This window comes from Hemibagrus wyckioides, linkage group LG23, assembly GCF_019097595.1.
Source record: "Hemibagrus wyckioides isolate EC202008001 linkage group LG23, SWU_Hwy_1.0, whole genome shotgun sequence".
NCBI lineage: Eukaryota > Metazoa > Chordata > Actinopteri > Siluriformes > Bagridae > Hemibagrus > Hemibagrus wyckioides.
In genome coordinates this window covers 5447070-5517977 of record NC_080732.1, presented here as the reverse complement: position 1 = coordinate 5517977, position 70908 = coordinate 5447070, and the positions used below count along the sequence as shown (strand labels likewise).

General features: G+C 39.3%; 6 protein-coding genes across 23 annotated transcripts in view; 2 read left to right on the top strand and 4 right to left on the bottom strand.

The window, feature by feature from the left end:
- The window catches only part of stau2 (staufen double-stranded RNA binding protein 2), an 87221-nt gene extending 75642 nt beyond the window's left edge, over positions 1-11579 (top strand). For 3 of the 4 annotated variants that reach the window (XM_058376948.1, XM_058376949.1, XM_058376951.1), the window contains 2 exons: positions 4242-4330; positions 9172-11579. In XM_058376948.1, the coding sequence (XP_058232931.1) occupies positions 4242-4330; positions 9172-9247 (165 nt within the window). In that variant the 3' untranslated portion in view covers positions 9248-11579. Of the gene's footprint in view, positions 1-4241; positions 4335-9171 lie in introns of those variants that run through there. The other variant, XM_058376952.1, reaches the window with a different exon arrangement.
- A 5338-nt stretch (positions 11580-16917) lies between these two features.
- On the bottom strand, positions 16918-30940 carry rdh10a (retinol dehydrogenase 10a). The gene is made up of 6 exons (XM_058376953.1): positions 30015-30940; positions 29212-29438; positions 21323-21421; positions 19537-19682; positions 19178-19309; positions 16918-18600 (listed from the first exon to the last, which is right to left on the bottom strand). Exons 1-6 carry the CDS (start codon positions 30301-30303, stop codon positions 18477-18479), a joined length of 1017 nt encoding a protein of 338 aa, XP_058232936.1. The 5' UTR covers positions 30304-30940; the 3' UTR covers positions 16918-18476.
- Positions 30941-32352: 1412 nt separating this feature from the next.
- Positions 32353-48472, top strand: si:ch73-173p19.2 (V-type proton ATPase 116 kDa subunit a 1). 15 transcript variants are annotated; one of them, XM_058376121.1, is made up of 24 exons: positions 32353-32573; positions 33243-33371; positions 33501-33606; positions 34202-34294; positions 34383-34435; positions 35425-36843; positions 36998-37076; positions 37169-37266; positions 37426-37554; positions 37630-37727; positions 39412-39526; positions 40412-40494; positions 40669-40762; positions 41045-41257; positions 41359-41509; positions 42088-42221; positions 42689-42849; positions 43093-43186; positions 44193-44311; positions 44394-44595; positions 44824-44931; positions 47495-47612; positions 47706-47868; positions 48048-48472. In XM_058376121.1, the coding sequence occupies exons 6-24, from the start codon at positions 36727-36729 to the stop codon at positions 48133-48135; spliced, it is 2364 nt and encodes a 787-aa protein (XP_058232104.1). In that variant the 5' UTR covers positions 32353-32573; positions 33243-33371; positions 33501-33606; positions 34202-34294; positions 34383-34435; positions 35425-36726; the 3' UTR covers positions 48136-48472. The 15 variants fall into 15 exon arrangements, 13 of the variants coding, with proteins under 13 accessions (XP_058232104.1, XP_058232106.1, XP_058232107.1 ...); XM_058376123.1 differs by having other exon boundaries at positions 33222-33371; XM_058376124.1 differs by lacking the exon at positions 32353-32573 and adding an exon at positions 33095-33113.
- Positions 48473-51895: 3423 nt separating this feature from the next.
- LOC131344127 (tripartite motif-containing protein 75-like) lies at positions 51896-54668 on the bottom strand. The gene is made up of 6 exons (XM_058376137.1): positions 54322-54668; positions 54042-54137; positions 53446-53685; positions 53325-53350; positions 53077-53213; positions 51896-52760 (listed from the first exon to the last, which is right to left on the bottom strand). The coding sequence occupies exons 1-6, from the start codon at positions 54520-54522 to the stop codon at positions 52144-52146; spliced, it is 1317 nt and encodes a 438-aa protein (XP_058232120.1). The 5' UTR covers positions 54523-54668; the 3' UTR covers positions 51896-52143.
- Positions 54669-56745: 2077 nt separating this feature from the next.
- Positions 56746-59523, bottom strand: LOC131344125 (tripartite motif-containing protein 75-like). Its single transcript, XM_058376134.1, has 6 exons — positions 59175-59523; positions 58895-58990; positions 58299-58538; positions 58178-58203; positions 57930-58066; positions 56746-57613 (listed from the first exon to the last, which is right to left on the bottom strand). Exons 1-6 carry the CDS (start codon positions 59373-59375, stop codon positions 56997-56999), a joined length of 1317 nt encoding a protein of 438 aa, XP_058232117.1. The 5' UTR covers positions 59376-59523; the 3' UTR covers positions 56746-56996.
- A 1932-nt stretch (positions 59524-61455) lies between these two features.
- On the bottom strand, positions 61456-64114 carry LOC131344126 (tripartite motif-containing protein 75-like). Its single transcript, XM_058376135.1, has 6 exons — positions 63837-64114; positions 63557-63652; positions 62967-63206; positions 62846-62871; positions 62598-62734; positions 61456-62324 (listed from the first exon to the last, which is right to left on the bottom strand). Exons 1-6 carry the CDS (start codon positions 64035-64037, stop codon positions 61708-61710), a joined length of 1317 nt encoding a protein of 438 aa, XP_058232118.1. The 5' UTR covers positions 64038-64114; the 3' UTR covers positions 61456-61707.
- Between the last annotated feature and the right edge of the window lie 6794 nt (positions 64115-70908).

Sequence of the window (70908 nt, the reverse complement as noted above, 5' to 3'; positions counted from 1 at the left end):
CCATCTTTATCACCAAATATAAAACACGACCATGTGAATATTGAGGCTTAAAAGGGCTCATGTTCTTCTAAGTGCACTAGCTAGACAGGAATGAAGACAACACCAACAAATTAGTTAGAATGAGCATGAAAAGTTCAACACACAGTTCACTATAATGCTAGTGTATTGCTAGCTCTTCTACTGTAATGCTAGTTTGAGGGATACTATAATGCTAGCATCTTTTACCATAATACTAGTTTGAGAGAGCTAATGCTATTTTGTGGTTATCACGGTTTACTATAATGCTAGCGTTTTACTATAAGGCTAGTTTGTGGTAGAACTTATTAACTATAATGCTTGTATAGGCTAAGCTGTTTTAGTTTAATGCTAGTTTGTGGTAAACTGTTTGCTGTAATGCTAGTATAGGGCTAGTTCTTTTGCTTTAATGCTAGTATAGGGTTAGCTCTTTTAGTTTAATGCTAGTTTGCGGTAAAATTGTTTACTCTAATGATAGTGTATTGCTAGATTTTTACTATAACCCTAGTTTGTGGTAAAATTATTTGCTATAATGCTTGTATAGAGTTAACTCTTTAAGTTTAATGCTAGTTTGTTGTAAAACTATTTACTATAATGCTAGTGTATTATAGTAAATGATAGTATAGGGTTAGCTCTTTTAGTTTAATGCTAGTTTGTGGTAAAATTGTTTTTTATAATGCTTGTATAGGGCTAACTTTTTTTGCTTTAATGCTAGTTTGAGGTAAAACTATTTACTACAATGCTAGTGTATTGCTAGAGTTTTACTATAATGCTAGTTTGTGGTAAAATGTTTTGCTTTCATACTTGTATAGGGTTAGCTCTTTTGCTTTAATGCTAGTTTGTGGCAAAATTGTTTGTTTTAATGCTTGTATAGGGTTAGCTCTTTTAGTTTAATGCTAGTTTGTGGTGAAACTGTTTAGGGCTGGCTCTTTTGCTAGTTTGTGGTAAATTGTTTGCTATAATGCTTGTATAGGGCTAGTGCTTTTGCTTTCTAAAATGGTGCTACATTTACCCACAGTGGTTTGTAAGAATTCAGAACGTGACATTGCTACATTAGTGGTTAGAAAAACTAATCTGGTCATGGTGTGTTAACACCACACACACACACACTCGTCTTTGTTCTGTGTGTTTGTGTGTGGTGAAGTATCCAGTTTGAAGGGTTCCATGATCCTCTGGGACGAATCGCCACTGTTTAGCCAAGACGAGGGTGCAATCAGGGAGGCCATTAAAGCACATGAGAAAAATGAGGCGTCTCTGTCCTCTGACACACTCTCTCCGTCCTTCTTCCAGCACAGCCTTTTAGTGCGCTCTCACGTATTTACATATTCAGCCTGATGTCACATTCCCCATCCGTCCTGTCCCCCCACGCCCAACCCCCCCGCTGGCCTTTGAACTCAGCGGCAAAGTGATGAATGAAACCCGGGCTAGTGTCTTTAGCCTGGAAACATCCATTCTGGGGCTTAATGTGCGTGTGCTGAGAGGTGGTGTGTGTGTTATCTGCGTTAGCGCCATTTAGCGTCTCAGCTAACTCGTCTGATGTCTCGGTGACTGAGACGAACCACTTCCAGGTTGTCGCTCTAAAATAAACATGGTTCTGAGGGCCGATGTCTCAGCCATCCTCACTCCGTCTCATTAGAAAAAATAACGATGTGGCTGACGACAATTAGGAAAGATAACGGTGTGTTTGTCTTACGCTGATGGATGCTGAGTGTGTCCCCCTGTCTTTCTTTCTTTCCTTCTCTCTCTCTCTCTCTCTCTCTCTCTCCCTCTCTCCCTGAGGCCTGGAGCTTATCTGAATCTGTAGAAGCTGATTATTTACCCAGAAAGTCTAATCGCACATACACATCAGTAATCAGTGCTTTAATGGCACTTTATTAGTCATGAGAAAGAATGATTTTCCCAGCATGCTTTGAGCTGGAAGTTTGTACATGTATGGCCTCTGTATTCAGAAAAAAAAAACTTTCTGGAACTGATTATATAGAGAGTAGTGAGAGAAAGCTAGTCTCAGCAGCCGTACTGTATATTATGTGTTCATGGCAGTTATGGGTTGTGTCTCATATCGCATACTTCACAGTGCATTATGGATCCAAACTGTTACGTTCAAACATAACCACTATCAAGAAGTCCCCATAGACAAAATTCTGTGCCACTTGGGTTGATTTTGGCTTGGGCTTTGTTCAACAACAAAAAAAACCCCACTTAACTCTGCACGAATTGCTGTTTGAGACGGAGCCCTAAAACGGCTAGCGAATGGGACGAAGCTTGAAAACATGGCCCGGTTATATTAAGACCACTGTCTAATTATGAGTCTTAAGCTATCCAGGGTTCTAGTAAAGTACACTAACTAAGCAGAAACTCTTGCAGTTTGGGGAGAACCCTTCAAATAAATCACAGCTGTTCTGACTTTTCCATTTTTTTCTGTTCTGTTGAAAAATCCTTTGCTAAAAAGCTCCTCCTTAAGTGACCTACACACTCTCCTCATCAATCACAAAAAAAAAAAATTCAATTTAAGTGTGATTTAGAACAGATCCTGGGAATGCACTCACACACACACACACACACACACACACACACACACACACTGTAACTGGACCGCATGTTCCTGTGTAGATAAGCCCTCATTATTTACACAGATCTTAAAGATAGATAAGGTTAAGACCATGCAGTTGGTGTGTGTGTGTGTGTGTGTGTGTGTGCATATTTGTGTTTGTGTGCGTTTGAACCATTTGGTTTTATCAAAGTGTTTCTGAATGTAGTTGTAACATTCTCCGTGTGTGTTGTATGGGGTATTACACAACGACATTAGCTGTGTCTGTTTCGTGCTCCAAATATATTCTTATATAACCCCAAAGTGGGTGTGGTCTAAACCAGAGGGTGTTTTTTTTGTTGTTGTTCTCAGAAACAACAGAAAGAAACCCCAGGTATAGAAATGCGAATATTCTACCAGGTGAATATTCTACCTCTGACGCTTTCTCATCCTCCGTAACATCACTCGAGTTCTCTTGGTGTCCGCTAGATACATGTCCAGGAGACAGTCCTAGCTTTCTCTTTGGGATTGCTTATGCCTATCCCTCTAATCCTACACCATTATTTATTCATTTTCATGAAAGCCACTAAGCAGCGTATACTCCCAAGCCTCCTGTATATATCTTGTTTGGCTGCTGTCTAGCTAGCTTCGTTCCACTACACACTATTATCTAGCTGCATCTTTCTAGGGTGTTGACGTCTAAAATTAAACCTGAGGTGTAGCCTTCTTGCTTGAGCGTCATCCATTCTTAACATACTTAACATAATATTTTGCAAATATGTTAGAAATGTTGTTAGGTTTGTGTATAATCTTTATAAAAAACCATGAGGAAAATCATTTAACCAAGCACATTGCACCCCATACACTGTAGAGTGCACTAGTTAGAGAGTTATCGGAGACATGTGCAGAGGCATGGTGGAGAATATCCAGTGCACTCATGTAATCCCACAATGCATTTGGGCTGGTGTCCAAACAAGTTACTTTTAAAAGGAACAGAGTCGCTATAATGCACTTTGGCATTTGTAGGGAACAGGGAGTACGGCACCATTTGAGACACAGGCGAGATCTGTGATCAGATGGTATTAGTTGTGAGTTTAATATTTACTTTTAAAGAGAGACTAACACAGTTCAGATCTGTTTTGGACTGTGCCTGTCTCTGTCTGTCCATCTCTGTTTCTTCTTTGTAGTGTGTGTGTGTGTGTGTGTGTTAGGACTTACAGCATATGGACTGGTAGATGAAACATGCTCACCCTCGTCTCTCTCCTTCTCTCTCTCTCTTACCCTCATCTTTCTCTCTCTCTCTCTCTCTCTCTCTCTCTCTCTGTCTGTGTGTGTGTGTGTGTGTGTCGGGAGGCTCAGTGTGTTGTTAGATTTATGTCCTGCTGCACATCTGGTCCTCATTGGCAGCGTCAGAGCATCAAGTTGCAGCCAGGTGGATCTGAACACACACACACACACACACACACACACACACACAATTCTGTCCGGGTGACTCTATATGGCTATATTTCTTTTTAGCTCTCTTCACCCTGTCTGTCTGTATACACATCCATCCTTCCATCTATCCATCCATCTGTCTGTCAGTAAGTCTATCCGTCTGTCTTTTAGTCTATCTTTAATCTATCTTCTGCTGCTGCTGCTGGTGGTGTCTGAGAGGCAGCTGATGGAGTTGTGTCTCACTCGTCCTGTCTGTCTGCAGGCGGCTCTGAGTGCCTTGAAGCAGCTTTCCGAACAGGGACTTGACCCGGTGGATGGAGGAGTCAAGGTGGAGAATGGATCCTGTGAAATGTAAGTGTTTGTCTTACCATTTATTGACTTTGTCACTAAATTTTCCATCTGTTGTTTTCCAATGACCAGTCACTGACTATGATTGTTTCCCAATGACCAATCACTGATCATCATTATTCCCAGAACCAATCACTGATCACCATTGTTGCAAATAACCAATCCCTGCTCAATAGTATTCGCAATAACCCATCACTGATTAACATTGTTCCCAATAACCAATCCCTGATCACCATTATTCTTAATAACCAATTACTAATCACCTTTTTTGCCAATAACCAATCACTGATCACCATTATTCCCAATTACCAGTGATCACCTTTATTTCCAATAACCACTCCTTGATCACCAGTATTCCCAATAACCAATCACTGATCACCATTATTCTTAATAACCAATCACCATTATTCCCCATTACAACCATTGTTGCCAGTAACCAATCATTGATCACCATTGTTCCCAATAACCACTGATCACCATTATTCTTAATAACCAAGCACCAGTATTCCCCATTACTACCATTATTCCCAATTACCAATCACTGATCACCATTATTCCCAATAACCAATCACTGATCACCATTATTTTTAATAACCAATCACCATTATTCCCCATTACCACCATTGTTCCCAATAACCAATCACTGATCACTATTATTCCCAATAACCAGTCACTGATCACTATTATTCCCAATAACCAGTCACTGATCACTATTATTCCCAATAACCAATCACCATGATTCCCCATTACCACCATTATTCCTAATTACCAATCACTGATCACCATTGTTGCCATTAACCAATCACTGATCACCATTATTCCCAATAACCAGTCACTGATCACTATTATTCCCAATAACCAATCACCATGATTCCCCATTACCACCATTATTCCTAATTACCAATCACTGATCACCATTGTTGCCAGTAACCAATCACTGATCACCATTGTTCCCAATAACCGGTCACTGATCATCATTATTCCCAATAACCAATCACTAATCACCATTATTTTTAATAACCAATCACCATTGTTGGCAGTAACCAATCACTGATCACCATTGTTCCCAATAACCGGTCACTGATCATCATTATTCCCAATAACCAATCACTAATCACCATTATTTTTAATAACCAATCACCATTATTCCCAATAACCAATCACTGATCACCATTGTTCCCAATAACCAATCACTGATCAACAGTATTTCCAATAACCAGTCACTGATCACCATTATTTTTAATAACCAATCACCATTATTCCCCATTACCACCATTATTCCTAATTATCAATCACTGATCACCATTGTTGGCAGTAACCAATCACTGATCACCATTGTTCCCAATAACCAGTCACTGATCACCATTATTCCCAATAACCAATCACTGATCACCATTATTCCTTATGGCCAATCACTAATCACCATTATTTTTAATAACCAATCACCATTGTTCCCAATAACCAGTCACTGATCAACAGTATTTCCAATAACCAATCACTGATCACCATTATTCTTAATGGCCAATCACTAATCACTATTATTCTTAATAACCAATCTACATTATTCACAATTACCACCATTATTCCCAATACCCAATCACTGATCACCATTATTCCCAATACCCAATCACTGATCACCATTATTCCCATTACCCAATCACTGATCACCATTATTCCCATTACCCAATCACTGATCACCATTATTCCCAATACCCAATCACTGATCACCATTATTCCCAAAACCCAATCACTGATCACCATTATTCTTAATAACCAATCACTGATCACCATTGTTCCTAATGGCCGATCACTAATCACCATTATTCTTAATAATCAATCTACAATATTCACAATTACCACCATTATTCCCAATACCCAATCACTGATCACCATTGTTCCCAATACCCAATCACTGATCACCATTATTCCCAAAACCCAATCACTGATCACCATTATTCCCAATACCCAATCACTGATCACCATTATTCCCAAAACCAAATCACTGATCACCATTATTCCCAATACCCAATCACTGATCACCATTATTCTTAATAACCAATCACTGATCACCATTATTCAATATAAAGAGGAAGAGAACGTTGGGAGAAGCTCTTGTGAGAACAGGAAGTCACTTGTCTCTTGGATGCAACGTTAATATCTGTATATTGTTATTGTCTATATTGTCTGATGTTCCGTCCATTAATAAATGAAACATTGTAATTGTTGGAAATACACTGTGGTATAAATGGAAAGACAGAGAGAGAGAGAGAGAGAAAGAAAATCACTGTGGTATAAATGGAAAGACAGAGAGAGAGAGAGAGAAAGAAAATCACTGTGGTATAAGTGGAATAACACACTCCTGACAATGCTAAACCAAAGGTTCTGGGGGAAAAGCAACGCTTCTTCAGGCATGCGTTATTATTTGGATGGTTTTACAATAAGAACTGTGTGTGTGTATATGTGTGTGTATGTGTATGTGTGTGTGTATGTATGTATGTGTGTGTGTGTGTGTGTGTGTGTGTGTGTGTAATATAATGGTATATTTTACAACTGATTATCCATACCACACACATCTACTGCTAAGAAATGAATATGTGGGAGGCCTGTATCTCTGTCTTTCCATCTCTCCTCTTATCTTACTCTTTTTCTTGCGCGCACACACACACACACACACACGTGTCAGGCTGTGTGCTTCACACACATTCTTTTACAAATGTGTCCTTTAAATGTCAGATTTGGCGGTGTGTCAACTAATCTTGCTAAGTGATTGTGAGAAGCCTACCTCTTCCACACACACACACACACACACATTATCATTTCATTATGAATGAATGTTTTGCATGATCCTTATCCACCTGTGGGAAATGGGGAATTCTCCCTCCCCTCCCTCCCCCACCCTTCCTCTCTCTCTATCTCTCTCTCTCTCTCTCTCTCTCTTTCTCTCTCTCTCTGTTTTTCTTTCTCTCTCTGTCTGTCTTTCTCCCATGCTTTCTCCCTCTCTTTGTTTTTCTTTCTCTCTCTGTCTGTCTTTCTCCCCTGCTCTCACCCTTCCATCACCCCCCCCCCCCCACCATATCCATATCTCTCTTTTATTCTCTCTCTTGCTCCACCATATCCTATCTTTCACTTACTTTTCTTTTTCACCTTTATCTCTCTCTCTCCCTCTCTTTTTAGTCAGGTCTCTGTCCCTACATGCAGTCAATCAGAGTTATCAATAAAACGCTGTCCTGTGTAATATAATCGACTGATCCTGAGCCTGGCCTAATTTTAATGAACCCTCTGGTGACTGCCTAGTGACTGTTGCTACCTGTTGTTCGTTTAGCACTTAGCATGCGCGCCTGTCTTCCCTGTGGATAGAGTTATTGTTTGTGGCAAATATGGTCAAGCTTTATTTATAATATTTGTAGAAGGCCATTGATCAGCATACAGTAGCATTCAGTTGCTTTCAGAAGACAGTAAAGTAAAGTAAAGAAGGACAGCTAGTTATTGGAAATAACCAGTGATAAACTGGTGTGATCCCTGGTCCAGTATTCCCATAACAGCATGTAATGTCATAAAATATTTACCGTAAATGAATAAGAACAAATTGTATTTATTAAAGAATGACACATATTTTTAATATAGTTATAAAAATCACACCTATGAAACAAGTTAGTTCTTTTTGTTGTTGTTGATCTTTCGGCTGCTCCCTACATGTGTGAGGGGTCGCCACAGTCCAAACAACAACTTGGCACAGGTTTTACACCGGATGCCCTTCCTGACGCAACCCTCCCATTTTCATCCGGGCTTGGGACCGGCACTGCATCCAGTGGCTGGAGTTTGGGCGCGGATTAGGGTTAGTTAGTTGGGTTAGTTCTTGTAATTACAGGTATTAACAGCTGTTACTCCTTCACAAGTCTATTCTATCTAAAAAAAACAATGTCTTATTGTCAGTAAACTTCAAAATACCAACAAATTTTTGTCCCCAATTTTTTTCTGCTCTGAAGACTTTTCTATAGTGGAAAGTATAGTTACAAAGTACTGACACTGGAGACTCCTTCAAAAAGAAAGCGATTACAGTGGTACCTTAAAAAGGTCTGGTCGAATACCGATTTGGTCGTAAACCGCATTATTTTTCCCCATAGGAAATAATGTAAAACAAATTAATCTGTTTCAACTCGATGGTTGATCTCACAACTTTTCTCTTCGCCTGATTTACCCTTTTTCGGAGACATGGCTACTGAAATTATACCACAAAAGATAGCGTGTTATAACACAAGCACTCACAGATGATGCTTTCAGGACAGATGACCCACGTAAACAGCTTAATCTCTATTGTCTATGCCAGGTTACGCCACATGGAAAGCGTGTGTGTGGTCACAATAGTTCTTTTCAGGTCGGGTCGAACAGAGATAAATATTTGCGTCGAAAATACACTAACATTCGTTCGAATTTTGTTCGAAATGTTGATATCCGTTGCAATCGTGTATGAAACAAGAACCGGCGTTCTTGACGGTCGAATCATACACCGAATATATTTTCGTACACCGAGGTCAAATTGACTCAAAAATTCGAATCGGATACCGAAAATTCGTACACAGGGATGGGCGAGGATTATATGATTATATTATTATATGATTCACACAAATAACTTTCAGTCACTGTTATACAAAATTCATCCTTGGACCAATCAGAATCGACATTTCAACAGTGTAAGCTTTCTTCTCACTTCACTGGAACATGCATCTGATCTGTGAAACTGAGTGACTCTGCAATTGTAGAAGATTAATCAAAGATGTATTGTGGGTGGAATCATTAGTAACGATTGATGTGTGTGTGTGTGTGTGTGTGTGTGTGTTTTGCAGATCGGTGAAGCATCCGGACGGGAAACAGACTAACTCAGGCTCTCAGGACTGCGCAGATCCGAACGCTGTCGCGTAGGAGGAACGAGCCTTCGCGAACGCCGCCGGATCCTTCAGAACATCGACACGCAATAGGGTGGATGTGTCTCGACAACATGACGTAGAACAACACACACTCGCTCTCAGTCTATGTGAAGACAACACTATCTTAACCTTTAGTTACTTATGGAAAATTTAACTTGCTAACAAATGTTGAAAAAATAAAAACTAAGAAAACCAAATCAAAAAAAAAAAAAGAAGAACTAACGTGATAATGAGTTAATGCATGGTACTGTGTTGACTTTACGGGAAATCTAAGTATTATGCATTTCCCTGATTGATAGATGTTTCGGGTTTTTAAAAAAAAAATATTTTAGTCTTTTATGGATCAAGCAGGTGTGTATCATGCCATGGAATTAAAGGAAACATTATAAAGGAAGGTTCTGTAAGGGGTGTGGGGGAGGGGGGCGGGGCGGTTACCTACCTTATTTTATTAATAGCAGTGCTTGAGTGCGTGAAGATTAACAGACGATGGCAGTGCTGTAAAAGTTGTAGTTGTTGTCTTCATATATAATCACCCAGCTTAGCGTTTATGCTGATGTTCATGTATCTGTACGGATGTGTCCAAGTAGCACACAAAGGAGAAGAAAAAATTTAAGTGAACAAACCTAACGACAGAGACAGAATTAGCGGAGAGATCGAGGAGGATGCGGTCTGTGTCGCTGTAAATAAAGCAAGTCCACAAGATTCACCTCAACTCAGTGTTTTATAAGCAACACCGTTTCACGGAACATTTTTTAACTCCGCCTTCGAATTCTGAACCCCGCCCGTGCATCTTTACATCCAGTCATTTCAACTCCACCCCCTCGCTTTAACCTCGTCTCCTCCCAACCTCGTCTGATGTTATAGTTAACTATGCCCTCATCCTAACCTTGTGGCCATCTTAGTTAGCTTAACTCAGGGGTGTCCAATCTTATCCAGAAAGGGCCGGTGTGGGTGCAGGTTTTCATTCCAACCAAGAAGAAGCTACACCTGATTCCAACTGGCTAATCAACTGATCTTGGCTTTCAGTAGACTCAGGTGTAGCTTCTGCTCAGCTGGAATGAAAACCTGCACCCACACCGGCCCTTTGTGGGTAAGATTGGAAACCCCTGCCTTAACTACACTTTTCGCTTTAACACAAGCCCTTACTTTTTACCTCTAATCTTGCTTTAACCCCGCCCCTCACCTACCCCTTCTTAGCCCTTTCACCTAAATATTCACTCCAACACCGTCTCATTCTTCCTGCTCAAAACTTAATTCTTCAGAGTAACCCCACCTCCTCTTCAAATATGTAACTAACCACATCCTGATCTTGCCCCTGCCCCACACCCTGCCCCTGCTCCACACCCTGGACTCACCTCTGCCCCACACCCTGCCCCTGCTCCACACCCTGAACTCACCTCTGCCCCACACCCTGCCCCTGCTCCACACCCTGATCTCACCTATACCCACACTCTGACCTTGCACCTGCCCCACACAACGCCCCTGACCCTGCTCTACACCCTGAACTCACCCCTGCCCCACACCCTCAGCCTGCTCCACACCCTGACCTCTCCCCTGCCCCACAACCTGACTCCACTCCACACCCTGAACTCACCCCTGTCTCACAACCTGGCCTTGCCCCTGTCCCACAACCTGACCCTGACCTTGCCTCTGACCTTGGCATACACCCTGATCCTGAAAAATACAGGCACCTTGATCCACACCTTGACATGCTCCAAACCCTGACCCTGATTCAACTCCACACCCTGAACTCACCCCTGGCCTCACCCTGACCTGGCCCCTGTTCCCATAATCTGACCCTGACCTTGCCTCTGACCTTTGCATACACCCTGATCCTGCACCACACCCTGCTCCCGCCCCACAACTTGACCCTATATTACACTCTGATCCTGCACCATACCCTGATACTGCAGCACACCCTGACCCCAGCCCTGTACCACAGCCTGCCCCTGCCCCACACCATGATTCTGCCCCTGGCATACACCTGACCCACACCCTGACCACACCCACACCAGTCAATACCAGTTGTAAACACAAAAAACCTCCTGTGGATTTGTGAGTTGGACGAGATGTGTGCTAATTCTGTTTCTGTGTTTTCTCCCAGCACATCTACACCCTAAATGCTGTGTGTTGTATCGACTTAATGCATCAACTGAGTGCTTTTAATAACTGCATTCTGGAGGAGTTTAGTGAAGAGAGCCTGCATAGCTTCTCCTTCCGAACAGCTCGATTACTTGAATCTTTACGTTTCCCAACAGCATTTTCTCTCTGTGTTTAAATGTTGAGTTAAGGAAATGCAGTAAAATCACATCAGTTTGTGTTGAAAAGGTGTGTGTGTGTGTGTGTGTGTGTCTTTCATTTACTTTCCTTTTAGGTAGAATCTGGTCCAAGCGCAGAGCTGAAGAGTTGAGGATTATAATAACATTAGCGAACTCGAACTTGCATCCTGCTAGGTCACTAGCGCAGAGCCTTAATTACTGAGCTCCACTGCCTACTTGCTCATTTCCTGCTAGTAGAGGAAGTAAACAATTTAAATTCCATGAACTTTTCAAATGATTACGCGGTAGCACCCGTGGTTGAAGTTCTACATTAGTCACACAACAGGTTGTGAGATCAAATCCTCAGAGAGTCAAAACCTTTAATTACTACTGTTATTAAACTACCCAGTAATTGCACATAAGGAAAAATATGGATTGCTTTTAATTTTCTAGAATAAAAGTTGCCCAAAAATGTAATTAAAGAACAGAAAATGTCTGGATGGACATTCTGTGAACGGACTCGTACCTTCTCTTTATACATTGTTGTAATATGACCTTCATTTGCATATTTGGAAAATGATTGGCTCTTAGAAGTTTTGATGCAATAAGATCTTTCTATCAGATCGGTACAGCACTAATTCAGTTTCAGGAAGGTCACCTTTTCATAAAGTAATCTGGTCAAATGTGGTGTATACCGTTTAGAGGAACTGAAATTATTGCTATTATTAATGGTGACGGTAGTTCCCACGTTGTTTTACGTATGTTTTCTTGCCAACTGTGACAATAAAACGCTAAAAGTCCAGCCTGCCCTCTCCTCTGTACCAAAAAAATAATCCTAAAAGGGGAATTGGTGTGGATCGGCTACTCAAGAGTACAGTAATCCCCCGTTTATCGCAGGGGTAACGTTCCAAACCCACCCATGATAAACGAAAATCCACGATACATGGACGCCACCCCCAAATGTTTTCTTTTTTATTGTTTAAGCCGTAAATGACCCTCCCACCCTCTTTAAACACACACAGAAAACATTTGCAAGCATATAGCGAGATGAATATTGGGTAAATTTGTAGAAATATCACTATTATAGTAAGTACTGTATGTATGTATGTTCCTTGCCAGAGGTGCAGAGCATTTGGGCGACATAATAGAGCTTGCAGAAAAAGTGTAAAAAATACAGCGTACACAGAACAAAAACACTCGGGACAGTGACACGCAAAAAACTGGGATGCTGGAGAATTCTGCTTCTCTTTCTCCAACTGCACACATAGCCAACAGCCAATCACAACCGTGATTAAATGAATGGGGCATTCCGATTGGCCAGACTTGTTCCTCCAGCCTGCATTTTGATTTTCAGCATCCCTGCACCGCGCTTTCCTAAACAACGTTACACTGTACAGTATTTGATATATTATTAACATTTTACTTTATTCTAATTAATGTTTATATTTTGTAATTAATAATTATATTTTTATTAATAAATTACCTTATTTCAACATAAAAACAGTTCACTATAAGGTTTGCGGATACCACGGTATACCGGGAAAATCCGCAAAAAAAAATTAGTTAAAAAATAAAAATCCGCGATATACCGGGACCACGATATATGAACCGCGATATAGAGGGGGATTACTGTATTTCATAGCTATCGACTGAATCGCTAGTCACATGTAGCGTGAAAGAGTCACAGCTCAGTTTTCTATATTTCTTTCAGTCTGTGTGCAGTTGAAAATGTCCTAATGATTTAACCATAAAACCCATTTTAATACATTTTAAATGTTTTTAATAATGTGGTTCAATTATTGTGATACAGTAAATGTTATAAAATACCCCAAAAACTAAAAGTTTTCCAGTCACAGGAAATGCCTCGAAAATTAGAAATCTGATTAAAACGCCCTGGGAATCGAAGTGATGTCATGGAAAAGTGTAAAGCGAGATTTTAGCATATATATATTTTCTCCACAGCTGACCGAAACCCGTCTCTCTCCAATCTTCATCTGTCCACTTTCAGTGCCCACTGACAGGAGTGGAACCTGATGTGGTCTTTTCCTGTTGAAGCCTCATCAGTGTTCGATGTTTTGACCATTCTCATCAACAAGCTGTTCCCATATGCAGAACTGACGCTCATTGGATGCCTTTCACACCAGTCTGTGTAAACTCTAGAGACTGATGTGTTTAAAAAATCGCAGGTTTTCTGAAATACGTAAAGCGGCACATCTGGCACTGGTCACCCAGATGTTTGATGTGAACACGGACGCTCTTGACCTGTATCTGCATGAGTTTTGACTCATACTGATGCCACTTGTTTGGATAATTACATGAACATTCAGGTGTACAGGTGAGAGATCTGTTTCTGTTATCTTATTATTTTTTGCTTTTACATCGCATATTTTTTAATTCTTTACTGCAGGCACGTAATTCTCAGCAGCTTAGCTCTGGATAAGTCATTTCCAAGAAGGTTAAAAAAAAAAAAAAAATTAAGTTAAAATATGCTAAAATATTAAATCCAGCTGTTTTAATTTTATACAAATTTCATATGTAATTTTAGCTTTTTTAAAAACGATTTATTTGTATATTTAATTCTGTTAAACTGAAATGAGGCGTCAAAAGTAAGAATGTAAATGCAGTGTTTTATTTAGTCAGGAATACCATTAGCACCTTGTAGTAGTCCAAGTGTTTGTTTTTCTACTAACACATGGTGTTAACTAAAGTAAGCGAGCCTTTTGCCGGAGCAGATGGTCCAGCGCTAACACTCTCCACCCTCACACACTTCAACACACACTGATCCCCCTGACTGACCAGAAAAAGCTGCATGGTGAAGTCCAAAGACAGCCAGTAAACACCATGCTGATGATCAGGGTCTGTGTCATCTTTAATGTGTCTATTACATTTCGTTTCCTAATGGGGACGGATTTAAATGTCCTCCCGCTCCCTGGTTACTGTTGCCGGGCAGGTCGGGTGTCACTGTAGCTGGGAGTTTATCTGTCAGGAAATGCTTCAGGTAGATGAGTGTGTTAGAATTATAATGAGTGAAGATCCTTCAGAATGTTAGAATTGTAATGATCAAATTCTATTCTGTTATGCTGGAAGTCTATTCAGTGTGTTTTATCATTCTAATCAGTGTGTCTTGTAATTCTATCCAGTGTGTGTTAGAATTCTATTCGGTGTGTCTTGTAATTCTATTCAGTGTGTGTTAGAATGCTGTTGTGTGTTGGAATTCTATTCCATGTGTCTTATAGTTCTATTCAGCGCGTGTTAGAATTCTATTCTGTGTTTTCCCAAATTCTATTCAGTGTGAGCATTCTACTCAGTGCGTCTTATAATTTTATTCAGTGTATGTTAGAATTCTGTTGTGTTGGAATTCTATTCGGTGTGTGTTAGAATTCTGTTGTGTTGGAATTCTTTTCAGTGTCTTATAATTCTATTCAGTGTGTCTTATAGTTCTATTCAGTGTATTAGAATTCGGTTGTGTTGGAATTCTATTCTGCGCTTTCTCACATTCTATTCAGTGTCTTATAATTTTATTGGGTGTATGTTAGAATTCTGTTGTGTTGGTATTCTATTCAGTGTGTCTTACAATTCTATTCAGCATGTCTTACAATTCTATTCCGTGTGTGTTAGAATTCTCTTCAGTGTGTGTTGGTATTCTGTTGTGTTGGAATTCTATTCAGAATGTCTTATAATTCTATTTAGTGTTAGAATTCTGTTGTGTTGGAACTCTATTCTGTGTGTTATAATTCTATTCCATGTGTGTTGGAATTCCACTGTGTTGGAATTCTATTCAGTGCGTTAGTATTCTGTTGTGTTGGAATTCTATTCAGTGTTTTATAATTCTATTCAATGTGTTATAATTCTATTCTGTGTGCTGGAATTCTATTCAGTGTGTCTTATAATTCTGTTCAGTGTGGTTTTTAAAAAAAAAAATTCAACGTTTTAATGTGGAATTTTAATGTGTTTATTAGAATGCGAGTGTTAGAAGTGTGTTAAAATTCTGTTCAGGATTTTAATGTAGGTACGTTTTTAAGAGTGTGTGTGTGTTTAGACTCTAATGTGTGAGTTAATAGTGAAGCTGCTGAATGTTCATTACGCTACAAATGTTCGCAGCTGGAATTCTATTTGAACAACGTTGAACACGGCGTGTTTCAGTGAATTGGCTGATCATTAGAGAGGTCAGGAGCTAATATTAGACGAGTAGTCACAAGCATCATTCCTTTCCTCTTAAAGGCGGGGTTTGTTGCCAGGTTGTGGCTGTGTTTGATTTTGTGCGCCTGTCAGTAATGGGTATAGCTCACACACCTAAAGTCTGTCAGTGTCCACATATTATTTATACAATGGAGATAAACAAATTTGAACAGTGTATTATTATTATTATGATGTTTGAGGGACAAAGTTAGGGAGGCCAGGTTAAGATGGTTTGGACATGTCCAGAGGAGGGAGAGTGAGTATATTGGTAGGAGAATGTTGGACATGGAGCTGCCAGGCAGGAGGCAAAGAGGAAGGACAAAGAGGAGGTATATGGATGGAATAAATGAGGATATGAAGCTAGTGGGTGCAAGTGTTGAGGATGCAGAAGATAGGGATAGGTGGAGAGAGATGATTCGCTGTGGTGACCCCTGAAGGGTAAAGCCGAAAGAAGAAGATCATTATTATTATGATTATGATTATTTTGATCATTATTAAGGGCTGAGCTCATCTTCAGAAAGACAATTCTAACAAAAACAGTTTACACACACACACACACACAGGGACCAAACAAACTGTCCTATTGGGCTGCAAATATGCAAATAGTAAAGAAACCTCGACAAAAGCAAGCAAAACTGACTAGTGCTGAATTCTGGAACGTTCTGTGTCCTCAGCAGGTCGGGTCTCCTCTGTTTTTGGAGGTAATTTGGCTGTCAGTTCAGGTTTCCTTATCATGATCTCTCCCCCCCCCCCTTCTTTTCTCTGTATTAAGTCTTAATCTCCCCTCAGACCTTCTGTCCATCCAATTAGTCATGCGTCAGGAACCTAAAATCCTTGTTAAAGGCATTGGCATTTTTAATCTCTCTGTGTGCTGGAGCTTTAGTGAAACCTCTCTACTTGGTGTTCTAATTAGGCCATTTTAAGGGTCTGGACCAAACGCTAGATCCGTTTTAATGAGACATCTTGTTAGTAGTTAGTTTGAGGGTTTATAAAGTGTTATTCAAGCGGCCATGTCTACTACCCACAATGCACGGCTTTTCAGATTTCTGCTGCTTAGTGTGCAATTAAGTAAAGAGTGAATGTAGGTACATTATTTGTAAAATAGAGCTGGAAGTACTATATGTTTAACGTCCCTGGTTCCTCAGTCAGGGTTTAGTGTAATAAATTATATTTAGTTAATTTCCCCATTACAGTGTCTTTTGAAGGACATTCTGATTTGACAGCGAAGCACAATCTAAATCAGTTTATTAATTTAAGTTAGGCAGAGAAACTAAACATCGGATCCGCACGGCATGCAGCTCCTTATGAAAGTTACAAAAAGACGGCATCAAATAAACGGCATACTGTCAACAAACGGCAGACATGAAGAGGTAGCGACTTCAGGCTCGTCACTGTGAACAAACGGCACCTACTGGAATGTACATCAAATCCATCAATGAAGCTTTTTCGGAGACGTACAGAATATCCGAAGCCCAATCATCAAATTAATGAGTCACATCTGTTATCTGTTAGAAGCCGAAATATGTGACGGAGATGTAACTTTACAAACCAATGTTTTGACACATTTCATTCAGTACAGATGAAACAATAATGTAGACACACAGTTCAGTCCATGTTCTGCTTCTTTTGCATTTTCAGTGATTAAAAATAAAAATATATACTGATTTTTTTTTTTTTTTAAATAAAATGTAGACACACCTCAACCTGCCTAAAACAAAACAAAAACAAAATCAGTAAAACGCGGCTGCGTTCCTTGTTTGTTTTCCATAATCAAGACGGAGCTTGCTGAATAAATGACATTTGACCTACAGTTAATTTCAAGACACATTAAGTCTCTCTTCAGAATGAATTTCCAGCAATGATCATAAGATAAATGACATCAGTGATGTTAACATTATTGACTACAGATTAGCATTGCTGGTGATAACATTAATGCCCTCACTGTTAGCGTTCATTCTTGCTAGAATAACATTAACTCCCAGCTTTCGAAACATTTCAATGACTGCTTTTTCATATTTTAACAACCTCTACATCGCCATGTTATGTGAAGGATGAATTTGGAAGATCAGTCTTCTGTTGGTTGAATTTTTTGTGAGGAGAAAAATAAAATAACACATATATACAGGAATATTTGCATCAGCAGCCACAAAGTGACAAACGAGAGTCTGTGCTATTGTGATGGACGCTAAAGGGCCGATACGTTCAGACTGCCCCACAGCTGTGTGTGTGTGTGTCCGAGTTTAATCCATGCGTCCAAGAGATGAAGCGTTGCTCCGGGAATTGAGGTGGTGCAGCGGTTTTGGCTAATCACAACAATAATGGCAGTGTAGAGAAATTATGTAATTACAGTGCATGTCTACAAAACACAAAGTGACATAGGGGGTTTCTTACTGCCCGTACAGTAACATACTGTATATTTCGCAAAGACGCTAGATAATGCTGGTGACTACATGATGTAAATAATTACTGAATACCTCACATATGATTTCAGACCTATTGACGCAGTATATAGAAGCTCGCTTTGCTTTCAAACGAACTAAACGAAAGACAAACACAAAGAGGAAATCCTCAGCGTAGTCCACAGCGCTCTTAGTTCCAGAGGAACAATATGGTAAACGTTTGCATCTGCTTAATGCAAGTGCACCAGTCTAAACTCTCTCCCAGTCTCTCTCACACACACATACACACACACACACACACACTCACTCACTCTCTCTCTCTCTCTCTATCTCTCGTTCTCTCTCTATCAGTGGTCGTATCCTCTCGTTGTTTCGTGAAATGAGTTGTTTAGATCCCGTTTTTTGCCTCGTTGTTGTTCATGGCCTCTTTCCTCTGAGCCAGGAATGGATACATGCACTTGTCTGCACCCAAGAACCGGTACATACACACAATGGCCTCGAACGGCAAGATGCTGAAACGCAAGAGAGAGAATGTTAAGCTTCTGTATTTAAACAACAAAGGTTGTATTCATAAAAATATTTAGTGAGTGCTCACAAGTTTGTGTACGTTTATGTATAACCTGAACCTTGACCCAGCTTCAAATCTTTAAAAGCCTGAGTTTGTTTTATACACAATTTTATATGTTCGCTGTCACTCGGCTGTTTAATATTAATGATTTGAAAGAATTTAATCCAAACACATCCAGAAATAAAGAGTAATAGCCTTCCGATTAGAAAAAGTAATGGCACCCTATAGAAAGAAGATGCTTTAGTGTGTTTTACTGGAAGATTTAGTGCACACTGCACATAGACAGTGTTCTTGTTTTGAGGAGTCACTAAAGTAAATAGAAGTTTTAGTTTTGTTTGAGGCTCATTAACAGCCATATTAATTACCTGACTGATAGCCTTGCTAATTACAGCATTATTGTATTTTAGTATTACAACAAACTATATATGGTGTAACTTATTATACAATGCATATACAGCTACAATATGTGCCTTTTTGGTCTAAGGACGTTAGCATAAGCTTCTGTGCGGGCACATGCTCACCTCTTCATGAAGTTGACCATGTAGACGATGCGTGGTGTACAGATCATGGGCTGGTTGGTCAGGATGGCTTTCATTGCCTGCTTCACACAAAACTCTGGCTTCAATGGGGGCACGAAAGGCTCAATCTCCTTACTAGCAGAGAGACAAGAGAGGACGGAGGAAGAGAAGTGAGAGCCAAATTCCAAAGAAATTTTGGAATCTTGAAAACGCTTGACATATTACTTATTCAAACAGGCGTTTTTTTGGGAAGTTCAATTCTAGAGCAGAATCAACTTTAGGTTACACCATTAGCATTCACATTTGAAACCATAAAAAACTCTGTGTTTTGTTGAAGACTTATGTATTAAAAGAATATTTACCGTATCCTGCAGCCTCTGAACATGCCTGTGTCCACCAGGTACGGACACACCAGTGTCATCTTGATGCCGTCTTTCTCTGAAGCCTTGATCTCGTGACTGAGGGACTCATGGAAGCCGATGGCTCCAAATTTACTCGCGCAGTAATCCTGCCATTGTTAATTAAACAAACATAAAAACCATAAAAACCCAACAACAAACAAACCATGCATTTGTGTTCTGTTCAGTAACCATAGGGTCCTATGTGTTGTGTTGCGAAACTGTTTTAGTGCAGGATTCTGAATGAGTGAATGCTAAATGTTTAGTTAGCTGGTCAACCTTCTGTTTAGCGGAGTAAAGTGTTTTCAGTTTCAGATGGTTGTGTCCCCAAACTCACACTATTGGACTTCACAAAGCTTCCTATATTTTGCCATAAAAAGTGCACTGGTATGCATTTTGTGATCTAGCTGTTCACACAGATAGCATGTGATTCAGGGCAAGTCTTCAGTAATTCCAAATTCCTCTTTACTTCCATCCCCTTTATCAAATCTCTTTACACAATAACGGGCTGTGTCCTTTAAAAAAAAAAAAGAGGTGTACAGCACAGTACGCCTTCAGGCTCTGTGTGTGTGTGATGACACGGCGAGTCGTGTACAGTTTCATTAGCATTCTTTGCTGTGCACGGCCGCAGGGACGGTTTTGATGTGGTTCGCTGTTCAGAAAGTGGCTCGGCCAAACACAGATGCGTGTAGATAAACACACGGGGGATAAAGAGCTTGGAGTGTGTCCACACACACACACACAGACCGACAGCAGCTCTGAGTCACTGTATTAATGCAGGGCCATAAAAAACAATAAAACAGTGCCTTTGAAGTAGGAAAAAAGAAGCTGAGTGTAAAAACACAACAAAGGAGCAGAGCTTCCCTGAAGGAGAGGAAAACCAACACCAAGCTGCAGAGCTGAACACGCCACCACACATTACCATAGCTAGGCCTTTTCATTAACGCAGCGTAACTCACTCGGCATGAATCGGCGACAGCACAGGGAAAGTGGAGAGGAGGATCAGAGCATGAATGAATGAATGAATGAATGAATGAAAGGACAGATCATGAATGTGCATGACAGAATAGGAAGCTTTCATAGTGTAGACAAACAGCTTACTGTATGTCTCTGTGTGTGTGTGTGTGTGTGTGTGTGTGTGTGTTCGTTCTATACAGTGAGGCCCAAATACCCCTGAAGCAAAAAGAGACAGTGAGAAAGAGGAAGAGAGAGGAAGACAGAAATACCGAGAGGGACACTGAAACACAAAAGAGAATATTAGAGAAACAGGAAAAAGAAAATGGAAAGAGACGGGAGAGAGAGGAAGACAGGAATATAGGGGAAAAGGGGAGCTTGACAAAGAATATGAGAGATAGAAAAAGTGACAGTGACAGACAAAGGTGGAAAGAGAAACAGAAAGAGCAAGGGACACTGAAACAAAAATATGAGACAGACAGTGACTGACATTAAGAAAGAAAGTGGTATTATGAGAGACATGAAAAGATTAGAAAGCAAAAGACAGTTTCAAGGGAGACGAGAGAGACAAGTCAGTGGCAGACAAAATGATCGCTTGTTGACAGATAAAATCGGTCATTAAGAGTTTTCACTCATAGAGACAGCTGCACTTTACCTCCTGCACTGTAAGTATAAAAATGTTTGATTGCACATAAACCTGCTGATTCTGTGTAAACTCCTTCATTATTATTATTAGCTGTGTGTGTGTGTGTGTGTGTGTGTGTGTATGTGTGTGTGTGTTTGCGCACGCACTGACCTCGACCCCTGCCGTGCTGAAGAGGCCCAGTGAGCTGGCGACCGTCACGATGTGGCCGTGATTCATCTCCAACATCCTGGGAAGAAAAGCCTTGGTGGTCTGAAAGAGGACAAGAGGGGGTGGTTGTGGGGCAGAAAGATGAGGGGAAGGGGGGGGAGATGGTTGTGGGGGGATTATTAGATGGGGTTATTCTCCTTGCATTCTTCATCTCTGCCAAAGTGCTTTGATCCCGCGTGTTTTTCTACCCTCCCTCTTATAATAATTCACCGTTTCTAAACAATACTCGCCCTACGGAGGGAGTGAGGGAGTGACCGCTGTTAGTGACCGCTCTGCTCCCGCATGTACCCGAGAGATTCGTTTACACGTATGTGGAAAACAACTTCGACGCGTTTAACTTGGAAATGAAACATGAGTGAAAGAACCATTCTGGTTTGTCCAGCGTTTCCTCTTTCCACACACACACACACACCAATCCTGTTTGAAGGATAACATTTCAGCCAAGAGAGCAACTCTCATTCACCACCCTCACACAGCATAACTCAGTCTCTCTCTCTCTCTCTCTCTCTCTCTCTCTCTCACACACACACACACACACACACACATGCAGGCAAACATCCAAGTTAAGTCTTTAGAAGGACATTCCCCTTTATGAACACTTAAAGTGACAGTTTACTCAAAAATGAAAACATTTTTCTGCTTCTGTAGTTCTGCACCAGTGCTACCAGTGTAACGTAGCTAACAAGTACATTCTAGCCTTGCCCGTGTGTGTGTGTGTGTGTATCAATCACATACTTTCCATAAATATATTTTGGGGATGGTCGGGGTCTCTGGTGTAAACTAAATTGAAAAAAGTGCTATTATTTATTTGTGTGTTCACGTCAGAAGTATTCTGTGAAGTCTCACGCTAGAGTAATCAGGCTTTACATTATAAACTTGGCTTGATTTAGATTTATTGTACTTTTATACCTGTGGCTAATCTCCAAAAAGTTGAAACACTGTCATTTGTACTTTGTGTACTCTGTGCATGATTTGCATTTGTGTAGTGAAGTGAAAGGTCACTCCGCATCGCTGTATGAAAGGCCGTCGTTATCAGGAGATTCCTACACGGAAAACTGCCAGAAATTTCAAACCAATGAAAACGAATGTTAATTCAATGTAATGCTGCAAGAGCCAATTTACAAAGTCGATAACATTTGCTAAGAAAAATAGCATCCCATTATCAGCTAGTTGGCCTGTTTTATGAAGCACAGTATTGCAGGCACTACATCACTTAACACAACAGTGCTGAATCTGAATCAAGCAGCTTGTAAGTAGTTCAGATTTTCTTCTATTGACAATTATTTCATTTTCTTAATGTAAATTATGTAATATATTTCTTGCATGCGGTTCAGAGTGAAGGTGTTGGGAGTTGTGACCTGTGACCAAAGTGACCTGATTCCAAGAAGTGAAAATCTCAAAAGCTTTGGATTCAGTTCCACACACAGAAAAAGTGTTGCCTCGTGCAAAATCTGGCAATTGATAGGCGGTTACTGCTTTTTATTTTGAATATGGCTTGTAATTCCTTCTTGTCACAGTGACGTATTTGCGAACAAGTGTGCAGAGCTAGCACAACAATGATGAATTAGTTAGCTTACATGTTTTTAAAAAGTTTATGATATTCTCACGCCAGGATAGGTTGATGGAGTGTGCAGTATCTGTAGCAGTTTATTAAATATCTACTAATTAAATAAATGTTTGTAAATAACCCAAATCACACTGATTTTAAGGAATTCATAGTTATCTTCCACAGTAACAAACAAACCTCTTATTTCCCCCATCGCAACTAAATCAGAGAGCTCAAAAAGCTCCAGGTACACACTCAGTGAGTGGGGATTGACAAGGCAGGCCTGCACTGTGCTGACAGAAAGCATTACAAAATCAGTTTACGGTGTATTGGCTAGAGCTGTGCAGTCAGTGGATTTATGGAGGCAGGGAGCAGTGGAGTGAAGAAGAGCAGAGCAAGCGCTTCAGTGATGTCAGCGTTTATAAACGCGTTTGGGATGGTACAAGCTCACACAGCCTTTAAAAACATCAATCTCACAATTTACTGGAATTTCTTTAGTTTAACACACACTCACACTTTCCCTCCCTCAAATATTTATTAGTCATCTATCAGCTGCTCTCTATTTATAGAGGTTAGAAAAATATATATAGAAAAACCAGGCTGTGTGTAACATATCTGAGAAGTCTATTAATAGATAAAATCACCTTAATCAATTTCTGGGGTCCAACAAAACTTCAACCATAAGAAAACTGAAGCCTGAAGTGGATCATTTTCATATATAAAGTTCAGAAGACAAAGACTCTAAACCTGTTTATAAAGTGCTGACAACTCCTTCCAGAAATGTTAAATAAACTCCTCCTCACCTACACAATTATGTTCCTCTTTGCTAAATAACAACACGTTCATAATCTGTTTATTATTAGTCTAATTATCTGGAGAATCTGACATGTAAGTCCCTGTGAATGAGCTGCTACTATAGAAACAAATACGCATTAGAATACGTGCTCTGAAATAAAGCCATCGTTAGAAGATCTACTCTCAGAGCTGCTTTTACACATCAGATTCAAGGATTCAGCAGCGCTGTTGTATAAAAAAAAAAACACTAACAGCGAGTCTGGGCTAATCATCTTGCAAATTAAGAAACAAGTACTGCTAACCACAACGGGCATCCCTGACCGTCACACTCGAACGTCATTGTGAGCATTTTTAAGCCATATTGCACACACACACACACAGGTGCAGGAACTGAACAGCACTGAGCGAGACTTCTGCCTGGTCGGATCTTTTTTCGGTGAGAGCGCCGCTTGGAGAATTTGGCTCCTGTCGCTTGGCATCTCGTCAAACTAATCTGAACAATAAGCGATTGTGATGGAAGTGGGTCAGACAGCGGCTCGCCATTACAGCCCGGCTTAACACAGCACCCAATTTCCCATTATGCTTTTTCTAAAAATTCATCCTAAAAATTCTTCAGGGTATACAACACTGACTTGCCACGGCTCATACAAGTAACTTCAACTGAACAAATGTATGCAGTAAGGTAACGAGTTACATAAATTATTGTATGAAACATTGGCAAAATTCTACAGCATAAGCTAGCTACTATAGTTGTTTGGGACGCCACCAAAAATACAGCTAAGGTGCTATTTTGTTGTACTATGTAGTAGGGTAGCATGCAGATTGGGACACAGCCCCTAATATGGCTAAGGTGCTATTTTGTTGTACTATGTAGTAGGGTAGCATGCAGATTGGGACACAGCCCCTAATATGGCTAAGGTGCTATTTTGTTGTACTATGTAGTAGGGTAGCATGCAGATTGAGACACAGCCACTGATATGGCTAAGGTGCTATTTTGTTGTACTATGTAGTAGGGTAGCATGCAGATTGGGACACAGCCCCTAATATGGCTAAGGTGCTATTTTGTTGTACTATGTAGTAGGGTAGCATGCAGATTGAGACACAGCCACTGATATGGCTAAGGTGCTATTTTGTTGTACTATGTAGTAGGGTAGCATGCAGATTGGGACACAGCCACTAACACGGCTAAGGCGCTATTTTGATGTAGTAGAGTAGTATGTGGTTTGGGGCACAGCATAGTCTTTCACATCCGTTGTTTTGTTCTGGTTTTCTTCTGCACAAATTAAACATTCACGTACAACCAGATGGATGGAAAACACGCACACAATTCTTACCACTTTGCTTTCGGTGTGTGTGTGTGTGTGTGTGTGTGTGCTGGCTGTGATTCTCTTGTGCAGCTGCGTTTAGAGTCTGTGAAGAGTGTGGGGGCCTCCTCGGGGCGCTCACATAATGACATCACTTCCTTTTGCCTCCTGCTCCATTCCCATAAGGTAGTAAAGACGAGCTCCATCTGGAAACGGGCTTGTCTCGCTTTTGCTGTTTCAAACACGGTGGCTGTGAGCTACAGAGCCAAGGCAGCTCGTTATTTAGAACGAGGATCTTAGAAACTGAAATCCAAAACTAGGAATGTGTAGCTCTGACACTGAGAATTGGTATCAGGTCAATGTCTGTGGTGCTACATCGGTCTCGGTTTGCTTTCAGTCCCCATATTAGAAACCTAGATATCATTCGACACACAGCAATGTAAGGTTTTCTCTCTTGCTGCCCAGCTGTTTACGGACATATTGGACATAAGATATTATTCATATATAAAGTTCAGAAGACAAAGACTCTAAACCTGTTTATAAAGTGCTGACACACAACTCCTTCCAGAAATGTTAAATAAACTGCTCCTGGACATAAGATATAAGAATCACTGCTGTTATTTTATAACATGTATTGCCTCGTGATATAACAGATCCGTGTTAAAAGTTTTAAATGCAAGATTTGTTCATCATTATCTATTCTCTGATCTAAAGTAGTGCTTATTAGATGCTTAAATATTATACGTTTATAATTTACGTATTATAACCTTTCATGGTTTCATCAATTCAAGGATTTTTTCCAGTATTAAACTGACTAAACTACAATGTAGTAAGAAACTGCTGACTGCTATCAGACTGCCAACTGCTATTAGACAAGATTTTGGACTCTGGACTTATTACAATATATTATAATGAATCATTTGGGCATTTGGTTCCTGTATTTACTGATGAACACACCTGATGTGTTTATTAAAACCTTGTAACTCTATAAGGATTTAGTGCACAACATTCTTTGTGTTGCTGCTGTTACAAAGCAATCTACCTTACACGAGCGATAAAATCAAACAACTATTTGCAACAGACTTGTATTCATGATAAAAAATAAATGTGAAAAGAATTTGCAGTTAATCTAAGAGCCATTTGTAATTTCTGAGCAAATGTACTGCTTACATGGTTACAGATTCACTAAAGCACAAACAAAAGCTAACAAATGAGAAGAAAAAATCCAATGTGTAGTGACTAATTGCTACTACAAGTGTGTGTGTGTAAGAGCGAGAGAGAGAGAGAGAGCGAGAGAGAGAGAGAGAGAGAGAGAGAGAGAGAGAAAGCACTGCTGGTTTTGTGGTATTAACCAACCACATCCTCTGCTCTGTGGCCTGTTCACGTCTCCATTCATCACACAATGCTTTCATCTCACAACCACAACACAAAGTGCTTAAGAAAACACAAGCAGAACCTTAATGAGAGTCCAAACTACACAGACATGCAACACTTATAACCTGAAAATGTTTTAGCTCCATTTATAACCATCGACTGTCCAAGAAAAAAAACATTGTTAAACCTGACATTGTTAAACCTTACTACCTTTACATTTTTAGTATTTATTGCATGTCTTATTACCTAGGTTTGTGGATACTATTGGAAGTTGTAAATTTCCCATTGGGATGAATAAAGTATCTCTATCTATCTATCCATCCATCCATCCATCCATCCATCCATCCATCCATCCATCCATGGCTGTCTGAGTGGTCAGTTAAAATATATACATATCATATTCATTATGTGAAGAAGCAGTGACTCAAATGAACCAGAAATGACAAACTACTGTTCCATATTTCAGAGTTTTGGCCATTTTCAGGAACAGCTGCACATTTTGAACCTAATATGTTTTGTTCCTAATTTGGGTTTGCAGCGTAGTGTCCTTCTTCCTCTGATTTTATTTCCTTTCAAAATATAATTTCATCTGTCATTTTCTAAAATAAAATGGCAATGAAAAATGACAATGGACACCTTGTTTAGTAAAATAATAATTATAATAATAATAATATCAAAATGCAGCACATAAGAAAACATGCTCAGTGCTTAAGAAGACATGAGCAAACTTTCTAATCCATGCCCAAATACTGTGTTTTAAATCTAAACGGCTTGACCTGCTATTTATGAGGCTTCATAAACATTCACAGTTTGTTAGCATTAACTTTATTGTAGGGGCTTTTAAGCATGTGGTGTGTCTAACAGGGGCGATTAGTGCAAAAATTACAGTATACTTGCTACGCAGTCTATAAATCTATTGCATTTGACTTGTAAACTAGTACTTAAAAGCAGTATGCGATTTGAGACAGCTCATTAAATAAAACAGGAAAGACAACCTCAGTGTAACAAGCCATCAACATCACTCAATTAATTCAGATCACTTTGTGGAGGTGTGAAGAATGTGTGTGTGTATGTGTGTGTCTGCCACTCTGTGAACCTTCACACTCCTCTCCACTGGCCCATCAATAACTCTGTCAGACCGATAAACAAACAGATCCTCCCTGTGAACGTGTGAGCTCAGCTCAGCATGGTGCTGCACAAACTGCCCCCTCCACAGGGCGCTGCGGGGGAGAAAGCACACTTGTTTACCAACACCAGCTCAATTAGGGGGAAAAAAAGCCACCTCCAAATGTCCCCATCAGTGGGCTTTTAATTAACAAAGCGGGGAAAGTTCCTCTGAGACGCCGACCGGCCGGCCTTTTGTGTCTCTGCAGAGTGGGGACAGAGTTACCTCGGAGCTGCGGCACTGCACTCAATCTCTTCTGATTACTGAACTTCATCCTCACAGGCATGTGGTGATGTGAATACATTACAATCAACACAATCACCTAACACGCTATGCAATCTGGAGTTTTTATTAGGTTTGGGATTTGCCAATCACACAAACACAGTGCACTATTCTGACATGTGGAACAGAGACAATCTCACAGTACTATGAATAACCAATCAAACAGACGTTAAGTGTACTGTTTAATATGGTGCCATGCCAGTTATATGAATGGCGTACTGTTTTGTCATCATTTGTTACAAATGTTGTTTCCATTCTGGAACAAATCCACACCACAACGTTTACACCTAAAGTCATGGGCCATGTCCCAAACAGAACAATACCGTAATAGATAAATAGTGCACCACCTAACATCCACAACAAAGAGAGGCCTGGGCAGCCTCCTCCCGAACAGGACACAGAGGACGTCGGAGACAAAAAAAAATGCACAAATAAACACCCATCACACACCCTGCACATCCAGCCTTGTTATAAATACGCTTTCGGCTCCGAACAAAGGGCTTAATGGTATTTGATTAACACAGCGTAATGGAACTATCTCTTCTACATAGAGCTTGTGCGGAAAGGCTGCAAAGAGCGAAACCATTACGTTGTCAGATGTGGGCAAACATTATCATGATCATGCTGGTGGATAAAGACTACCTGACATAATAGTGACAACAGTGAAGGTGCATCTCTCTGCAAATCAACCAACTTGTTCTTTTTTAAGATGTGGATAAGTCCAGCACCTTAAAAAAAAAGTGCAGTGGTGAGAGTGTGACAGATGGTGTTAAGGAAAAAAAAAAGCATAAGTGTATTCATATATAAGGCTGTGTGATCATGAATAAAGTGATTATCATGACTGCTTTGCTTAGTATTATTATTATTCCAACACTTAATATTATTATTCTAATCCTACCTGCATATTTATAACTCACTTTCAATAAGAGTAGTGGAATGAGAAATGCTCCACAGTCTCAGTTATCCATCGACATTTAGTTTCCTGTGATGTGGCCACGTGAGGGATCGTCTTTGCTCTTTTGCAAATGGACAAAGGGAATTAGGTTCAGCCGTTTGGTCTCAACAAAAGGCAAACATCCTTTCAAGAGGAAAGCGCAAATACCGCAAATAAAAGGAACTGAGACGTAACTCACAACAGGTCAGAGACTACGTAATAAACAGTAACACTGAAACGGCAGCTCTATTTCCATCCAAACGTAAAGACAAACTGGTGATGTGTTTCCATCATCTACTTTTCTAAAGAGGAGCAACTCTCTGCGTCACATCTTTCTCTTAACACATAAAAGGCTTTACCATCTGGACACTGTTTTTGAAAATACCGTGTGGTTTGTGATGTAACAGTTCGCCTGGATGATGTATGACTTACCCAGAAGTGTGCGTGGCAGTTGACCACCATGGTCCTCTCGATGAGCTCATCCGGACACTCCAGCAGGTGCTGTCCAGAAACCACACCCGCATTGTTGATCAGCAGGTCCACATCGCCCACCTCGCGTCTCACACGCTCGGCTGTAGAGTACACGCTCTCGCGCTTCCCCACGTCACACACGTATGTGTAGACCTGCGGCTTGAACGGCTGCACCTCCTCCACACCGCCTGATTGACATTCACACACACACCAATCAATCAGTTACTTGCTCTCAAACAGACACACTTGAATATTCAGTTTTTTGCACGATTGATAGTGATAGTGACCTTCCTCGATGACGATATTTTAAAGGCATCTACAAAGGGTGTGTCAAATAGTGTAGTGTGTTATGATGTATGATCGGACAGCTACCGGTCAGACTCTGGACTTCCACTCTGGGATTCGAGTGCACTGAAACCCTACCTCTGCTGCCTCCTAGCAAGTCAACCATCAGGGTTCTGCTGACCAAATCTAAATGAAATATCTGTTCCTGGCTAAGCGATGGTTCTTCCTCCCAGATACTGACAATATAAGAGTTGTGATGATAGAAACCTATAAGCAATTAGCTTTTTCTTTTGAAACAATTATATTGATACCGCGATACCATCGAGTACCGTGAACACCGTTAGGGTGAATTATCGACCTGATTAAAAGTCTCAGGCTCTCTTCTCTGTATGTGTGTGATTACTAAAGTTATAATGTGCATCAGGTTACATAATTATAACACAGAGAGACCCTTCCTCTGTGTGTGTGTGTGTGTTTACCCTCTCTGTCCGCGTGCGTCTCCTGCTCCCGGTAGATTTGTCTCACGAGCTCTGCGGTCTCTTCATTGCTCTGGCTGTTAATGTCCCACAGCACAAGCACAGCGCGGCGGCGCGCGAACTCCAGCGCGAACAGGCGACCCAGCTGACCGCCCGCGCCGGTGATCACGCACACCTGGCCGGCCACGCTCTTCTCGCGGGGGCGCGCGACCCAGCGGAGCGCGGCCAGTGCGATCGCCCACATGACTTTCATCAGCACGAGCATGAACTCCAGCACCAACCCGAGCATCATCACTGTCCACTCCAACCCTCACTAAACAACAAACTACTGGGGGGTTTGTGTAAACCTATATATCTATATACACAACACACAATAACAATAAAACCCGTTCTAAATGTCACAACGGTTCAAGTTTATCATAAACAAACTACACAAATAATCCTAAACAAATTATTCCAACTAAATCTATAGGTGTGAATTGAACCTAAGTGAAATAAGAATTAAGTCCTAACATAAATTAACTAGAAAACTTGGAATTCTTTCCAAAAAGAATTAGCACCGATAGCTAATGAGACGGATCTGTTAGTTCGGTTGAAACATTCCGCTCTCTCACAACTTCGGAACCTGACTGACGAGAAAACTAGCTTTAACCAAAACCAGGGAAATTTTTTTAAAAAAAATAACAATAATATACAACGCGTTCTTTTCCGGAAAAAAAACAGATAAAAAATCGCTTTTAAGAAATCGAATTAACTCCTGAACCTGCGGAGTCTCGAGCCGTCCGGTGTGTTAGGTGTGATAGCTGCCTGTCTCGCGGCTGTGTGCGCGTGCGTGTGTGCGCGTGAGTGCGTGTGCGCGCGCGCGCGTGTGTGTGTGTATGTGTATATATGTGTATGCGCGCGTATGCGACTGAGCGCCAGTTCCAGCTGCTGTTCGCTAACATCATGCGCGCGAGCCCCATTTAAACCCGCCCAGAGCTGCGGCGAGGACCGCCTGCGGGCTGGCCGCGTCAGTGCCTGACTGGAAAGAGTAGGCGCGCACATGAATCTGAGAACGGCAATGGTGTGATTTGTGATTGCTTGTCTTAGTGAACTTGCACATGTGGGGTTGTTTGATCGAGAGAATATTAAGCTCTTTTGGTCAAATACAAGTGGTCTGTGAAATACTTCATAAACACAAGATTTTTTTTTTATTATATTCAACACCTAGGATTGCACTCCAAACTTTGATCTTAATAACATTTATTTATAAATAAAAATAAAAGAATAATATAAAGCGACCAGAGGAGAAATAATGTCAAATAAACTAACTAATAAATGTATAAATGCATTTGTTGTCATTTTATAAGCGTGTTGATTGCACCTATTATTTAGTTCTTATAATAACAGACCTGACTCTGTACTTAAATTCCCTCAAAGGCGTTTCTTCTAAGAAGAAATTGCCGAGTTTAGAGGGCACTCACACCGCCACAAACAGGTCGAATATAAACTTAATTAAAGTGCGATTTATTAAATTTAGGAAATGGTCTGTTTATATGATACAAGTTTAGAATCATTCAGTAAGTACTCGGTTATGTCGGTGGAAATGTAAAACTCCAAATATTAATAATGTATTCGAATAAATTTGACTAATATCTAAATTATTATATACTGGTTATACTGGGGGCAGCACGGTGGCTTAGTGGTTAAGCACTAACCCACAGTCCAAAAAACATGTGCATTAGGTTGAATGGTAATTCTAAATTGCCCATAGGTGTGTGTGTGTGTGTGTGTGGTTGTCTGTCTATATGTGGCCCTGTGATGGACTGGTGACCTGTCCAGGGTGTACCCCTGCCTTTCGCCCAATGTGTGCTGGGATAGGCTCCAGCAGATCCCTGTAACCCTAATTAGGAATAAAGCGGGTATAGAATATGGATGGATGGATGGATGGTTGTACTGGTTCACACTGGAAAGTAATCCCCTTCGGCTCGAGTTAAAATTCTGACAGTGTGACAGCGCCATCTTGTGGTCTGTAGTGATATTGCTATCTAACAAAATGTCATCTATTTTTTTAATTAAATTACAGCACAATGCCAAAAAAAATAACCTGTATTCAAATCAGATTTTTGCTAATCTACATAGACACCCTTTCTTTTTCTTTCTTTCTTTCTTTCTTTCTTTCTTTCTTTGCAGCTTTTACGGGCATCTTGCCATTGGAAACCATAGCAACGTGTAGCGTACTTAATAATAATGGGATTACAGAAAACGCTTTTTCGTGAGGATAAATTGATCTAATTACAATTATTATTATTAGATTAGGATATAATTATAATTAGTATTAGACGTTTTACTGCCAAAAAAAAAAAAAGTCAGACTAAGAACATATCAGTGACTGAGTTAGTTCAGTGTCATATATCCCTGAGAGGGACTGTAATAAAAACCCAAACGGCGCTCTGTTCTATCGGAAAACCATTACAACCAGCAAACTTTCGTGTTTTAGATCAATACCAGTCGAGGACACGGGTGAAGGAATACAGTTTAATGTTATATCGTCGAAAAGACAGCGGTCAAACACCTCCAGAAGTAAGTACAATTAACCAAGAGGGCTTCAGGGACGGACATGCTAATGCTAACGCTAACGCTACTCCTTGTGTAACCTTGTGTTTATTATAGCGTTATTACGAGGTTGTTATATATGTGTATTACACGGGTTATTATCAGGCTAAAATACTTCAAGGTCAATAAACATAGATATTTCAACAAACCAGGGTTAAATTTGTTTAATTTTAATTATAGACACATCACTAAAAGTTACATTAGGATTAACTTGTTCATTAGGAACTCCTAATGCCTGAATCAGATTAGATTAAAATACATTAGGAAGAGTTTAAAGTTCTCTGGAAATGAGAATTTGTGCTTCACTGATCTCTTTAATCACTTTGGGGAAATTATAATTATTATTATTATTTTTTTTTAAAGAAGCTTGTGTAATAGTTTTGTGTTTGTCCTATTCAATACACTATAGAGCGTATGCCCCGCCCCTTTGGGGGTGTGTGTCCTTTTGGGGGTGTGTCTTACTCTCAACTCATTAGCAGCAAGCATGACTTGTTAGTCTATTTGGCTGTGCGTCTTCCTGCACCCTGTTTGTTTGTTTTTTTTTGTTTTCTTTTACAACCATTCATTTATTGAAAACTGTCTGTTTTACCAACTCAAAGCTGATGTCTTCCTCAGGCTCTTGTTCTTGTTTCTCAGGAGATGTACATGCAGCCATGCTGAGTTTGAACTCAGAAAACACACAGGGTGGTGGTTTTGGGCGTTACTTTCTGTTTGGTCCAAGATGGCGGAACAGGATTTGTTATAACCCTCATCAACATCCAAAAGGTGTGTTTGTTTCTTCATCTCACACTCATCAGCTTTGTCCGACATCTGTAGATAGATAGATAGATAGATAGATTACATAAATATCCACTGTGATATGAATAACTGAAACTTGGTTATCTCCCCAAACAGATCAGTTCTTCAAACACACTCCATCTCTTTTACCTCCAGTTGCCAATCCAGCATGCAGTGTAAACAGCAAGCAATCACCTTTCTCAGTTAAGTCCTGTACTTTAATGTGAGTACTATAATAATGCTATTATTATAGTAATAGGCAATTTATGGCAAATTTCTTGCGATGATATTGATGTTTTTTTTGTTGCTCCTCCGTACTGATAACCTAGTTAGAATTAATGCATCAGGATTGTCAAAATTATCTTAATTCATCCTGGTTGCTGATAATAGTAATCTCCTTGTGCTTTTTTCTGTGCTGTTTTAATGGTTACTTTGATTGATAGAAGAAACACCGCTGACTGGAGTGCACCAGTAGTAGAAACACCTACTGGCGACTTTATAGTACAGCGACTTGCTGTATGTTTGAACGTAGCATTATCAGGAATACTTATATTTGTATGCAGATGCTGTAGTTCTTCCTCCTGATGTTCTCGCACAGCTGCTTTGATCATTAACCATGAAATATATCCAGATTATTGTCATTTTGTGTCGTCTGATTATACGTCAGCGTAACCCAGGTTATGTCACGCAGTATCACATCGTATCAGATGTTGGTATCGGAACGTTCTTTAGGAGCGCAATTAAATGAGAACGGTACCAGACTGATACCTGATACCAGTATCGATACATGACATTAATGCTCTAGGTTTTGATCTCAGCTCAGAAGATGGATGCAGACTTAATGCTGTATTGTCAGTCCCGGTATCGATTACAACAGCACCTATCAATGCAAACAGCCACTCCAAAAATAGGTGAGTAACACACATCAAAAACAGTATTAAAAAGATGAATGTTTGGTATGTCAGGTGTCAGCCTATGGGTGTGTGTTTCTTTGTGCAGGAAGATCAAGAGCAGAGTGTGTAATCCCTCAACTATTAAAGTAACCACTGCTGGTAAGTGCATCATTTTTCACATAGTGTTCATTTTGAAATTGAAATGATGCCAGACATGATCCAACATTTTTGGTATGCTCTGCTTATTGAATGTACACTATATTAACACACCAAATCATTGAATTCAGGTGTTGTTTGGGTGTTCTTGGCCCCTTAGTTGCAGAGAAAGGAACTCTTATTGCTTCAGCATACCAAGACATTTTGGACAATTTCATTCTCCCAACTTTGTGGGAACAGTTTGGGGATGACCCCTTCCTGTTCCAACATGACTGCACACCAGTGCACAAAGCAAGGTCCATAAAGACATGGATGAGTGTTTGGGATGAATTAGTGCACGAATGCACTTCTAGTGGAATGGTCAAAAATTCCCATAAACACACTCCTAAACCTTGTGAAAGCCTTCCCAGAAGGGTTAAAGCTGTTATAGCTGCAAAGGGTGGGCCAACTCCATATTACATTCATGTGCATGTATAGGCAGATGTCCTAGTTTTGGCCTGGCTCGCAGTCTCCGCTCTAATTCATCCCAAGTCAGGACTCTGTGCAGGCCAGTCAAGTTCCTCCACACCAAACTCTCTCATCCACGTCTTTATGGACCTTGCTTTGTGCACTGGTGTGCAGTCATGTTGGAACAGGAAGGGGTCATCCCCAAAAAGTTCCCAGAAAGTTGGGAGCATGAACTTGTCCAAAATGTCGACCATATATTTTTTCAGAGTAGTTTACTAGACCTTAGATTCTTCATCCCAGCCATTTTCTTGTGTTTTTAATCTAGAGTTGTTCCTAAGTTCCCTTTCTTTCTAATGTACAGATTCTCCTTAACATGATTTTTTCTCCATAGTTCATTTGATTTATTCATTGTTAGTGTGATTGTGCCCGTTTTACAGGTTTTGTGTGTCCTTTGAGAATAATAGATTCTGAGTAACACTTGGTTTGTTGTGGATTGGAACATAAAGCTTGGTTGTTTAACCAGGTCTGTGTTACTTTGTGTTTAGAGCAGTCATATGCAGATCCGCTATTGGGAGCTTCAGCATCATTCATCCGGAGACTTCTGGACATGTCCAGCCTGCAAGAGAAAACAGTTCGCCAAGAGAAGTTCAAAGAACTCAAGAAGAACAGGAGGCACGAGGGCTAATCATACAATCTGCTGGTTAATGCAAAAGACAACAAAAATGATTCTCAACCAGAAATCAAACGCATAAAGAGTTCCCCAAATTCAGAACAGCCAAGACATTTGTTTATCATATGTGACTGCAGGTTTGCTTCATTAGTTTTGCACTGTAGCTACAAAGCTAATGTAGCTAAATAATGAGGGAAGCTTAGAGCTCCATTTAAGCATCATGGAAATTAAACAACACAGACTCAGTTAAGTTTGCTTTGTCTAGTTTTTCAGCATCTTTTTAAGGCACTGTGACTTTGTCCTGTGTGACCGAGACAGATAATGTCTTTCAAGGCAAGTGTGTGGTGATTTGAGCATAAAGTTTAAATTAAAACAAACTGGTAGCTAGCTATGGACAAAAAGCCACTGATCGTGATTGCACTTAGTAGATTACAATTTGTTTGTGTGCTTGGTAACCAGTGTTGAATGATTTCTAAAACATTCAGGTGATTCAGTTTCAATCCATGGTGCGTGTGGGTTTGGATGTGTGTGAGATTTAATATATTTGGCTGTACAATTTGACTCTGTCCATAATTAGCATCAGTGTCTCACCCACTGGGTGGAATCAATGGGATGTTTTATGTGTGCTCGAATGCTCACGTGTCATGTGGTTGGAAGGGCGTATATGTTTCTAATTTATTTACATATAATTTACAAAAAAAAATGATTATGATTTATGATTCATTATTTGAAAGGATCTAACACTGATCAAATGAATCATAACTCCATTAGATTCACTGAAAAACGAAGCATACGATTCACCAACAACTGAATCATTTTGCAAATTATGAACAGAGTCAATGAATCATTTGACGCATACACACGTCACATTCTGAATCATTCGCTTTATTAACTGGATTTATTACATGAATGATTCAAGAATGTATTTGATTGCAATTGTTGTTGTCGTGACAGAACCCCAGCCATGGTTCTGTCATCGTTAATGAGTGTCTGTATTGATCAGTGTCCTTATCGATCAGTGTTTTAATTGACTGCTTGTATCGATTGAAACGCACGATACTCTAAAATCTCTGAACACACACACACACATTAAAAACACAGACTGAAAGAACTGAGTAGAAGTCGAGCGTGTTTTTTGGTGTATTTTTGTAGCAGATTTTTATAAAGTAGCAGCAGCATGAGTTTGCTTTTACGCAGCGAGGAGATGTGTTTACTGCAGCTCTTCTTTCAGACTGAATCGGCACTCAGCTGCGTTAATGAGCTTGGCCTTCTGGGACTTGTGGAATTCAGAGATGTGAGTAAAACTGTGTGTCCTCTTTCGCTTGGATGTATCCGTTTTGTCACATGACATGCTGTTTTTGTTTGTGCAATCATTATTATGTGGATTATCATGATTATCATTTTAAATATAATTATAATTTATTATATTATCATAATTATTATTACAGCTAAACCCAGGGATGAGTTCATCTCAGAGGAGATTTGTAAATGAGGTGAGGAAGTGCGAGGAAATTGAGAGAATCGTCAGTAAGTCATTCATTTTCCGACAAGTCACTAATACTTTATCACGGATTTTATGTGATGTATTCCTCTAATACGATATTATTTCAAATTTCCAGAGTATTTGGAAGGTGAAATATTGCGATGTAATATTCCTATCACTTCCGGATCACGCAGTGAGGAAACCCCGTGTAGCAGAGACACATTGGAGCTCGAGGTGTGATCACAATGACATATAAAATGATCACAATATTAAATTAAATGAAAGTTTTTGGAAATATTAAGGAAATGGAAAGGTTTGTCCAGAATAATCAGCTAACCTTTTTGTAAAAAATAATCCAGTTAGTTTTGCTGGTTGTCAATGTCTTGTGTCCAGTCTGAGGTAAAAGCGCTGGAACAGGAGCTGAAGGAGATCAACTGCAATCATGCGACACTGAAGAGGAACCTGATGGAGCTGCTAGAGATCAGCGCACTGCTCGGCGTCATCCGTGAAGTCTTCCAGGAGGTAAAAAACGAATGTATTTTAAAAATGGATTGCCGTACCATACATTACATTGAATTTCTGTTATCAAACCCTCAGTGTGAGATGCAGCCGTCCTGTACCGATCTTCAGTCCGACAGGCCACACGTCACTCAGCGCCTAAACAGCATCAGCGCCATCACAGCTCCCAAACTGTGGTAACACACACACACACACAGACACAGACTATCTATCTGATCATAAAATAAATGCTTGTGCCCCATTTTGTAAAAAAGCCCTCTGTTGTTTAAAACCCCGTTACCTAGCATAGCAACTATTTTGTCTAATTCCAAATCATGTGAAGCTAGTAGGTGTTATTACTAGTTTATTACATAAACTTCATCTTAAAGCATATTATTCATTGGCTACAGCGTAATGTATTATTATTTATAACAATAACAATAATAATAATAATAATAATAATAATACAGTAGAAGTTCAATATCACTAAATTCGAGTCCAGAAACTATTTCAAATACTTGATATGAACATATAGTTACAGTGAACATTTGTAGGAAAAAAATATTGTTTAAAAATTATAATACAATATTATCTACCTTTAATAATAAAGTATTAGGACAGAAATTGAACTCAATTAATGGTTTTCCCAATTCTTGTCTTTTTTTTTAAAAAATGATCTCCTCTGCACTTTGTCCCTTTATAAATTTTCCATATACAGGCCCAGATTCTTCTCTCCAGGATATAGGTGTATGTAGGTCCCATTGACACAGATACAGTATGAATACAGACACACACGCTTGCACTTGCACACACACACACACACACACACACACACACTTATTATGAAAAAACTTTTAATTGCTAAACGATTATGAAATCTGTTACCAAATGCAGTTCCTCGATGCATGTGCAAGTGCAATTTACACTTAATCTCCTTTTGGCCATGTAAAATGTTCGGGGATGTTACATTAAATCTAAACCCATTAAACATAACACAAACATATGTTACAAAACCATGACCATAATGGACCATTATGGTCATGAGATTTGGGTCATGACAGAAAGGACGAGGTCCCGGATACAAGCGGCCAAAATGAGTTTCCTTGGTAGGATGGCGGGGCGTTCCCTTAGAGATAGGGTAAGGAGCTCTGTCACCCTGGAGGAGCTCGGAGTAGAGCCGCTGCTCCTCCACATCGAAAGGGGCCAGTTGAGGTGGCTTGGGCACCTGTTCCAGATGCCTCCTGGACGTCTCCCAGGGGCGGTGTTCCGGGCATGCCCCGACCGGGAAGAGACCCCGGGGAAGACCTAGGACACGTTGGAGGGACTATGTCTCTCGGCTGACCTGGGAACACCTTGGAATTCCCCCGGAAGAGTTGGAGGAAATGTCTATGGAGAGGGAAGTCCGGGCATCCCTGCTTAGACTGCTGCCCCCGCTACCCGACTCCGGATAAGCAGGAGACAATGAATGTTACGAAACCATTATAAACTGTCATGGATGGCTTAGTTTGTTTATACCATGTGGCACGTGTCTTTGTTTGTTTTGTGTTCTCACGTGTTTGCCCCACCCTCTGCACACCTGCCTCTGTTCCGACCTCTGCACACCTGTCTCTCTTGTTTCTCTAATTACATTACCTTTCCTATATTTACCTGCTGTTTTGCCTTTGTCTTTTGTTACCTGTTACCTCCTGGATTCTGCTGTTTGTTTTCTTTTGTACTTCGTCGCCTAGTTTTCCCTAGTCCCTAGTGTCTGTTTATTAATAAATCCCTCGTTTCTAATCTTATCCCTGCATTTGGGTCTAGATTCTGTACCTATGGAGGCACACCACTCCTGACATAAACAGCGCATTTCTTTTTCTCTTCTGCATTTTTGTATTTTATCAGGTTTATTGCCGGTGTGATTAAACACGATCGCTTTCCTGCGTTTGAGAAAGTCCTGTGGCGTCTTTTGCACGAGAATTTCCTCCTGCGCCGTGCAGAGATTCAACAGCACCCAGAGGTCAGAAATGAAAGCAGATTTATACCATTGTGCATTATCCCCTAACTGGCTCCCTTCCTTCTGTTTTATTGTCAATCGTCTGAGATCTGTTTAATGTGTGAAGTGTTTGCTTGTTGTAGTTTTTCATCCCCAGTCATTTTTAATACATCTAGTTTTTAAATCATGTATTTCATAAGACTGTTTTCTTATAACTTGTGTTACTGAGCTAGTGTGTGCTGGTAATGCTAAACTGAAGACTACAAGCATATACACTGACCAGGCATAACATTATGACCACCTGCCTAATATTGTGTTGATCACACTTTTGCTGCCAAATCAGCCCTGACCCGTCATGCACTGTGTATCCTGACACCTTTCTGTCAGAACCAGCATTAACTTCTTCAGCAATCTGAACAACAGTAGCTCGTCTGTTGGATCGGATCACACGGGCCAGCCTTCGCTCCCCACGTGCATCACTGAGCCTTGGCCGCCCATGACCCTGTCATCAGTTCACCACTGTTCCTTCCTTGGACCACTTTTGATAGATACTGACCACTGCAGACCGGGAACACCCCACAAGAGCTGCAGTTTTGGAGATGCTCTGATCCAGTGGTCTAGCCATCACAATTTGGCTGAAATCCTTACGCTTGTCCATTTTTCCTGCTTCTAACACATCAACTTTGAGGACAAAATGTTCACTTGCTGCCTAATATATCCCGCCCACTAACAGGTGCCATGATGAGGAGATCATCAGCCTTATTCACGTAACCTCTCAGTGGTCATAATGTTATGCCTGATCGGTGTACTTATAAGCTTATAACGTGATCCTTGCAGCTCCCGTCTATTACACTCATTCGATCACGTGTCAACTGTATCATCTACATTTTCAGCATTTTCTCTTTACAGGACAGCATGGTGCAGAAAGACGCCTTCATCATCTGCGTGCAAGGCGAGCAGGTGCAGGGCAAAATCAGAAAAATATGCGAAGGGTGAGAGAAATTGCATGTGCGGTTTCTGGAGGAGAATTTAAAAGTGAATTTCAACAAGCCTTATATATGATGGTTGTTTTGAAATATTTGTAATGTTGCATGAGAAATGCAAAGGCAAATGATCTTGTTCAGGTTTGTGTAGTATTTGTGGTATGTATAATATTTGTGTTGAAGGTTTAGTGTCAGTTTGTACCCGTGCCCGAGCACTTTACATGCCCAAGAGGAGATGAAGCGTAACTTACGGACTCGCATCAAGGAACTGCAAATGGTAAAATATCTCAAAATGCAAAATGCATTTTTATAAGCAGTGATTGCATTTAGTAGTTAGGTGTGTGTGTCCGTGCAACAGTCTGCTTATGCATGCTTGCACATCTACATAATAACAGGCTGCCTTGAATGACAGATTGTAATTTTAACACTACATCAAACCACAATCATGTGTTCCTGTGCCAATACTGCTTTCACTCAGTATAAACAACCTCTAACAGACATGTGTTTTTATGTATGCATTTAGATCTACCTCTAATGCTGTCATGTCTTCTGTTTGCAGATTTTGCGTCAGTGTGAAGAATTCTGTGTTGCAGTTTTGAATAAAGCAGCAAACAGAGTTACAGACTGGTCCAAGCAGGTGCACAAGATGAAATCCATCTACCACACACTCAACCTGTGCAACATCGATCTCACACACAGACTGACCATCGCAGAGATCTGGTGTCCGGTGTTAGATCTCGGCCACGTACAACATGCGCTGAATAAAGCCGCTGTGAGCAAAGATTCTTCACATCATGGTTCATGTCACCTGACCAACATCGATGCAAATCTCTTCAGTGTAATTTTTATGTGTATGTCTGTTTGCACGTGTAGGAGCATGCTGGTTCCAGCGTCAGACCCGTGCTGAATCGCATCCCGAGCCCTGAAACTCCGCCCACATTTAACAGGACAAACCGTTTCACTGCTGGCTTTCAGCTGATCGTCGATACGTACGGTGTGAACAGCTATCAAGAGATTAATCCAGGTGACGCCGGTTTGTTTTTCAGTTTTAGTTAATGCAAGAACCCCACAGATCCATTTGGTAACTAAAATGGTACTGAAAAATGAATGCATCGTGAGGGTTGCGTCTTTAAAAGTAAAAGAACGGGAATTTTAGCTTTGCCATGATTACAGCATGCCCGAAGTGCTGGTCACAGAGCACAGGTTTAATGGGTAAAATACAGTATATCTAGGCTTTGGATGAAGAAAAACCAGACTAAATGCTTGTTATCCTAGACAGAGGAAGAAATACAAATAGCATCTTAGCTGAAAGTTTTTTTGACATTAATTAGTGACTAGTGTTTTATTTATTTACTTGTGTGTTTAATTATTACCTCATAAAATCTCCAATCTCTTTTTGGCGTTTAGTTCATAGAGGACAGGAGACAGGTCCTGCATGACCACTCGAGGCACATGGGGTCTACTCTGGCTTAGATCGATGATTTGTGTCTCTTGGTATCCTAAATGTTCAGCTGTAAGCTGATACATTTAACAGATGTAATGCTGAAAAATTTAAAGAGTCAGTTGTATAAATATAATGCTTTCTGTTTTATTCTGTCTCAGCTCCGTATACCATAGTGACGTTCCCGTTTTTGTTTGCTGTGATGTTTGGTGACTGTGGTCATGGGCTTGTCATGACGTTGATCTCTGCCTGGATCATCAGAAATGAGCAGGCATTGAACCTACAAAAGAATGAGGTATGGGTGTCATGTAAAATGAGCGTAATTAATTGTGGAAAATGACTTATAGAACTCATTGTAAAAGCAGCCCACACAATTCAGGTCCACTGAGTCATACTAATACATACCCTGGACTTCATCAGTCTCAATAGTGAGATCATAGCCCATACAAACATAAACCAGTGATGAACTTTAAAAGTGGACTTTATAAATATTAATTAAGCAGTGTAAATCTCAAATAGTCATACAAATAAAAATAAATCAGTTGAACTATTTTTTTTGTTTGTTTCAGGCTTCTGTGTACATTTTTCCAGCCTAGAAATATAGCCAGCTCTTCAGCTCTGACCCTGATTTACTTAAAACAGGTGTAGCTTATGCAGCCAGATATAATCAATGTGTACTAAAGTTATTCAACATTATGAACAATGAGTTGATACTGTATACAGTTTTTTTGTGGACCACAAACATAGTTATTTCCCCTCCAGATCATGTCCACGCTGGTGGGCGGGCGCTACATCATCCTGCTGATGGGCCTTTTCTCCATCTACACCGGTCTCATTTATAACGACTGCTTCTCCAAATCTTTCAACATACTTGGCTCGTCATGGAGTGTCAGAGCCATGTTCTGGCCCAGGGGACCTTGGAGGTGAGACACTGAGAGCCTGAGAAAACACATTCCGTTTTTCGTGACCACACAAGTGCACACTAGCAGTGTTTTTCTGGGTGGAACTACCTTTGAACTCAGCAACAATAATTATTAAGCACTTCAAACAGTTTCCATCGTAATGACTGACTACTTATAAACTAGTTTTCTATGAATCTTTAGCAAATAATAAAAGATAAATGTCTGACCATATATATTTATCTGTGCATTTTTTCCGTTCTTCAGAAATGAAACCCTGCACAATTCGGATCAATTCCATTTGGACCCTTCAGCGCCAGGAGTTTACTCTGGAACTCCGTACTTGCTTGGGATCGACCCAGTGAGTACATACAAAAGTCAAACACATTGTACATTGGTTATGCAACGTCGAATCATTATCCAATTTGTTTTCTAAAGCCATTTTGGTGGCTTTATATTCTCTTAGATTTCTTCACTCCTGTGAAGTGTAAATGTAGTACCTAATTTCTTCCACTAGAAGGAAATATTCCGGTAATTTCATAAATGCACTGCATTTATGTTAGGAATTATCTCCATACGGCATTAAATTTGCCGGAATATCATTACAAGATGTGGAATAGTTAAAAGTGGGAAATATAATATGGTTTGAATTATTATACTATACTTTACATTACATACTGGAACTGAAATGAGTTTATTATATTCCGAATGTTCATAAAATTGAATGATGTGTCAGAAAATGTGAAAATATATAGTTTGCAGAGTTATTTACAACTAAGAATGTAAAATCTACCTTCATATCCAGCTCTTATGTAAACAGTTGGCATCAGAAGCCACATAACTAAGATGTGTTCAATACCTGTCCTTGAAGGTAGAGTGCTTAAATAAACAGTATAAAGATGATAATGCACCTATCCAAACAGGTGAAGAACTAATGCAATTTTGCTGGGCTTTCACATCTATTCCTATTCATATCTGCGGTACGCCAAATGTTTGCGGACATCTGACCATCATACTAATATGTGCTTTTTGAACATTCCTTGCCAGATGCAGGGCATGTGAGTTCTTCCACGCTAACCATGTCTCATGGAGCTTGTTTTGTGCACACAGGCATTGGTATGCTGGAACAGGATTCAGTTCATCATACAATGACATTCTAGACAGTTGTGCGCTTCATGCTTTGTGCAAACTGTTTGGTTTATAGTGTATTTAGAATGCAGTGAAAGTGTACATGATATACCAGTTGTGAATTGTGAACTGTCAAGTCTGGATTGATGGAAGGCAGCAAGGTGTAAAAAGGATAAGTCTTATTCTGTCAGCAGGTGTGGCTCTGTATTTTCTTTTACACGTTGTGTTTTTACTAATAGGTGTGGAATATTGCGTCAAATAAACTTTCCTTTCTAAACTCCTATAAAATGAAGATGGCAGTTATAATCGGAGTTTGCCACATGACCTTCGGCTTGACCCTGAGTATATTCAACTACATGTGCGTATTAAACGTAATTCATTAGGAACAGTTCTGTTGATTCAGAGCCGCCTGCAGTTCTGTAACACAAATGTCGTTTCAGACATTTCAGAAATCTCCAAAACGTGTTGCTGCGCTTTGTGCCCGAGCTCATCTTCTTGCTGTCTCTGTTCGGTTACCTCGTCTTCCTCATCCTCTTCAAGTGGTGCATGGGCACGCAGTGTGACAGTAGCATTCTCCTCATCTTCATCAACATGATGTTTTTCAACTATAAGGCTGAGGAGAAATTCATCTACAATGGGCAGGTTTGAATACATATGACTGATGTCATATATTTTAGTAATATGTAGTTCACTGAATTGTATAGTGATTAACATTTAATATTTACTATATTGTCATTTGGACATCTTTACACAAGGCATGCTTTAAGTCTCCAGTAGAATGACCAATGTAAGAGGGCATGCTTTCTCTCTCTCTCTCTCTCTCTCTCTGTGTATCACACACACAACCAAACTGTGCTTTTTTTTCCACAGAAAGCTGTCCAGATATTCCTGGTGGTCCAGGCTTTGCTCATGGTTCCTATAATGCTGCTAATAAAACCACTACTGACTTACAGAAGGCATGAGAAGAATACCGACCAGGTAAAGGAGAACTGAATGTTCATGAGCCATGTTTGTGGAACTTTAGCTTCAATTTCTTTTGACAGATTACATGTTCCTCAATCACCTTCTGATAGAATGTAGAATTCATAATGGACTCTATGATGGTGAGCTGGCCAGGTCCTGCTGCGGAAAAGCATCCCCAAACCATAACACTTCCACCTCCATGTTTCATAGCTGGTATGAAGTTCATTTGCTGAAATGCTGTACGCCCTGTTATGGTGTCCAAATAATTCAATTTTAGACTCATCTGTCCGAAGCATATTCTTCCAGAAGTCTTGGCCTTTGTCTCTGTGTTCTTTGGGAAACTTCAGTCTTGCCCTCATGTTTTTTTAGACAGCAAAGTTATCCTTCTTGCACACCTCCATAATAATTAAAGTTTTTCATGCACTTTAATATAAACTGTAGCAAAAGCTTGCTGTAGGTCCCGTGATGATATTTTAGGGTTTTTGGAAACGTCTTTAAGCATCTTTGCGTCTGCTCATGGGGTGAATTTGCTTGGATACCCTGACCTGGCCATGTTGCCAGTTGTTTTAAATGTTCTCCACTTGTAAATGATTTTCTGGACAGTGGAATGGCTGATTACAAATTCTTTTGAGATCTTTTTATATCTCTTACCGGACTCATAAGCATCAATAATCTTCTTTCTGAAGGCCTCAGAGAGCTCTTTGGATCTCACCGTGGTGATACCTCTCACTTCAACAATTGAGAGCAAACCAAGCTAAATGTCTGAGGTTTAAATAAGGCAAGCCTCCTTCAAAATGCTCTGTAACAGTGTTCTAATCATTTGCACCTGATGTGATATACCCGGAGGTAATTTTATCCATTATAAGCGCAAATTAAATGTGTCCTTACTTTTTCCTCATAAGAATTTGGATTATTTAAAATTACGTTTTACTTTTCTCTGATTTTATTTGTTTAGTTATATTACTTGAATCTTTCAATATTTTTTAAGATCAAATGCCCATATGTTTAGCTATGTTGAAGAAAACACAGGCTTTCATGAGGTGTTCTAATTTTTTTCACATGGCTGTATAAATATATATATCTGTTATATATAATATGTTGTAATTAGTATTTGGGTGACTCTTGACACATTTGGAAAGGTTTAACATGCCAGATTGTAGAGAGTACAGCACATTCATTTTAAATAAATTTAATTAGCCACCATGAAAATAACAAATCATATGATATAGAGCAGGCATTAATGTGAAACTATATACTATAAATGGTATACTGTGCTATATACTGCCTGTGTTAATAAAGAATGAAGTAATTCCATATGTATAGGCTGCTTTCAATGTTTTTTTATTGTATATTATGCCAGTTGTTCAGGTTTCACTCATAAATCAGGAAATCTTCTTGGCAAGCACAAGCAAAACTTGTGGAGAAATGGCATGTGTCAGAAAGACACGCTGTAGGCTAAAAAACATACAGCTGACAAACAAATAAAGAAATTTGATTAAGCAAGCATTTTGTTGGAGAAGCAAATAAAAGCCAAGTGAAGTGAAGTGAAAGCCAGACCACAAACCACTCCAAAGCAAGAAAATCTCACTTCATGGTGACGCAAAATGGAGGGGTATGAAATTTCATTAAGGTGTACCTGTGTGAAGTGAAGGTGTGGTGAAAGTATACATACAACTCTGCTCATTTTCAGCTTTTATGGGGTGTGTGTTTAATTGCTTGAACAGATTTCACACACCCAGCATTTGCATTATTGATAAAGATATGGAATGCAAGTCGTTTAATGAACCCTTCACTTGACGTGTACATTTCAAATTCAGGTTTTTCAGCCATGTATACAAATAGGTACAAAGAGATATCTAATATTGACGCCCTGCTATTGTTCAGATTCTCTTTTTGTACAGCAGTTTGTTCTAACTGACATAGTAACATCAACATTATTGATCACTACAGTCCTGAGATTTCATGCATGCTTTTGCTCGAAGTAAAGTTTACACTAAGATGACCTGATGCATCAGCAGATCAATCAAGCCATGTTTAGCGTCTTATTACATCTACTTATTATTTAAACCGTATGCTTGTTGATAACTCCATTAAACTGATTTGAACTTTAACTGTTTCGCAGTTTGGACACACTGAGTTGCAGGCAATCATGGATTTGTCGTGAAGTCTAAACATTTTCATAGTTTAGTATTCAGAAACAGCTTCAGGTAGGAAGCGGGCAATTTCTGTCATATTTTTAAGTTTAAAGACAGACAGCCTTTTTTTAAAGGATTAGAATAGGTTATTACAAAAAAAAAATCATTTAATTAGCTTCAATTAATTTAATTAGCCTTAAACCGCAGCCTGTTTAATAACGTGCGGTTGATGAGTAATCGCATTTTATTTATGGAGCGCCTTAAAGAGTAGGCATTGTTGCAGAGAACGTGGATGTAGATTTAATGATAATGAGCAAGTCACAGAAAAGTCTGAGTCAACTAAAATCTGTCTGAATATCCTATACAGCGCCGGCACATTTTTATGCATTTTCTACGTTCCCACACAAACGATAAGTCACTAAAACCATACCCATTTCTTGTAGGTCAGTCTGAGTGATGTGTTCGTGTGCGAAGCGATCCACACCATAGAACACTGCCTCGGCTGCGTCTCCAATACGGCGTCTTATCTGCGGCTGTGGGCTCTCAGCCTTGCTCACTCAGGTACACACTCACTCACTCACGCATACACACATCAGAAGAATGCAGGTTTGTTAAGATCTAAATAGCGTTAATGTTCCGTATATGTGTGTGTAGAGTTATCTGAGGTGTTATGGCGGATGCTGATGCGCGGCGCTCTGCGCTCGGGTTCGTCGCTGACGCTCACGCTGATCTTCTGCTGCTTTGTGTTGTTAAGTGCATCAGTCCTGATAATCATGGAGGGACTGTCGGCATTTCTGCATGCTTTGCGCCTTCACTGGTGAGTGTGTTACGACGGTGTAATCTTTACAGACAACACATAATGGCTTGTTAAATTTATCGACATGCTTTATGACATTTACTCACAGTCTGGCCTTAATGATCACCATTAGGTTGTTGAACATGCACATCTGCATCTGTGTTGTGACTGCGTCATTTGTTTTGTGTACTAATTTACAGGGTAGAATTTCAGAACAAGTTTTATAAAGGAGCCGGATTTAAATTCACACCTTTGTCCTTCAAGACTAAAGAAACACAGCAGTGGTGAAGTATTTAATATGATTACAGCGGAATTGTTCTGCATACACATATGTATATATTACATTGATATGTGAAGCATTGATACAAACAGCCTGAATATAGCAATGCATGTATAACTACCTGCTTTAACAAGTAACTGCAGTAACCTTGATGGCTGCATTAAGATATTCGCAAACCTGGAAGCTTGGTTCTGTTTTCCTGTGGTTTCTATAGATATGATGAACAGTATGTATGCACTATTTCTCTTTTTCTCATAACGAAAAGTAAAACATGTGTTATATGCTAAACAGATAGAAGTCAGCTGCATGTACAACGATTATTAGTTCAATAAAATGTTACCTCTGTGTGTTGTATGGTGTTCACCATCTAGGTCATGTGAAGTGTAGTTCATGTACAAAACACTGCCTGTTCTGTCTACAGATTTACATTCCGTCTAATGAAATATATGAAATAACAAAATACATTTTTGCAAAGCGAAGGAAAAAAGGAAAAAAAAAGAGTGACAGCTTAATACTCTTTTGATTAACATTTTTATGGTCTTAAGAGGTCTGTTAAGAGGGTGTGAGGAAAAAGAGATGAATGCACCCTGGCATAATTTCTGTCTACGCAAACGCTTCGGGAGTGTTTGGTGTTGAACAAAGTGTTCAGTCCACAGTCTTTCTGTGATTGTTTAAATGCCATTGATTACTCAGGGTACAGCAGTAACAACAACAGATACAAATATTCAAACAAAGGGTTTGCTTGGGAACCCAAAATGCTTCAGTACTTGTGGTATTATTCTGAAAACCTTTATGATCCTTTTCTGTTTTTCTTAAAGTAATTAATAATTAATAAAAAAATTAATGAATTAATAATCAATTATGTTATAATAATAATATTATTTATTTATTTATTTATAATTATTTATAATAATAATAATAATAATAATAATAATAATAATTATTATTATTATTATTATTATTATTATTATACTTATTAATAATTAATTAACTAATTTTTATTTTTAATTTTTATTTATACTGCACAAGAGTGTTGTGTTCCAAATGCACATCCACTTTGAACTATGTAATCTTCACATGCATCACTTTCATAACCTGTATAACCTGAAAACTATAATAATATAAGGCTATGACATCATGGTACACTATATAAAATATATAAAATTTTCTGAAATTTTGCGAATATTTAAATGTAATTGTTTTCATATAAAAGTAATTATTATTTATTACAGTAATTATTAAACGGTGTTGTTGTTTTTTTCTCAGTACTAGTACTCTGTAAGTACTTTATACTTGATATATTTCCTCAATAGTTCTCAATACTAAATCTTATCTTGATGCCTGTGTAGTGTATTTATATTTTTGTTATTATATAAACCACCAGCCCCATATCAATTAATACCTTAAAGTATTGCACTAGACCTGCTCTGGATATCTGCAATTTAATGCTGAAGAAAAACGTTGAAGCTTATCTACAAAGTATGTTCAAGTCTAGCTCAAATGTCAAAGTTATAGAAAAGTGAATCTAAGAATCTAAGTCCTTTACTTTTAAGTTCAGGTTTACTCAGTTCAGATCACTCACATGGCTGCCAGCACGAGTATTTGGCAGATATTCAAACGTCACATGCATATTTCTCTCATGCACAGCCACTTTCACCCAGTTACTGTGTGTTCTCCACAACACAGCACACCCATGCACGATTAATATTTCCATGCATGATTAATCACTTTACCTACACATAGTATTAGCTTTGTTTTGGATCATAGTACAGCCTAGTAGACAAAAACACCCTGGTTTCTTATTGGTGCCACTAAACCAGAGATTCACACCGTGGTTCATCGTATTGTCTAGAATGCACGCCTCAACACCATGTTCAGTAATTAGCATTATTTCTACACATTGTGCGATGGACAGGGATGGACACACGTGAGTGTTTTGGATTCCTAAAGAATGATCTCCTTTATTGTATAGTATTCAACCATCCTGACTGCACGTGTACGTCCATATACAGTATAATAACACGCCCAGTGTCTGTACTGCACTTCATGTCTCCACTCAGTTAAATCAATTACAGTGTCTTGCTTGTGTCCTTATTGTATTCACCAGTTTGTTTTTAATCGTTGTCCTTATTTAAAACCTCGTGCTTCTCACCATATTTGCGTAATATCAGTGTAGTATCTTAGCGATATCTGTACCGAGCCATCTGGAGTCTGAGGTTTCTTGTTAAGCCATAGCCATAATCTGTTTCATGTTCAGCTCAGGCTCAGTTTCTGAGTCCTGCTTTTGTTTTGTGTTCTGGACTGTTTGCCATAGTGTTTACTAAAGCCTTCGCCATGTTTCTGCCTCTATGATTCAAACCTTCCACTTGGCAGAATACTTACACCTAATCATGGATGCAGCAGCGCAGAACAAAGCCAACATAATCAAGCCAGCCGTTGAGCTCATCATGTTCCACCAGTGGTGTGAGATAGGTATTCCTCAATACTACTGTATATTTGTGGAAAATCTTAGCAAAGCTATATATGTATATATATCATGCATATATCATAATGCATCTGTTATTTAATGCTGAAGAAAAATTTGAAGCTTTTTGAGTTGATGTAGAGAAGCTATTATATCCTCTTCTATCATTAGCACATCTGTACACTCTCTCCCACACACAAAGATGCCTCATGAATGCTCTAATTTACTGTACTGTTTGACAATATGATAATTATTTGCTATTGTTGGGGAGGAATTAGGGTTTCCTCGGTTACTGAGCCACTGTTGTATTGGTGTTACAACAAATGATGTAATTAATCAGCACACCTACGTGTTCACGTTGCAGTTGATGTACATATGTTATTACGCCTTAATGATGAAAGCTTTCGGAATGTGTGTACAGTATGTACTCGAAATAATTTCAGTGATAAAGCTGGGTGTTTTAATTATATGTCAATTGGTACGTAATTTCAGTTGTTTGGCATTGTAATGAAAAAAAAATGGGATAAAATTAGTAAATACACCGATTAACATTATGATCACCTGCCTAATATTGAGTTTGCTGCCAAAACGACCCTGACCCATCGAGGCATGGACTCCACTAGATCCCTAAAGGTGTGCTGTGGTATCTGGCACCAAGTTGTTAGCAGCAGATCCTTTAACTCCTGTAAGTTGCGTGGTGGGGTCTCCATGGGTCCCACCTCACAACTTACAGAACTTAAAGGATACTTTTGATAGATACTGACCATTGCAGACCGGGAACAACCCACAAGAGCTGCAGTTTTGGAGATGCTCTGTTCCAGTCGTCTAGCCATTACAGTTTGGCTCAATTTCTCCAAAAACACCATGGGTAAGGTCCAGGGCCACTGCTCCGTCTTTTGTTGCTTAATTTTAATTTATTGCTGTTTTCTTTTACATTTGCACTAGCCTGCAGTTTTAATTGCGTTTTCTCTCACATACTCACAGCTCTATCTCCTTTGACCCCTGACTCCCTATGCCGCACTGTGCACCTGTTCTGGGCCCAGCTCTCCTCTCCTCAAGGTACCAATACACCTATAGCCGGGCACGTTGACCCTGGGCACAGCTCCAACCCCGACCGTACCAGGATTGATGCTTCCCTTCAAATGCAAGGCCCTGCTTGATTAAAGATAACCACCCATACCCTGGGAGATGTCTAGCAGGTTATGTTATAGTTGACACTCACTTGTGAGACACAACCGGTTAGGATGGAAAATCTCCATTAAAACACACCAATAAAACAAGAAAATGAGCCACAATCTGTTGAGTCATTTTTCAGAATTTTAATAAAACATTTACATTTTAACATCGATCTATACAAATATACATCAGGATATATATTAAAAACAAAATAAATTTCACATCATAAATTATTTATTGCACAGATACAGCTTAGCTATGGTGTGTAACATACCTTCATTAACCCTATCTTCACAACACTGTAATAAAATAAATGCATTTTTTATAGACAGTACTTAAAATAAATAGATGCTACCCCACTTTAAAAAAAAAAATCCTAATTTGAGCTCTGAGAAGATACCTCCATGGCCTCCTCGTTCAGAGACTCTGAGGTCATGGAGTTGGCACTGCTGATGTATTCTACGTCATTTTTGTCAATCAGGTTGCATATCTTCAGTCGTGCGATACTGTCTTTCTGTGCACGCATGCGGAACATGGGAAACACGGCATGGCTAAATTTGGCAATAAATGAGTGCAGAATGCTACCTGTATTGACATTGTAGAACTTCAGTCGCCCTTTATCGCAATCCAGAAAGACGCCGAGGGTTTCGATGTTGCTTTCTTTGACTCTGCTAAAGTCGTTGTTGTGCAGCACTGAGAGCTCGCCACCATCGCACTCCAGAATCCACATATTCTTTTCCTGGCCTGCAGATAGAGTTTGGATGCCATTAACCCGGCTGTTTTCCACTAATCCGACGGCCCAGCTCTCACAGCCTCCTACTGCCACCTCCCAGTAATGCAAGCCTCTTTTGAAGCTCTGAGATGCCCTTGTGCTGTTCCATGGAGACTGAAGGCTCAGACCACCCACAGGGCTCAATGACATCTCTGTCTTGTCTTCTGAGATCTGAACATTTCCTTGAGCTTTGTTCTCGTCCAATGTGATGGTCTCTGAGACTGTCAGGTTAAAAAAAAGAAAAGAAAACCTATTAGACCTAACTCATATGAATAAGTAGCTCAGTAGATAAACATGTCACTGTTGGGCTTTTAAGTAAGACCTTTATCTGTCTCTGCTCCAGAAGTATCATAGCCTGTAACAAGCTGTGTCGTAATGCATATGTAACAAATAAAGGCTTCTTCTTCTTCTACCCCTGGTTACACCACAATCCTCATTATTTCCCTAATGTACCCCCTATACCCTTGTTACACCCTAACTACCTTTTATCCTTTATATTATTTCTATCATACTTCAAAAATATTCAAAGACACTTACATTCCCATGGGCGTGGCAGAAGCTCTTTGTTTTTCTCCACGATTTTCCTAATGGAATTTTCCAGAGCTTTCAGTCTTGTGTCATCGATTGTCAGCTTCTTGTCCACAGAGGTATAAAACTCGTTCATCGTGTGCATGCTGCAAGAGACCAACAATTTCTTTCAATCTCAGACTCTAAGGTTCTGGGCTAGCTCAGTTTCCTGAGCTGAATGAATAAATAGGAGGTTAATAAGTGTGTGTGGGACTCACCTGGTCTCTAGTGCGTTAATCTCCCCCTGCAGAGAAAGCAAGTAAAGATCAGTGATTAATACTGTGCTGAAATGTTGCTCTTATGGTAGATCCAAACGTATTGAACTAACTGAATGTTTACCAGCAGGCTGGCTGGGTTCTCGCTGTCTTGTCTTGTGTTGAGCTCCTTTATTTCTTTGACTATGGCTGCGGACTTGCTCTGGTAGTTCTGTGCATCCTCGTACAGTTGCTGGAGTTGTCGCTTCATTGCTTCTTTCTGTGCGTTCAGAATGAAAAAGGCCTGCTGCCGATTCTGCTCGATTAAAGTCATCAGAGTACTGTATTCATTCTGAAGCAGCTCCTGGGTCTGGCTACACAACTCCTGTACATCACAAAGTGTTCACATGAGTGCTCTTAATAGTGGACTTCACGGGTATATTTCATATATTTATTGTCCAATAATAAATTATCTTTATCCAATAAATGCTACAATGTTTTTTTTCTTAATGAACTGGATAGGTGTATTATATAATAATAATAATAATAATAATAATAATAATAATAATAATGATAAATGTATTATTATTATTATTATTATTATAAATCGACAACAACAACAAAACAACAACAATAATAAATATTCTTCTTATTATTATTATAAATAATATTAATAATAATATTAACAACAACAATAAGAACAATAATAATTATTATTTATTTGTGTCTGTTAATTCTCACCTCCAGCTCGTGCTCTGCTGCTTCAATCCTCGGTGTAAAGTCACCAAACTTCCTTTCTCTGGTTATCAGCTTCCCGCTGAAGTCATTCAATTTTTTCTATGACGGTAAATTCATATTATTAATCATAAACATAAATATTCATTAACCTGAGTGTGACCTGAGTGTAAAAAGCTATTCATCTCTGATTGATCAGATTAATATTAATGCACAGAGATTATAAATAGGGTTAACAACAAGCTAAGATCTAACAAACAACAACAACAACATCAACAACTCTTACCACTTGATCGTGAACAGCGTCCTTTAGGTCCTTCAGGCGGTGGTCCCGGTGTGCGCCGTTAATAACGCAGCGGCTGCTGAGCGGCTGATCGCACGTGACGCAGTAAAGTACCGCCGAACCGGCGATCACCGGACAGCAGGATGTACTAGAGGCACCACGAGACCTCGGCACGTTCGGGTGTTTATTGAAAAATAAGCGCATTGTGGCTGTATCAGAGCTGCAGTCTGTGTGTCTGTGTGTGTGAGCTGTGTGTTTGTGTGCTCCCTGTCTCTGTGTGTGATCTGTTTTATCAGCCTCTGAGTTAGCCTTCTGGAAGAAGCCAAGCCCCTCCCTCTTCAAGCTTCTTTCATTCTTTTACCTACAACAAGGTGGCACACTTTATTTTTTATTTGTACACAATATTGAAAATCAAAACAAAATAATAATTAAATGAAATAAATGAAACCTTTGGTCAAAGTAAAAAAAAAAGTAAGAGCATGCTCAGGTAAATATTTCTTAAATGTTTTATATATATATATATATATATATATATATATATATATATATATATATATATATATATATATATATATATATATATTTGTTCAGCAGTGCAGAACAAAGCCAACATAATCAAGCCAGCCGTCGAGCTCATGTTCCCCCAGTGGTGTGAGATAACTGCTTCCCGCTTAGGTATTCCTCAGCACTACTGTATTTTTGGGGAAAATCTTAGAAAAGCTATATATATATATATATATATATATATATATATATATATATATATATATACATATATATATATATATATATATACATATATATATATATATATATATATATATATATCATGCATATATCATAATGCATCTGTTATTTAATGCTGAAGAAAAATTTGAAGCTTTTTGAGTTGATGTAGAGAAGCTATTATATCCTCTTCTATCATTAGCACATCTGTACACTCTCTCCCACACACAAAGATGCCTCATGAATGCTCTAATTTACTGTACTGTTTGACAATATGATAATTATTTGCTATTGTTGGGGAGGAATTAGGGTTTCCTCGGTTACTGAGCCACTGTTGTACTGGTGTTACAACAAATGATGTAATTAATCAGCACACCTACATGTTCACATTGCAGTTTACGTACATATGTTATTACGCCTTAATGATGAAAGCTTTCGGAATGTGCGTACAGTATGTACTCGAAATAATTTCAGGGGTAAATCTGGGTGTTTTAATTATATGTCAATTGGTACGTAATTTCAGCATTGTTTTTCAGCATTGTAATGAAAAAAAATGGGATAAAATTAGTAAATACACCGATTAACATTATGATCACCTGCCTAATATTGAGTTTGCTGCCAAAACGACCCTGACCCATCGAGGCATGGACTCCACTAGATCCCTAAAGGTGTGCTGTGGTATCTGGCACCAAGTTGTTAGCAGCAGATCCTTTAACTCCTGTAAGTTGCTTGGTGGGGTCTCCATGGGTCCCACCTCACAACTTACAGAACTTAAAGGATATTTTGATAGATACTGACCACTGCAGACTGGGAACAACCCACAAGAGCTGCAGTTTTGGAGATGCTCTGATCCAGTCGCCTAGCCATCACAATTTGTTCCTTGTCAAACTCGCTCAGATCCTTACACTTGCCCATCTTCTTGCTTCTAACACATCAACTTTGAGGACAAAATGTTCACTTGCTGCCTAATATATCCCACCCACTAACAGGTGCCATGATGCCAATCATGCCAATCAGTGTTACTCACATCACATATGTAAAAGCTGTGTGTGAAAATAAGCACACCCAGTCATTTAGCATCTTGTGGAACCACATTTAGCAGCAGCAAATTGACATAAGCTTGCTTTGATTATATGTATAATTTTATGAGTCACTAATATTATGCACAGCCCTCTCAAGGGCAAGGACTGAAGTCTGGATTTTGCTTTGGAATAAAAAAAATAGTTCTTTGTCATTTTATTTGCTTTTTATTCTTTTCTAATTATTTGTAATGATTATATTATTAATATAATTAATTAGGCATGTGGTAGCTTATTGGGTAAGGTGTTGGTCTACTGATCGTAAGGTTCCACCAATCTGCCATTGCTGGGCCCTTGAGCAAGGCCTTTAGTCCAATTGCTCAGTTGTATTAAAAAATTAGATAAAAATGTAATTTGTTCTGGTTAAGGGCATCTGCCAGAAGTGTGAATTATTATGACGCAGACTGCATTGCACTACATGTCATACTGTTTATGTAATTACATTTAATTTGTTCTAAAAATGCAAGGCCCTGCTTGATTAAAGATAACCACCCATACCCTGGGAGATGTCTAGCAGGTTATGTTATAGTTGACACTCACTTGTGAGACACAACCGGTTAGGATGGAAAATCTCCATTAAAACACACCAATAAAACAAGAAAATGAGCCACAATCTGTTGAGTCATTTTTCAGAATTTTAATAAAACATTTACATTTTAACATCGATCTATACAAATATACATCAGGATATATATTAAAAACAAAATAAATTTCACATCATAAATTATTTATTGCACAGATACAGCTTAGCTATGGTGTGTAACATACCTTCATTAACCCTATCTTCACAACACTGTAATAAAATAAATGCATTTTTTATAGACAGTACTTAAAATAAATAGATGCTACCCCACTTTAAAAAAAAAAAAAATCCTAATTTGAGCTCTGAGAAGATACCTCCATGGCCTCCTCGTTCAGAGACTCTGAGGTCATGGAGTTGGCACTGCTGATGTATTCTACGTCATTTTTGTCAATCAGGTTGCATATCTTCAGTCGTGCGATACTGTCTTTCTGTGCACGCATGCGGAACATGGGAAACACGGCATGGCTAAATTTGGCAATAAATGAGTGCAGAATGCTACCTGTATTGACATTGTAGAACTTCAGTCGCCCTTTATCGCAATCCAGAAAGACGCCGAGGGTTTCGATGTTGCTTTCTTTGACTCTGCTAAAGTCGTTGTTGTGCAGCACTGAGAGCTCGCCACCATCGCACTCCAGAATCCACATATTCTTTTCCTGGCCTGCAGATAGAGTTTGGATGCCATTAACCCGGCTGTTTTCCACTAATCCGACGGCCCAGCTCTCACAGCCTCCTACTGCCACCTCCCAGTAATGCAAGCCTCTTTTGAAGCTCTGAGATGCCCTTGTGCTGTTCCATGGAGACTGAAGGCTCAGACCACCCACAGGGCTCAATGACATCTCTGTCTTGTCTTCTGAGATCTGAACATTTCCTTGAGCTTTGTTCTCGTCCAATGTGATGGTCTCTGAGACTGTCAGGTTAAAAAAAAGAAAAGAAAACCTATTAGACCTAACTCATATGAATAAGTAGCTCAGTAGATAAACATGTCACTGTTGGGCTTTTAAGTAAGACCTTTATCTGTCTCTGCTCCAGAAGTATCATAGCCTGTAACAAGCTGTGTCGTAATGCATATGTAACAAATAAAGGCTTCTTCTTCTTCTACCCCTGGTTACACCACAATCCTCATTATTTCCCTAATGTACCCCCTATACCCTTGTTACACCCTAACTACCTTTTATCCTTTATATTATTTCTATCATACTTCAAAAATATTCAAAGACACTTACATTCCCATGGGCGTGGCAGAAGCTCTTTGTTTTTCTCCACGATTTTCCTAATGGAATTTTCCAGAGCTTTCAGTCTTGTGTCATCGATTGTCAGCTTCTTGTCCACAGAGGTATAAAACTCGTTCATCGTGTGCATGCTGCAAGAGACCAACAATTTCTTTCAATCTCAGACTCTAAGGTTCTGGGCTAGCTCAGTTTCCTGAGCTGAATGAATAAATAGGAGGTTAATAAGTGTGTGTGGGACTCACCTGGTCTCTAGTGCGTTAATCTCCCCCTGCAGAGAAAGCAAGTAAAGATCAGTGATTAATACTGTGCTGAAATGTTGCTCTTATGGTAGATCCAAACGTATTGAACTAACTGAATGTTTACCAGCAGGCTGGCTGGGTTCTCGCTGTCTTGTCTTGTGTTGAGCTCCTTTATTTCTTTGACTATGGCTGCGGACTTGCTCTGGTAGTTCTGTGCATCCTCGTACAGTTGCTGGAGTTGTCGCTTCATTGCTTCTTTCTGTGCGTTCAGAATGAAAAAGGCCTGCTGCCGATTCTGCTCGATTAAAGTCATCAGAGTACTGTATTCATTCTGAAGCAGCTCCTGGGTCTGGCTACACAACTCCTGTACATCACAAAGTGTTCACATGAGTGCTCTTAATAGTGGACTTCACGGGTATATTTCATATATTTATTGTCCAATAATAAATTATCTTTATCCAATAAATGCTACAATGTTTTTTTTCTTAATGAACTGGATAGGTGTATTATATAATAATAATAATAATAATAATAATAATAATAATAATAATGATAAATGTATTATTATTATTATTATTATTATAAATCGACAACAACAACAAAACAACAACAATAATAAATATTCTTCTTCTTATTATTATAAATAATATTAATAATAATATTAACAACAACAATAAGAACAATAATAATTATTATTTATTTGTGTCTGTTAATTCTCACCTCCAGCTCGTGCTCTGCTGCTTCAATCCTCGGTGTAAAGTCACCAAACTTCCTTTCTCTGGTTATCAGCTTCCCGCTGAAGTCATTCAATTTTTTCTATGACGGTAAATTCATATTATTAATCATAAACATAAATATTCATTAACCTGAGTGTGACCTGAGTGTAAAAAGCTATTCATCTCTGATTGATCAGATTAATATTAATGCACAGAGATTATAAATAGGGTTAACAACAAGCTAAGATCTAACAAACAACAACAACAACATCAACAACTCTTACCACTTGATCGTGAACAGCGTCCTTTAGGTCCTTCAGGCGGTGGTCCCGGTGTGCGCCGTTAATAACGCAGCGGCTGCTGAGCGGCTGATCGCACGTGACGCAGTAAAGTACCGCCGAACCGGCGATCACCGGACAGCAGGATGTACTAGAGGCACCACGAGACCTCGGCACGTTCGGGTGTTTATTGAAAAATAAGCGCATTGTGGCTGTATCAGAGCTGCAGTCTGTGTGTCTGTGTGTGTGAGCTGTGTGTTTGTGTGCTCCCTGTCTCTGTGTGTGATCTGTTTTATCAGCCTCTGAGTTAGCCTTCTGGAAGAAGCCAAGCCCCTCCCTCTTCAAGCTTCTTTCATTCTTTTACCTACAACAAGGTGGCACACTTTATTTTTTATTTGTACACAATATTGAAAATCAAAACAAAATAATAATTAAATGAAATAAATGAAACCTTTGGTCAAAGTAAAAAAAAAAGTAAGAGCATGCTCAGGTAAATATTTCTTAAATGTTTTATATATATATATATATTTGTTCAGCAGTGCAGAACAAAGCCAACATAATCAAGCCAGCCGTCGAGCTCATGTTCCCCCAGTGGTGTGAGATAACTGCTTCCCGCTTAGGTATTCCTCAGCACTACTGTATTTTTGGGGAAAATCTTAGAAAAGCTATATATATATATATATATATATCATGCATATATCATAATGCATCTGTTATTTAATGCTGAAGAAAAATTTGAAGCTTTTTGAGTTGATGTAGAGAAGCTATTATATCCTCTTCTATCATTAGCACATCTGTACACTCTCTCCCACACACAAAGATGCCTCATGAATGCTCTAATTTACTGTACTGTTTGACAATATGATAATTATTTGCTATTGTTGGGGAGGAATTAGGGTTTCCTCGGTTACTGAGCCACTGTTGTATTGGTGTTACAACAAATGATGTAATTAATCAGCACACCTACGTGTTCACGTTGCAGTTGATGTACATATGTTATTACGCCTTAATGATGAAAGCTTTCGGAATGTGCGTACAGTATGTACTCGAAATAATTTCAGGGGTAAATCTGGGTGTTTTAATTATATGTCAATTGGTACGTAATTTCAGCATTGTTTTTCAGCATTGTAATGAAAAAAAATGGGATAAAATTAGTAAATACACCGATTAACATTATGATCACCTGCCTAATATTGAGTTTGCTGCCAAAACGACCCTGACCCATCGAGGCATGGACTCCACTAGATCCCTAAAGGTGTGCTGTGGTATCTGGCACCAAGTTGTTAGCAGCAGATCCTTTAACTCCTGTAAGTTGCTTGGTGGGGTCTCCATGGGTCCCACCTCACAACTTACAGAACTTAAAGGATATTTTGATAGATACTGACCACTGCAGACTGGGAACAACCCACAAGAGCTGCAGTTTTGGAGATGCTCTGATCCAGTCGCCTAGCCATCACAATTTGTCCCTTGTCAAACTCGCTCAGATCCTTACACTTGCCCATCTTCTTGCTTCTAACACATCAACTTTGAGGACAAAATGTTCACTTGCTGCCTAATATATCCCACCCACTAACAGGTGCCATGATGCCAATCATGCCATTCAGTGTTACTCACATCACATATGTAAAAGCTGTGTGTGAAAATAAGCACACCCAGTCATTTAGCATCTTGTGGAACCACATTTAGCAGCAGCAAATTGACATAAGCTTGCTTTGATTATATGTATAATTTTATGAGTCACTAATATTATGCACAGCCCTCTCAAGGGCAAGGACTGAAGTCTGGATTTTGCTTTGGAATAAAAAAATAGTTCTTTGTCATTTTATTTGCTTTTTATTCTTTTCTAATTATTTGTAATGATTATATTATTAATATAATTAATTAGGCATGTGGTAGCTTATTGGGTAAGGTGTTGGTCTACTGATCGTAAGGTTCCACCAATCTGCCATTGCTGGGCCCTTGAGCAAGGCCTTTAGTCCAATTGCTCAGTTGTATTAAAAAATTAGATAAAAATGTAATTTGTTCTGGTTAAGGGCATCTGCCAGAAGTGTGAATTATTATGACGCAGACTGCATTGCACTACATGTCATACTGTTTATGTAATTACATTTAATTTGTTCTAAAAATGCAAGGCCCTGCTTGATTAAAGATAACCACCCATACCCTGGGAGATGTCTAGCAGGTTATGTTATAGTTGACACTCACTTGTGAGACACAACCGGTTAGGATGGAAAATCTCCATTAAAACACACCAATAAAACAAGAAAATGAGCCACAATCTGTTGAGTCATTTTTCAGAATTTTAATAAAACATTTACATTTTAACATCGATCTATACAAATATACATCAGGATATATATTAAAAACAAAATAAATTTCACATCATAAATTATTTATTGCACAGATACAGCTTAGCTATGGTGTGTAACATACCTTCATTAACCCTATCTTCACAACACTGTAATAAAATAAATGCATTTTTTATAGACAGTACTTAAAATAAATAGATGCTACCCCACTTTAAAAAAAAAAAAAAATCCTAATTTGAGCTCTGAGAAGATACCTCCATGGCCTCCTCGTTCAGAGACTCTGAGGTCATGGAGTTGGCACTGCTGATGTATTCTACGTCATTTTTGTCAATCAGGTTGCATATCTTCAGTCGTGCGATACTGTCTTTCTGTGCACGCATGCGGAACATGGGAAACACGGCATGGCTAAATTTGGCAATAAATGAGTGCAGAATGCTACCTGTATTGACATTGTAGAACTTCAGTCGCCCTTTATCGCAATCCAGAAAGACGCCGAGGGTTTCGATGTTGCTTTCTTTGACTCTGCTAAAGTCGTTGTTGTGCAGCACTGAGAGCTCGCCACCATCGCACTCCAGAATCCACATATTCTTTTCCTGGCCTGCAGATAGAGTTTGGATGCCATTAACCCGGCTGTTTTCCACTAATCCGACGGCCCAGCTCTCACAGCCTCCTACTGCCACCTCCCAGTAATGCAAGCCTCTTTTGAAGCTCTGAGATGCCCTTGTGCTGTTCCATGGAGACTGAAGGCTCAGACCACCCACAGGGCTCAATGACATCTCTGTCTTGTCTTCTGAGATCTGAACATTTCCTTGAGCTTTGTTCTCGTCCAATGTGATGGTCTCTGAGACTGTCAGGTTAAAAAAAACCAAAACAAAACATGTCACTGTTGGGCTTTTAAGTAAGACCTTTATCTGTCTCTGCTCCAGAAGTATCATAGCCTGTAACAAGCTGTGTCGTAATGCATATGTAACAAATAAAGGCTTCTTCTTCTTCTACCCCTGGTTACACCACAATCCTCATTATTTCCCTAATGTACCCCCTATACCCTTGTTACACCCTAACTACCTTTTATCCTTTATATTATTTCTATCATACTTCAAAAATATTCAAAGACACTTACATTCCCATGGGCGTGGCAGAAGCTCTTTGTTTTTCTCCACGATTTTCCTAATGGAATTTTCCAGAGCTTTCAGTCTTGTGTCATCGATTGTCAGCTTCTTGTCCACAGAGGTATAAAACTCGTTCATCGTGTGCATGCTGCAAGAGACCAACAATTTCTTTCAATCTCAGACTCTAAGGTTCTGGGCTAGCTCAGTTTCCTGAGCTGAATGAATAAATAGGAGGTTAATAAGTGTGTGTGGGACTCACCTGGTCTCTAGTGCGTTAATCTCCCCCTGCAGAGAAAGCAAGTAAAGATCAGTGATTAATACTGTGCTGAAATGTTGCTCTTATGGTAGATCCAAACGTATTGAACTAACTGAATGTTTACCAGCAGGCTGGCTGGGTTCTCGCTGTCTTGTCTTGTGTTGAGCTCCTTTATTTCTTTGACTATGGCTGCGGACTTGCTCTGGTAGTTCTGTGCATCCTCGTACAGTTGCTGGAGTTGTCGCTTCATTGCTTCTTTCTGTGCGTTCAGAATGAAAAAGGCCTGCTGCCGATTCTGCTCGATTAAAGTCATCAGAGTACTGTATTCATTCTGAAGCAGCTCCTGGGTCTGGCTACACAACTCCTGTACATCACAAAGTGTTCACATGAGTGCTCTTAATAGTGGACTTCACGGGTATATTTCATATATTTATTGTCCAATAATAAATTATCTTTATCCAATAAATGCTACAATGTTTTTTTTCTTAATGAACTGGATAGGTGTATTATATAATAATAATAATAATAATAATAATAATAATAATAATGATAAATGTATTATTATTATTATTATTATTATAAATCAACAACAACAAAACAACAACAACAATAATAAATATTCTTGTTATTATTATTATTATAAATAATATTAATAATAATATTAACAATAAGAACAATAATAATAATTATTTATTTGTGTCTGTTAATTCTCACCTCCAGCTCGTGCTCTGCTGCTTCAATCCTCGGTGTAAAGTCACCAAACTTCCTTTCTCTGGTTATCAGCTTCCCGCTGAAGTCATTCAATTTTTTCTATGACGGTAAATTCATATTATTAATCATAAACATAAATATTCATTAACCTGAGTGTGACCTGAGTGTAAAAAGCTATTCATCTCTGATTGATCAGATTAATATTAATGCACAGAGATTATAAATAGGGTTAACAACAAGCTAAAATCTAAATAACAACAACAACAACATCAACAACTCTTACCACTTGATCGTGAACAGCGTCCTTTAGGTCCTTCAGGCGGTGGTCCCGGTGTGCGCCGTTAATAACGCAGCGGCTGCTGAGCGGCTGATCGCACGTGACGCAGTAAAGTACCGCCGAACCGGCGATCACCGGACAGCAGGATGTACTAGAGGCACCACGAGACCTCGGCACGTTCGGGTGTTTATTGAAAAATAAGCGCATTGTGGCTGTATCAGAGCTGCAGTCTGTGTCTGTGTGTGTGAGCTGTGTGTTTGTGTGCTCCCTGTCTCTGTGTGTGAGCGATCTGTGTGTTTGTGTGTGAAGTTTTATCACCCTCTGAGTTGCGGGGGCATAGAAGCCACGCCTGCTATGAACCCTCCCTCTTCATGCATGTTTATAATTATGCGTGAACACTAACAATAACAAGGTAACTGTTAATAAACAGTAAAAAAAATATTATTTACAAAAGAATGAAGAATAAAAATTCCTTATTTTACAGTAGTTCACGTAGATTTATTGTACACTATTAAGACCAGGGGCGATTTTATTCTAAATAAATAAAATAAAATAATGGCTTGCATAGATGTGTATAACATTTGAGTACTGAACAAGCCAAATACGAGTCTTCCTGATCACACACACACACACACACACACTGCGACGCGGATTGAAGAACGCGCTGAAAGACGGGGAAGAGCCGAAGTCTGCCGCCGTTTTCATATAAAATTTAAAGGGGACTGAGACGAACATGAATTTGTGTAGAGTTCATGGAGAATCGCAGAATTTTTAGGGGGGCTGAGTAGAAATGTTTGGGGGGGTAAAGCCCCCCCCTAAAAATGGCCTCGCGACGCCCATGATTAAGATAAACCATGATAAATATTAAGAAGAATTAAATCAGAACCTGAAATGTTGTACACTATACAATTTATTGCAATAACAATGCTATATTTACTGAAATTAAATTTTCAGGGAGAAAACAAATTATTATTGCTATTATTTAAACTGTAATTGTAGAATGTTACAAAAAGAAAATCAGTAAAATGAGTACAAAATATGTAATTAATTATTTAATTATTGCCGATACATGCATTTTTTACATTATTGCCGACATTATGCTACGGATGCATTAGACAGAAAATATGTTAAGAAAAAACAAGCAAGCAAACAAACAAACAAACAATAAAATACTTGTTGTGGGCAGATAATAATAGCTCATTAAAGGCAGGTTTATTTGAAGAGCCCGCAAGGAACATATACTCTAACAGACATTTAATTGCAAAAGATATTACTAATGGAGATGAGAAATCATTAATAGTCATAGAAGCTGCTAGTTGAAAAGAAAAAAAATTGCCTATGAACTTTATTAAGCATGCCAAAAAGTTATTCGAAAAATAATTAAATAATTATATCCTAATGTGTTCAAGCTTTTTGAGCAACACTCAAGTAATACATGCACTCGGTTGGCAGAAATTTGTTAAACAGTGCGACGGTATGATTTCCTGTAACCGTACTATTATTCCTTTATCTGTTATCTGACATCATGTGACTTGTCACTATAAATACAATACGTTGCTATAGTCTGAGATGTTATGAGGAAGAAACCTTGAGAGGAAGAAACCTTGACAGGAACCAGACTCAGAAGGAAACCAGTGTAGTTTCTATCAGTGTAATTTCTATCTACAGTATAGTCATTATAGACTCAGCACTAATTCCTTCCTGATGAAAGCTGACTGAGGCAGCGGCAGTTCAAAGATAGTCTCCAAGTGGTTCTATCAACAGCAGTCCCCTGGGACACAGACTGTCCACGCAGATCTATCCCCAGCAGCAGTGAGCACCACCAAGTGACAAGACTCCAACCAGGGGTAGAACATCTGGAAGGATCAGGGAGTTCTGGAAGAAAAAGTGGTCACAGTAGAAACTCAGAAGACTGGGAGCTCAGGAGTGGGACGTATAGAAATTAGCTTGGTTTACTGAGTTAACCCATTTTTTGGGATAATAATACACTGAAAATATCTTATTAGAAGAGAATAGAAAATAGTGAAATGCTTCCGACTTGTGATGTAGAGTGTATTTGTATCCTATGATCACCTATAAAAATGTAAAAACATGTTCCTGATCCAGCTCATTTGCATGTTTTAATGGCCAAAAAAAATCCATGGATCATGTAAATCCCTAAATCAGTGTCAGTAAAACTACTTGATATAACGAACAATTGAGCACTAAAACTTCTGTCAGCTGAAGTGTATGTTTATAACATATTAATTTTGTCAGAATTAAATGATCGGTTTCATTTGCCTGAATGTTGGGGTTATGTTGGCTTGCCTTTTTTATATTTAATTGAATTAATAAATATATTTAATAATATTCGAAAATATTCAATAATATCACAGTTTACCAATATCTTTGTTTGGTGCACACTTGTTAAAAAAAACAAACAAACTAAGCAACACAACTAAGCACCAAAGAAATACATATTAACTAGACTCAAGTTCCTCACAGAAAACTCTTTGTTTTAAACAATCAAGTGATTTAATTTTAATTTTTATTTATTTATTTATTTTATTTTATTTTATTTTATTTTTCATGATTTTCATATGTATCATATGTGTGTGTATTTTTTTGTTGTGGCAAAATTATAATGTAATCTTAAGATGCTTATGTCTCTGCCCTTAAGTAACTTAAAACCTAAATACAGATAGAATAACAAAACTAACCCTAAAAATGACAAAAATTGAAGCCATGATTATGGTGCAGGTTATCAGGTAATAAGGTTAATGAACCTCTTTCTACTTTATCGTTTAAAGCCTTTAAGACATTGATTCCAGTAAATGTTATTTTTGTTTCACTTTTAACATTAGACACTGACTCAAAGCAGATTTACAGTAATAATAATAATGGATGAAATGAAAAGATGTTCTGGGTTCTGTAATAGTGACCAGAACGTTGTGAGTTCTGTGGGCTCCCAGGACACACTGTTGGGCCCCTGAGCACAACAGTTTTTTTTTTTGTTGTTGTTTTTTTTAATATAAATTATTAGTGTGGGTTTGGTAACAAGTGCTATAAATAACACAAGAAAACCGAACACAATGAGTCAACAATATTAAAATGATTCAGACCATAACAACTATTGTTTTTTTCATTTTATTTTCTTCAATGACAAATTTTGTGCAAATGCTGTTTAGGGAAATCATTTCAGATAACTCCATTTGTATGCCAATTGCTACATGAGGCCCATTATACCTAGCCTGTAGTGTCACCGTAACAAATGAACCATGGTCAAATAGAACCAGGTTCAAGATTAAGCTTAAAACATGAGAAAATAAGCTATACAAAAAATAAGAAAATAAGCTATACAAAAAATTTCACTAAACACAGGTCCGTAACAGAAAGATAATTGTGCTTCATTTTGACCTGAATGATCATTTTTTTTACTCATGAATTTTTATAATAATCATGTATTATAGGGAGTGTTTTTTGTCCCATCCCTACTCTTATGTAACATGAAACACTAAACATGAGTATGGATAGTATTACACAATTCATTCTAAAATGACAGATACAGTCTAGGTATTCAGCCATTACACTTAATTAACCTTCTTCTGCTTTGTTAATGAAGAACATTGATCTAATAATGGTGTAGATGTCTTGTAGAAGGTGTAGCACTTTTAACAGTACATGTTGTCACGAAACAGCTTTATAGAATCCCAGTAACAAGCTAAAGGTGAAATTTGTAAGGAAAAACTCCTCAGAGTAAACAGTTGTTGTTGAGTATGGATAGTATTACACAATTAATTCTAAATTGAAGTCACTGAGGTAGTCCAGCAGCTCCTTGGTGGCAAGGCGCCAGGAGTGGATGAGATTCTCCCTGAGTACCTTAAGTCTCTGGATGTTGTGGGACTGTCTTGGCTGACACGTCTCTGCAACGTAGTGTGGCAGTCAGGGACCTCTGGACTGGGCGACCGGGGTGGTGGTCCCTTTTTTTAAGAAGTGGGATTGGAGAGTGTGTTCCAACTATAGGGGGATCACACTCCTCAGCCTCCCAGGGAAAGTCTATTCCAGGGTACTGGAGAGGAGCGTCCGACCTTTAGTCGAACCTCGGATTCAGGAGGAACGATGCGGTATTTGTCCTAGTCGTGGAACACTGGAACAGCTCTATACCCTTCACAGGGTGCTTGAGGGTTCATGGGAGTTTGCCCAACCAGTCCACATGTGTTTTGTGGACTTGGAGAAGGCATTTGACTGTGTCCCTTGTGGCATTCTGTGGGAGGTGCTCTGGGAGTATGGGGTCCGTGGCCCTCTGTTAAGGGCTGTTCGGTCTCTGTATGACCGGCGCAGGAGCTTGGTTCACATTGCCGGCTGTAAGTCAGATCTGTTCCCTGTGCACATTGGACTCCGGCAGGGTTGTCCTTTGTCACCGGTTCTGTTCATTATTTTTATGGACAGAATTTCTAGGCACAGCCAGGTGGTGGAGGGAGTCCGGTTTGGGGACCATAGGATTTCATCTCTGCTTGTTGCAGATGATGTTGTCCTGTTGGCTCCTTCGAGCCAGGACTTACAGCGTGCACTGGGGCAGTTCGTAGCCAAGTGCAAAGTGGCTGGGATGAGTATCAGCACCTCCAAATCCGTGGCCGTGGTTCTCGACCGGAAAAAGGTGGTTTGTCCCCTCCAGGTTGGAGGGGTGTTCCTAGATCATAGATGGCGTGATAGTCTCCAAGTGGTTCTATCCACAGCAGTCCCCTGGGACACAGACTGTCCACGCAGATCTATCCCCAGCAGCAGTGAGCACCATCAAGTGACGAGACTCCAACCAGGGGTAGAACATCTGGATGAATCAGGGAGGTCTGGAAGAAAAAGTGGTCTCAGAAGACTCAGAAGACTGGGAGCTCAGGAGTGGGACGTATAGAAATTAGCTTGGTTTACTGAGTTAACCCATTTTTTGGGATAATAATACACTGAAAATATCTTATTAGAAGAGAATAGAAAATAATGAAATGCTTCTGATTTGTGATGTAGAGTGTATTTGTATCATATGATCACCTATAAAATGTAAAAACATGTTCCTGATCCAGCTCATTTGCAGGTTTTAATGGCCAAAAAAAATCCACGAATCATGTAAATCCCTAAATCAGTGTCAGTAAAACTACTTGATATAACGAACAATTGAGCACTAAAACTTCTGTCAGCTAAAGTGTATGTTTATAGCATATTAATTTTGTCAGAATTAAATAATTGGTTTCATTTGTCTGAATGTTGGGGTTATGTTGGCTTGTCTTTGTTATATTTATTTGAATTAATAAATATATTAAATAATACTCAAAAAATATTCAATAATATCACAGTTTACCAATATCTTTGGTGCACACTTGTTAATAATAATAATAATAATATTAATAATAATAATATATATAGCGTCTCCAGGTCGGCTCACTTGCTCATGGGGTCCATTGCACCCTTCTCAAAAACTCAATTAACTATTACACAGCTCACACCTGAGCTATCACTACTTATAGTCGTTTCATTATACCTCAACCTACATGCTGTAACTCATGAGAGCCAGGTTCCGGGATGTCTGATGGCTCTGGATAACCAATGACCCCCCAACGAGACTGGAGACAAAGGAGGAATCCTGCCTCCATGAATGTTGGAGTTCTGCAGACCATCAGTGCTGATAGCCCAGCCTCACACCTCTGGAACTTCCCATCAACTTGTGACCTTAACATGAAAATCACCCTGCGCCTAGCAGTTTTACTGCCGTTAAAAGTCAACAAGAATTCCCTAATCTAAACCAAATCAATGCCTTGACCAGGGGATGACCAAAGTTCTGACTGAAGACACACACACACACACACACATATACATACACACACACACACACACACACACACGTACACACACACACACACACACACACCCAAAGTGTCTGGAAACGCTCATCCTGACCCCCACACGCACACACATAAGGAGAGTTCCTTGATTCAAGTTTCAATAAAACAACAGTAAAACCCTACCTGACCCATGCCTAACACACCTGTGTATATGTATTCCCCTTTTGCCTTTATATTTTTATGGTTGTATTACCACTCATGACCTGTTGTTCTGTGTTATCATGAAATAGAACATGTTTTATAAGATAAGAATGTATGTTTTAATTGCCTATACCCAGTTTCCTTTCCTCTCATACTGTCTCTTTCGTGTCTACTATCAAAATGATCCGCTTTTACTTTTATAAGCAATAGTGTATGCCATATGGTCATCCAAGTACATAATATGAGCCTACGATACTTTAATTGAATCTTTATCCATTCCTGACTTCACCATAAAGTATGCAAATGAGTGACGGAGCGGAGACAAAGAAACTTTTCCCTCCAAAAGTTTCAGGTATTGGATTGGTCACTCTGAAAAACTGGGCACGACCAAGGGATCAATAAAAAACCCTAAGCACCCATCTATCAAAGCTTTTGGCTTTTTTAGCTTTTTGGCTTTTTTCCTCGGCTTTTGTTGCTCAGCTTTTTTGCTCTGCTCAGCTCGGCTTTGCCCCACGGGGGCCAACCCCCTCTCCGCTCTGCGGTCGGGGGGGCCCCCGTGCGCCTTTTCTTCCCGGCACGATCTCTTCTATCGTCGCCCGACTCAACTCCGTCCTTTCTTCGGGACAAGACTTTCACTTCCTTCTGAGACTTTGCCGGCAGCTTCACTTGAAGAACTTTGTTTGCACCACCAAAACCTTTCTCGTCTCCAGCAGAATCTCTTGCTTACCCCGAGGACTCTGAATCTCCGAACCTCCTTGATCCACTACATCAGGACTCTTATCAACAAACAAATGCAAGTAAAAGTTACTAATTATTTTAGATCCGCAATTTTAAGCTGAAGCCCCTTTATTAAGGCAAATCCTAATTACCTTGACGATTCTCACACGTGGTAATCAAAACTCGATCTGAAACTTGCCATATTTGATCTCTATCTCTTGGAACTTTCTATCATTCTTTTTGGTTCTGCTTGAAATTTCACAGGTATTGACACACTGATATCTCAAACTACACAGATCAGGCATAACATTATGACCACCTGCCTAATATTGAGTTTGTTCCCAAAATGG

What these genes read in the sequence shown, in the direction of transcription:
- rdh10a (XM_058376953.1), bottom strand. Translation starts at nt 30,303, where the DNA reads ATGATGCTCGGGTTGGTGCTGGAGTTCATGCTCGTGCTGATGAAAGTC. An exon ending in TCAGCACGGCAGGGGTCGAG is followed by an intron (nt 19,683 to 21,322) that starts GTCAGTGCGTGC and finishes TAACAATGGCAG; the next exon opens with GATTACTGCGCGAGTAAATT. An exon ending in TTCAGAGGCTGCAGGATACG is followed by an intron (nt 19,310 to 19,536) that starts GTAAATATTCTT and finishes TCTCTCTGCTAG; the next exon opens with TAAGGAGATTGAGCCTTTCG.
- si:ch73-173p19.2 (XM_058376121.1), top strand. Translation starts at nt 36,727, where the DNA reads ATGAGTTTGCTTTTACGCAGCGAGGAGATGTGTTTACTGCAGCTCTTC. An exon ending in ATCAGAAAAATATGCGAAGG is followed by an intron (nt 40,495 to 40,668) that starts GTGAGAGAAATT and finishes TTTGTGTTGAAG; the next exon opens with GTTTAGTGTCAGTTTGTACC. An exon ending in ATGAGAAGAATACCGACCAG is followed by an intron (nt 44,932 to 47,494) that starts GTAAAGGAGAAC and finishes CATTTCTTGTAG; the next exon opens with GTCAGTCTGAGTGATGTGTT.
- LOC131344127 (XM_058376137.1), bottom strand. Translation starts at nt 54,522, where the DNA reads ATGCGCTTATTTTTCAATAAACACCCGAACGTGCCGAGGTCTCGTGGT. An exon ending in ACGCTGTTCACGATCAAGTG is followed by an intron (nt 54,138 to 54,321) that starts GTAAGAGTTGTT and finishes TTACCGTCATAG; the next exon opens with AAAAAATTGAATGACTTCAG. An exon ending in CAGCAGAGCACGAGCTGGAG is followed by an intron (nt 53,686 to 54,041) that starts GTGAGAATTAAC and finishes TGTGATGTACAG; the next exon opens with GAGTTGTGTAGCCAGACCCA.
- LOC131344125 (XM_058376134.1), bottom strand. Translation starts at nt 59,375, where the DNA reads ATGCGCTTATTTTTCAATAAACACCCGAACGTGCCGAGGTCTCGTGGT. An exon ending in AGAACCCAGCCAGCCTGCTG is followed by an intron (nt 58,204 to 58,298) that starts GTAAACATTCAG and finishes CTTTCTCTGCAG; the next exon opens with GGGGAGATTAACGCACTAGA. An exon ending in ATTAACGCACTAGAGACCAG is followed by an intron (nt 58,067 to 58,177) that starts GTGAGTCCCACA and finishes GGTCTCTTGCAG; the next exon opens with CATGCACACGATGAACGAGT.
- LOC131344126 (XM_058376135.1), bottom strand. Translation starts at nt 64,037, where the DNA reads ATGCGCTTATTTTTCAATAAACACCCGAACGTGCCGAGGTCTCGTGGT. An exon ending in AGAACCCAGCCAGCCTGCTG is followed by an intron (nt 62,872 to 62,966) that starts GTAAACATTCAG and finishes CTTTCTCTGCAG; the next exon opens with GGGGAGATTAACGCACTAGA. An exon ending in ATTAACGCACTAGAGACCAG is followed by an intron (nt 62,735 to 62,845) that starts GTGAGTCCCACA and finishes GGTCTCTTGCAG; the next exon opens with CATGCACACGATGAACGAGT.